At 52.9% G+C, this 70,506-nt stretch overlaps 3 protein-coding genes across 3 annotated transcripts; all 3 read left to right on the plus strand.

Annotated features, from left to right (window-relative positions):
* Positions 1–5,337: 5,337 nt before the first annotated feature.
* On the plus strand, positions 5,338–6,258 carry LOC311170396 (beta-1,3-galactosyltransferase 5-like; the record flags this gene model as incomplete). The annotated part of the gene is made up of 1 exon (XM_084232760.1): positions 5,338–6,258. One exon carries the CDS (start codon positions 5,338–5,340, stop codon positions 6,256–6,258), a length of 921 nt encoding a protein of 306 aa, XP_084088886.1.
* A 2,843-nt stretch (positions 6,259–9,101) lies between these two features.
* LOC311170397 (beta-1,3-galactosyltransferase 5-like) lies at positions 9,102–15,841 on the plus strand (the record flags this gene model as incomplete). The annotated part of the gene is made up of 3 exons (XM_084232761.1): positions 9,102–9,312; positions 9,718–9,770; positions 14,906–15,841. 3 exons carry the CDS (start codon positions 9,102–9,104, stop codon positions 15,839–15,841), a joined length of 1,200 nt encoding a protein of 399 aa, XP_084088887.1.
* A 16,124-nt stretch (positions 15,842–31,965) lies between these two features.
* IGSF5 (immunoglobulin superfamily member 5) lies at positions 31,966–50,777 on the plus strand (the record flags this gene model as incomplete). Its single annotated transcript, XM_084232762.1, has 11 exons — positions 31,966–32,029; positions 33,240–33,317; positions 36,785–37,105; positions 39,689–39,979; positions 46,387–46,527; positions 46,929–46,953; positions 47,221–47,349; positions 47,646–47,799; positions 49,045–49,336; positions 49,384–49,456; positions 50,177–50,777. 11 exons carry the CDS (start codon positions 31,966–31,968, stop codon positions 50,304–50,306), a joined length of 1,698 nt encoding a protein of 565 aa, XP_084088888.1. The 3' UTR covers positions 50,307–50,777.
* Positions 50,778–70,506: the final 19,729 nt, after the last annotated feature.

A 70,506-nucleotide genomic window follows, 5' to 3' on the forward strand; every position in this document is an offset into this window, starting at 1 on the left:
TCACCAACGTATACAGAGAACTCAAAGAAGTTAACAACAACAACAACAGAACAACAACCCATCCAAAAGTGCAGAAAGTTCTGAATAGGCACTTAGCAAATAGACACACAGTCAATTATCAGATGTTTTCACACATATGTAGAATATAAAAAAGAGAAAAAAAAAAAACCCAGGCAAAACACAGGAGAAGTAAGTCTTAGACTCCATGAAAGATACCAAGGAGGGCAGCCCCATTTTTCTACTATAATTTTAAATGACAAAATGTCCCGGTGAATGCATCACAATGAAGTTCGAAGCATCTTTGCAGGATTCCCGATTTTCAACAATAGTCCTCCAGCTCTTATTCCACAGAGAACTTCGCCTCATTATGTAAAACTAACAGCCCTCACTGTAATTCCTTCTGGCTTCATTCCAGCACTCAAAGTTGACGTCAACTTGAAACCTAAAACTAACTCTCCTACAACCTGTACAAATTCTCAGCTCTTGGCCATGTCTGCCCCATCACATGCCTCCAGCCGTTGGTCCATGTCCCAGCCACACCGAGATCAGCATCACAGCTACCAGGCTTCACGGACTAGAAAGCCAGCTTGTCCCGGGTGTCTGCGGACGGTCTTGTCCCTTCATCCTTTTGAGAGCGAGACGTGAGCCTTTGCTGTGTGCAGCCCCTGAAATTCGGGGGTTCTTTGGTTGCTCATCTAACCCTGTCCCTTTTTTCAGATCATTGACTCTATTGTTCTCCCAGCTCTGAAATGGGAGGGTTGATACTGTGCAAGACTAGGATCGCTTTGGCTTTTAAATTCACTTGCATTTTCCCAGTGGCAAAGGATACGTGCCTGAGTTCACCTGTGCTACAGGCTTCAAGCAGGAGGACAACCCTGCCACTCACTCTCGCCTCTCCAGACCTGATCCCTCTACTATTCCTTCTGGCTTTAGTGTCTGAGATCTAGATGATGTGCTACTTGTGCTCTGTCTTATTGTGACACCTCACACACTTACTGTTTTCTACGCGCCTTTACCGCAGGTGACATTTAGCCACCAGCACCATTGTCCTGTTCTCACTACAGCACATTTTGTGGTTAAATCTTATCACTGTTGCTTGTTTAAGATCATGTAAATATCACTAATGGTAGAGAAATGTGTGTTATGGTTACCTTCCCCCCCAGGAAACTTCCTACTATTCCCCCGGAGCACTCCCTGTCATTCTGTTTCTTGTATGAGCAAAGGAAGTGGTTAATTTTTCTGACGTTACTTTTGTTAGAACCTTTTCTCAGTTCTCTACCTCCAGGGCAGAAGTGGTTGGGTCCCTTCCCAGGTCTGCAGCGCACTGGGACCCGGATCAGGCTTCTCAAACAGTTTCTTCCTTCTGCGGATTTAGCCTCCTGTGTCCGCGGAGCCCTCTCTCCCGTGGTTAGCGAGGGGGAGTGTGAAAGGTAAAAGTCTTGCTTGTGCTTTGTCTTCTTTGCTTTGATAATTTGCCCTAATTTTGATGGCATGCTTGTATTGTTGACACTCTTGGTGGTTTGGTTGGAAACAGAAATAGAGGGGAAAATAGTTCCCTTCCTGGGCCACTCTGGAAAGACACCCTGGGAACTGCAGGGCTGGCCTGGCGGAGGGGCGCTGCGCTAGGGGTGCCAAGAGCATCCTGTTCACTGTGTGACCTTGTACTGGTTGATCCGTGAAGATCTTTTTTTATTTTATTTTTTCATTTTTTTTTAAAGATTTATTTTTATTTATTTATACAAGCACTGGGTACAGTCAGAAGCACGGGAGGGTGAGAGAATTCACCAGAGCCCAGAGCGGGGAGCAGAACAGGCAGAAGGACCGAAGGACACTGCTGAGGGGAGCGGTGGGCGGCAGGAGAGGTCTGCGCGCCATGGGGGACCCTCCTCCGGTGGCCGGGGAGCAGCTGGGGATCGAACCGGTGCTGCAGAGGCTGCAGGCAGCTTCGTAACCCAGTGCTCAACTGCTGCGCCACCGGGGAGGCCCATGTGAAGATCTTTTTTAGACATTGGTTTATAAAACTTAAAAAAAGATGTCAGAAACTCGGCAGACATGGAAATTTAAAGTAGCTCATGCATTTGACCAACACACCGCACAGGTGTAAACATTGAGCCCAATGGGCAATGTTCCTAGAGCAAAACAGTCATGTGGTCACGGGCTCTCTGAGAAGCTGCTGTTGTGGGAGCCCCAGGGCAAGGGCTCGGCTGCTTCATGTCATGGACGCTTGTTTTCTGGGTGCTTTTTAGAAGGTGATGAGGATTTGGAAACCTTAAGGACACAGTTTATTTAACCAAATTTTGGCATGAAAGGTCCAAGTGCCGTGGTTTGAACAGTCTTCCCGCTGACCGAGAGTCTTACTGTCCCCACTGCCATGCGGAGACCCCACCTGACGCCATTTGCACACACATGAAGTAGCAACCCCAGAGACGGCTCCATGCGGGGCAGTGCACACAGGAGGGGCTGGGTGGAGGCGTCACCGCCACACCTGCCTGACATTGGACGCCCTGGAGTGACCTGACAGCGGGAGAGACTCGTCACATGTCTGCTTTCGTGGGAGGCGTCCTGGTATCCCAGGTCTCAGCTTTGTCCTTCGGCCTGGGACACTCTCAGTGTACAGATCTGCTCTGTCAATCTGTGCTGCTTCCCGGGATTGTGAATAAGTGGCGGATGAGGACCCTCTAGTGCACACACAGACACGCGAAAATGAAAGAATGTGAACAGACAAATCTGCATGACCTGCATGCGTGACGTGGCTGGGGATGAACACGGTGGTCACCCGGGCTGTGATAGGCCAGGGCTGGGTCTGCGCTGAGATTCTGAATCACTAGGCTCTGGCCTGGGGCGGTGAGGGCTGTGCAGGTGGCTGTGCTGTGCAGGGGCCTCACTCTCTCTGCTCTGGGTCCCACGGTGCCCTGTACAGGCGGGGAGGGGTTGAGGTCTCTTTCCCCAAGGACTTAGGTCATATTTATCGGCTGGTCCTGCTGCCCCTGTAGTTTTGATTTCCACTGTAGGAATTGCTCGTGGATTGCTTGCCTGATGTGTGAGTTTGTGGTCCTGATAGGACCAGGTCATGTGGGCATGGATGGCAGCTTTTGTGCCGGTCTGGACCTATTTACAGTCAGAAAAGCCTGGGCTCTGGCTGGCCCCGGGGAGATTCCCAGGGACATGCCCCGGTCCACAGCCACGTCCTGATGGACCGGCTCTCGGGGGCCCTCTGGGGGCTGCACGGGGCCCTCAGCACCACAGAACATTCCCCTCCACCAGCTCCACTTACACCTGTCTCACCATCTCCTCCCAGTAAGTCACGTTTCCATCCCCGTGGAGATGTCATTAGACAAAGTCACCTTTTCTTAGGCTTTTTTTTCCTTGCTGAAAAATCCTACAACAGAGATAACAGGAACGTATTTAACTCGGAAACAGGAAGCTTACAGTTCTTTGCATATACCTATCAAGTGCTGAAAACTCTGCGGACGTACCATTTTAATTACACCAAAGTTGAATTAGCTTTATTTACCAAGATCATTCCAACATTCCAGCCAATGATCAGGTAGAAAAAAAATGTAAACACCCCAGGAAGACATCTTACTGGAGTGTTCATATTTCAAAATAAAAGAAATAAAATTCCTCATGGAGTGTTTATGTTTCAAAAATACATTAAGATTTATATTTTTAAGGTTGAGGATATTTAAGTTTTTTCCCTAGGAGTTTTAGTGCATTTTGGGTGCTTTTTAAGTCTAATTAAAATGTGATGGTGGCACCTGTGATTAAGGGGGTGCCCAGTGAAGAAGAATTCTCCACATACTGAGCGTGGGTCTCGTCAGGGTCAGGAATGAAGACGGGTCACTCGGGTTGCTTGTGCTCAGACATGATGAGCTCATCGTATTTGTCCATTAATTTCTTAGCAACTTCTGCCAGGGATGGACCCAGGAGGACCCTCAGTCTCCTCACGGCAGGGAATGGAGGGTGACGGCCGTGTGTGGGGGTGAGACACCCGCGGTCTGTTGCGCTGGCCCTGGTGGACTCAGGCTCCAAGGAGGTGGAGCCATCTCTGGGGGAGCCACACGGCCCTGGACAGACCTCTAGAGTCAGTGTCACGGGCGTGAGGCCTTTTCTTCATCCCTCTACCGGGCAGCCTCTCCTGGTTTGCAGGAGCTGGGGCTGCAGCTGTCCTGGGCACTTTTGCACGTTGCTAGTCACTCAAGGCCTCAAAATAAGTGGCCTGATCCCCTCAGCCACGAGGCCTCGGCCATGCTGCCCAGAGAAGGGGAGGGGTGTGGCAGCAGTGCCCGGTTGGGCTGATGTGGCACATAGGACAGAGACCCGCAGAAGCACAGGGAGGGCACAGACCAGCACCTCTGCAGGTGCCAGGTAACAATGTCATGGTGACGTGTGATGGCCGATCTGCTCAAACAACTCCCGTCCACGTCCAGTCTGACTTGTGAGCTCCTCAGTCAGTCCCCTGTCTCCCCAGGCCTCCACCCGTCCTCATCAACTTTCCACCTTGTCCCCATGCTGTCCACGAGGGCATGTGCCCTCCCGAGCCCCACAGGTCACCAGCCCTCATTTAGATCCTGACTCTCCACCACACTGAGCAGGCCCCAAGTGAGACACAGCTCCACACCTTGGGGACTGGGCCCTTATGGTTATTGATCAGGGGTGTTTTGGGGATTTACTGTCGAGAGGCGGAAACACAAACACGCTCATCTCCGCACCACGAGGAGTTCAGCCCTGCAACGTCATGACTGTCAGACCTGCAGCCTTGGCCAGAACTTATTCCTGACACTGTGTGACTCCCCCACAAGGTGTTAGAAACCTCCACAACCCAAATCTACTCTCTTGGCCTAGGCCATAGACACGAACAGTCTGAGCCTGAAGAACTCCCTGCACCTCCACTCTGCTGCTCTGCTCCTTCCTCGTATGTGTTCTCAGTGCTGCTGGGGGCGCTAATGCCAGGGCCACATGTGTCCATCATCATAGGTGGTGTCCAGAGCTGCAGCTTCCCCAGATGTACCCTCAGGGGTCAGAGAGGGCAGCCCTGGACGGACGTCCTCTCGATGGGGCAGCTGACTCCCTCTGGCCAGGTGCTGACCCTGAGAGCCTGGATGTGCCCCAGCCTGTGGCCTTGACCTTCCACTGCGGAGTGAAGACACTGGCGTCCTCTCTGCCTCTCTGTTGAACCCCAGACTCCATCCCGTGTGCTGTGAGATTGCAGGGTTTGGAGACAGCAACATGAAGCGTGTCCCCGCCCCCGTCACGCCTCCTAGGTCAAGGTTACATGCCTCCATGCCACTGAGTTATGATCATTTATTTTGTCCCTTTCAGATGGTTTCCCTGAAGATGAGATTGATGTGTGTTTACCTGGTGGTCCTGGGAGCCCTGTGCTGGTACCTTAGCACGCACCATGTGACTCCTATAGAAATAAGTCCATTTGTTTCCACTAGAGAAAACAGGAGTTTCCTGCAGCTCCCAGACATGGACTGCAAGCAGCACCCCCCCTTCCTGGTCCTGCTGGTGACGTCGTCTCCCCATCAGACGTCTGAGCGCATTGCCATCCGCAGCACCTGGGGAGGAGACAGGACAGTGGGAGGAAAATGGATAAAATCGTTCTTCCTCCTGGGAACCACGTCCAGTTGGAACGTGTCTCTGGCGGTGGCTCAGGAGAGCCAGCAGCATCGCGACATCATCCAGAAGGACTTTGTGGATGTTTATGACAATCTGACCCTGAAGACCATGATGGGAATGGAGTGGGTCCACCGCTATTGTCCTCAGGCTGCTTTCGTCATGAAAACAGACTCTGACGTGTTTATCAACGTCTACTACCTGATGGAGCTGCTTCTGCAGGAGAACCGAACTTCTGGTTTTTTCGCTGGCCTCCTTCATAGAAATGCCTCACCTGTCAGGACAAATCCCCATAAATGGTTTGTCAGCAAAGAGGAGTACCCACAGGACACGTTCCCGCCCTACTGTGACGGCACTGGCTATGTCTTCTCCAGTGACGTGGCCACTCAGGTGTATAGTGTTTCTGGCAGCGTCCCGTTCATTAAGCTGGAAGATGTCTTTGTGGGGCTCTGCCTCCAAGAGCTTAAAATCAGCCCCGAGCAACTAGACACGGAGCAGTCCTTCATCCGAGGTGGAGAGCCCTTCTCTGAGTGTCTCTACAGGAAGATTGTCTCCAGCCATGGTGTCCAGCCTCAAGACATTAGACTCTATTGGCATGGTCTAGAGAGTTCCCTGGGAGAGGAGTGTCCAGGTCAATGAGGGTTCCCAGCAGCACATCTGACACATGTCAGGCACCCAGAATGATGGTTGTTGAAAGGACACCAGTCATGATGGTGGGAGCAGGGTGATTGGGAAGAGGGTGCAGAGGAGGGTGATGTGGGGTTCCTGATCTGAGCTAGACTAGACTTTGGACTGGGTTTAAACCATGAATTATTCCCACTTAGTGCCCCATCAATAATCAGCACCATCCCCTGAGGACCTGCACTACTGCATTAGTGCTTGATTTTTCCTACAGCAACAGGCATTCATATGTCAATAATCACTGTAATTGTCAATGGACTAAACTAACCATTTAAAAGATACAGAGTGTGGTTGGACCAGGAAACAGATCCTATCTCCCATTATCTCCAGGAGGCACATCTATATTCCAAAGATCAAAGACGCGTCCAAGTAAATGGCTGAGAAATAATCCTACAAGCAAATAGATCCCAAAGGAGGCTAGGGCAGCACACAGCACAAAAAGCAGATTTCCAGTGAAAAAAGCTAACAAGGGGTAGGGAGGGGCACTATATATTAATTAAGGGAAAATTACCTTGGAAGACTTGATGCTCATCATTGTATACTCACCAGTGGAGAAGCACCAAAACACACTAGCAAGTACTATCAGCTCTGAAAACAGACATTGGAAAAAACTTGTTTGTTGGGGAGAACTTCAAGAGCTCTCTTTCTAGGACAGATCAACTAGATAGAAAACAACAGGACACAACTTTAAATAAGGAACTAGACTGTGTGGTCCTAATAGTCATTCACAGGGCACTGTCCCCAACAAATATCATTTGATATTCTCCATAATAGAAAATATACTGGGTCACAAAACAAATATCAAGAAATTCATAGCATTTAAATCATACTTAGCATCTTCCCTCACGGTAATGGCCTCAAACTCGGAACCAACAACCACAGGAAAGCAGGAAAATACTTTATGTGTGGACTGAATATCAGACAAATGAGAGCCTATTGGTTAATGAGGAAATCAAAGAAGATATAAATAATATACCTGAGGCAAATGATATGGAGGACACAGCCTCCCAGAAATCAAGTGGCTCAGCGGAATTGTGCCAAGAGGGACACGTATTGCTGTATAGGCCATCATCAGGGAAGAAGAGAGCACTCAAAAAGAACCTTGTCTTTCAGGTCATGGAATTTGATAAAAGAACAAACAAATCCAAAAACCAGCAGAAGAACAGAAATAATAAAAATCAAAGAAGAAATAAATGATATAGAAAATAAAAAGTCCAAAGATTAACGAAACCAAAGTCTTTGAAAAAAGTAAACAAAATAGAAAAATTTTCACAAGAAACAAGTACGGTTCAGCATCTGAAAATCACCAAGGTAAATCACCACAAACCCTCCTGAGGAGATGTAACCTCCAATCACGGTTGGGGTCGGGGCTGGCTGCCTTTTATTAACTTGGGGACCCTCCTCTCTACCTGTGAGAGCAAGTGGTTGTGGTGGCTCCTGGTCCAATCCTGGGGATGCAGGACACTAGTTAGAGTCTGGGGCCACCTGAAGAGGAGATAGAAACCTGGGACTGAAGATAGAAACCTGTTTGGACTGAAGAGTCCAGACAGAATGGGGGGAGGACAGGGTCAGAGCGGAGCGAGTCTGGGAGGGATGAGGTGGGGGAGAGAGGGATGGACAAACAACACTGCAACAAACAAAACCCCCTGAATAGTCAGAACAGTCTTCAGAGGAAAAAAGAAAGATGGAGTGATGATGCCTCCTACTTCAAACAATACTACAAAGCAACAGCAACCAAAACAGTATGTTATTGCAACAAAAACAGACTAACAGATAAATGGAATGGAGTTGAAGACTCAGAAATAAGTCCACACAGATATTGACAATCTTTGACAAAGAGGCCATGAGCACACATGGAGAGAGGAAAGGCCCTTCAACAAATGGAGCAGGGAACCCTGGACAGCTAGGCAAAAAGAGAAACCAGATCATTAGTTAACACCATAAACAAAATTTAATTCAAAATGGATTCAAGAGTTGGAAATAAGACCTGAGGTCATAAATTCATGGAAGAAAACATGGGGAAATATTCCTGGACGTTAATCTCAGCGAGGTAATTGGGACCTCAACTCCAGTGGCAAGTAAAACAAGAGCAAAAACAGACAAATGGGGCTGTAGCAAACTAAAAAGCTTTGTACAGCAAAGAAAGCCATCACAAAAAATAAAAAAGCAACACACAGACTTGGAAGGGATATTTGCACATCTTATATCTGATAAGGGGTTAATTTCCAAAGTAGACAGAGAACGCAAACAAGTTAACAATAGCAAAAAACAACCCATTCAAAAGTGGGCGAAAGACCTGAACAGGCACTTCTCTAAAGAAGACATGTGGTCAATTATTAGATGTTTTCATATATGTGTAGAATATAAAAAAGAGCAAAGCAAAAAAACAAAAACAAAAACAAAAACAAAAAAACCAGCCAAAAGAAAATGAAACTAAGCCTTAGACTCCATGAAGGATACCAAGGAGGTCAGCCACATTTTCTACTATAATTTTAGGTAACCAAAAAATCCCCTCTGAATGAATCTTACTGAAGTTGGAAGCATCTCTGCAGGATATGTTATTGGCAACAATAGTCCTCCAGCTCCAATTCCACAGAGAACTTTGCCTCATTAGGTAAAACTAACAGCCCTCACTGTAACTTTTCAGGCTTCATCCTGGCACTCAGTCTTGACCTCATAACTTGAAACCTAAGATTAACTCTTCTACAACCTGCAGAGATTCTCAGATCTTGGCAGCGTCTGCCCTGTCACATTTTCCCAGTGGAGGAACAATAAAACTTAATTATTTACCCAAAGCATACATGTATCTAGTGTCAAAGGCCACCCATGTTACAGGCGGAAAGCAGCAGGACAGTCCTGCCACTCACTCTCAGCTCTCCAGCAACTGCTGGGTCAATGTCCCAGCAACACCCGGATCAGCACCACAGCTGATCACGGACGAGAAAGCCAGCTTGCCCCGGGTGCCAGCGGACAGTGTCATCCACGCGCCCATCATCCCTTTGAGAGCGAGACGTGAGCCTTTGCTGTGTGCAGCCCCTGAAATTCGGGGGGTTCTTCTGTTGCTCATGTAACCTGACCCATTTCTTCAGATCGTTGACTCTAATGTTCTCCCAGCTCTGAAACCGGAGGGTTGATACTGTGCAAGACTAGGATCAATTTGACTTTCAAATTCACATGCATTTTCCCAGTGGACGAACAATAAAATTTATTTACCCAAAAGTATACATGTACCTAGTGTCAAAGGTCACTCATGCTACAGGCGGCAAGCAGCAGGACAGTCCTGTCGCTCACTCTCTGCTCTCCAGGCCTGATGCCACTCCTGTTTCCTCCGGCTTCAGTGTCTACAATCCAGATAATGTGCTTCCTGTCCTTGTGTAACTGCTGCACCTCACACGCTTCTGTTAACCTTTACCACAGGTGAGGTCTCGCTGCTGCGCTTCTACCGCTTGTCCCGTTCTAACTACAGCACGGTGTGTGGTTAAATCTTATCACCTTTGCTTATTTAAAACCATGTGAATCTCAGTAATGCTTGGAAAAGTGTGTGCAATGGTGACTTTTTCCCCTACGTCATTCCAACTACTCCACTGGAGTTAAATACCATTCTTTTAAAATTTGCTTTGACTGCATGTAGCTGACGTGCATAATCTCTTCTGTCCTCTTTGCGCTACTTGTCCAGTCTGTCTGTGTGGTCAAAGGTGGTGCTTTTACTTTCCTCATAAGGCTTTTATTGGAGCCCATCCTTCTGTAGGGTGGATGTGATTGGGTCTCTTTTGCTGCTGTAGGGCAGATGTGGTTGGGGCGAAGATCAGGCTTCTCGAACAGTTAACTTCCTTCTGTGGCTTTACGTTCCGTGTCAGGGGAGCCCTCAGGGCTCACGCCGTTATCAAGGGGGAGCATGAAAGGTAAGAGTCTTGCTCTTATGCTTATGCTTCTCTTTGCTTTGATAATCAACTTTTAATTTTGATTTTTTTTTCATATTGTTGGCACTGTTGATGGTTTGGTTGGAAACAGAAATAGAGTGGAAAGTAATTTCCTTCCCAGGCCACCTCTGGAAAGACACCCCGGAAGCTGCAGGGCTGTCCTGGTGGAGGGGCACTGGGCTAGGGGTGCAGAGAGCATCCTGTTCACTGTGTAACTTTTGTACCGCTCGAGTTTTGGAGATCTTTTTTTAGACATTGTTTGTAAAACTTTTTAAAAGGATCAGAAAACTTGGCAAGGATTTAGGTCATGTTGATAAATATGGTCCTGCTGGTCCTGCTGCCCCTGTAGTTTCGATTTCCACTGTAGGAATTGCTCGTGGATTGCTTGCCTGACGTGTGAGTTTGTGGTCCTGCTAGGACCAGGTCATGTGGGCATGGATGGCTGCTTTTGTGCCAGCCTGGACCTATTTACAGTCAGAAAAGCCTGGGCTTCTGGCTGGCCCCGGGGAGATTCCCAGGGACATGCCCCGGTCCACAGCCACGTCCTGATGGACCGGCTCTCTGGGGCCCTCTGGAGGCTGCACGGGGCCCTCAGCACCACTAAACATTCCCCTCCACCAGCTCCACTTACACCTGTCTCACCATCTCCTCACAGTAGTCACGTTTCGATCCCCATGGAGATGTCATTAGAGAAAGTCACCTTTTCTTTTTTTTATTTAAATTTTATTTTTATATTCCCCATACAATTACAACCCCCTTATTTTTACCCCAAGCCCTCCTTTCCCCGCCCCCCACCCCCCATAGAGTGTCTCTTGTTCATAGTTATTTGTTGATTTTGATATTTTCTTTCTTATAGTTATTCTTTTTCCTGGTCCCTTATTTAAGTTTTCTAGATTCCTGCTATGAGTGAGACCATCCGGTATTTTTCTTTTTCTTTCTGGCTTATTTCGCTGAGCATGATCCCTTCCAGCACCATCCATGTTGCTGCATATTGCATGAGTTTGTCTTTTTTGATGGCTGAGTAATATTCCATGGTGTATATGGACCCCATCTTCTTCATCCAGTCATGTATTTTGGGGCATTTGAGTTGTTTCCATAGCTTAGCTACTGTACATAGTGCTGCTATAAACATAGGGGTGCAGGTGCTCTTTGGAATGGATGTTTCTGTGTCCTTTGGGTAAATACCTAGGAGTGGAATTGTTGGATCCTATGGAAGCTCTATGTTTAGTAGGTCCAGAAATCTCCGCACAGCTTTCCATAGTGGTTGGACCAGTTTGCACTCCCACCAGCAGTGCAGGAGAGTTCCTTTCTCTCCACATCCTCGCCAACATTTGCTGTTGCTAGTTTTTTTAATATGTGCCATTCTCACTGGTGTAAGATGGTATCTCATGGTAGTTTTGATTTGCATTTCCCTGATTACAAGTGATGTTGAACATTTTTTCATATGCCTGTTAGCCATTTGCATTTCCTCTTTTAGCTCTTCTGCCCATTTTTGACTGGATTATTTCCTTTGTTGTTGTTGAGTCTCATCAGCTCTTTGCAGATTTTTGTGATCAATCCTTTATCATTAGTGTTGTGTGCAAAAATGTTCTCCCAGTTGGTGGGGTTTCTCTTTGTTTTTGTTATTGTCTCTTTTGCTGTGCAGAAGCTCTTTAATTTGATGTAGTCCCAGCTGTTGATCTTTGCCTTCACTATCACTGCTTTGGGTGACGTGTCTGTAAAGATGTCTTTGATGTGCAAATCCCGTAGTGTTTCGCCTATATTTCCTTCTATGTATTTTATGGTTTCAGGTCTTATGTCTTGTTCCTTAATCCATTTTGAGCTGGTTTTTGTGCATGGTGTTAGGTAGAAGTCAAGCTTCATTCTTTTGCATGTAGCGACCCACTTTTCCCAGCACCATTTATTGAACAAACTTTCTTTGCTCCAATGCATATTCTTTGCTCCTTTGTCAAAGATTAGTTGACCATAAATCTGTGGGTTTATTTCTAGATTTTCTATTCGATTCCATTGGTCTGTGTGTCTGTTCTTGTTCCAATACCATGCAGTTTTGATGATCATGGCTTTGTAGTGAAGTTTGAAGTCTGGGAGTGTGATGCCTCCATTCCCTTCTTTTTTTTTTCAGGAGAGCTTTACAGAGATAACAGGAATTTAACTCAGAATCCCAGGAAGCTTAAAGTTATTTGTATATATGTACAGGGCTGCAATCTCTGCAGACATACCTGTTTTGGTTACACAAAGTTGAATTAGCTTTATTTACCAAGGGTGATCCCAACATTCTAGGCCCAAATCAGAAACAATAAACTGGGCTTCCCCCTGGGGTGTTTACCTTTCAAAGACATGATACGCTTCGTATTTTTAAGGGTGAAGAAATGTAAGTTTTCCCTAGGAGATTTAGTGCATTTTGGGTGGTTTTTAAGTCCAATTAAAATGTGGTAGTGGCACCTGTGATTTAGGGCATGCCCAGCGAAGAAGAATTTTCCACATACTCAGCATGGATCTTGTCAGAGTCAGGAATGAAGAGGGGGTCAGTTGGGTCACTAGTGCTCAGACATGATGAACGCATCGTGTCGGCCAATCCTGTGTCGGGGGTGGGAGGCTTCCTCTCAGGTCTCCGTGGGGAGATCAGCAGTGAGGACACTGCTGGGGGAACGGGCAGGGCCAGGGCACGGCTGTCTAAGGAGGAGAGGCAGGCCTGAAGGAGTGTAGGCGCATCCAGGCGCTTTTGAGGCTTCCCTTTCCTGCCCTCTTCCCAAGAGACCTTGGATCCTGGGATCTTCTGGGCATGCAGGGCCTTGTGAGCACAGCCTCTTAATTCTGCCCTATTCAGGGGAAGGGGATGGGGTTTGGAATATAGCAGGGGGATCTGTCAGAAATATGTGGATTTTAGAGAGTCTGGGTAGTGGGTGCATTTGGAGAGTGTGGATAAGAAACAATTCAGATCCTGTTCCAAATAAATAAATGCAGAACAACTGCTCAGCTCCTTCCTGCTGCAGTATATGTGGGTTCAGGGCGAAGTCATTGAGGAGAAACAAAAGAGAAAGAATTAGATAGATAGATAGATAGATAGATAGATAGATAGATAGATAGATAGATAGATGATAAAATTAAACATGGGAATCTATGGTTTCCAGAGATTTTTTTTTATAACTTATTTTTTTAAAAAGATTTTTTATTATCTATACAAGCACTGGGGTACAGTCCAGAGGCACGGGAGGATGAGAGAATTCACCCAGCACAGAGTAGGGAGCAGAACAGGCAGCAGGACTGAAATGCACTGCTGAGGGGCGCAGCAGATGAGACAGGAGAAGTCTGCCATGCCATGTGGGTTTCTCCTTGGCCAGCTGGGAATCGAACCGGTGCTGCAGAGGCTGCAGACAGCTTCATAGCACGGCGCTCAACCCACTGTGCCACCGGGGAGGACTTGCAGGGATTTTTTTTTTTTAATTGATGAATTGAAATTATACGAGATAGAATTAAAAAGTTGTGACAAATACAAATAAGACACGGGCACCATCCAGGCTTCCCGGGAGCCCACGCAGAGATGACACATGAGCCATGACCACATGGTGAAGGTCCCACTCTAAGACCTGGCCAGGCCACTCCTTCATGCTTTGGAGCCTCCATCATATTTCATCTCACCAAGGCACACATTTCACTTCTCAAAACACACAATGCTCAACTCTTGAAAAGCCTTTCAGGAAACTTCCATGTTCCTGGCAGGTGCCAGGTAACAATGTCATGGTGACGTGTGATGGCTGATCTGCTCAAACAACTCCTGTCCACGTCCAGTCTGACTAGTGAGCTCCTCAGTCAGTCCCCTGTCTCCCCAGGCCTCCACCCATCCTCATCAACTTTCCATCTTGTCCCCACTCTATCCACGAGGGCATGTGCCCTCCCGAGCCCCACAGGTCACCAGCCCTCATTTAGATCCTGAATCTCCACCACACTGAGCAGACCCCAGGTGAGACACAGCTCCACACCTTGGGGACTGGGCCCTTATGGTTATTGACCAGGGGTGTTTTAGGGATTTACTGTCGAGAGGCGGAAACACAAACACGCTCATCTCCGCACCACGAGGAGTTCAGCCCTGCAACGTCATGACTGTCAGACCTGCGGCCTTGGCCAGAACTTATTCCTGACACTGTGTGACTCCCCCACAAGGTGTTAGAAACCTCCACAAACCCAAATCTACTCTCTTGGCCTAGGCCATAGACACGAACAGTCTGAGCCTGAAGAACTCCCTGCACCTCCACTCTGCTGCTCTGCTCCTTCCTCATGATGTGTTCTCAGTGCTGCTGGGGGCGCTAATGCCAGGGCCACACGTGTCCATCATCATAGGTGGTGTCCAGAGCTGCAGCTTCCCCAGATGTACCCTCAGGGGTCAGAGAGGGCAGCCCTGGACGGACGTCCTCTCGATGGGGCAGCTGACTCCCTCTGGCCAGGTGCTGACCCCGAGAGCCTAGATGTGCCCCAGCCTGTGGCCTTGACCTTCCACTGCGGAGTGAAGACACTGGCGTCCTCTCTGCCTCTCTGTTGAACCCCAGCCTCCATCCCGTGTGCTGTGAGATTGCAGGGTTTGGAGACAGCAGCATGAAGCATGTCCCCGCCCCTGTCATGCCTCTTAGGTCAAGGTTACATGCCCTCGTGCTGTTGAGTTCTGATCATTTTTTTTCTGCTTCTTTCAGATGGTTTACCTTTATATGAGAGTGATCTGTATTTCCCTGGTGGCCCTAGGACCCCTGATGTGGTACCTTAGTGAGGAAGATCTGGACCCTTCTGCAGTACTTCCAGAGTTTTTCAAGAGAGAAAACGGGGACTTCCTGCAGCTCCCAGACATGGACTGCAAGCAGCAGCCCCCCTTCCTGGTCCTGCTGGTGACGTCGTCGCCCCATCAGACATCTGAGCGCAGTGCCATCCGGAGCACCTGGGGAGGAGACAGGACAGTCGGAGGAAAACGAATAAAAACACTCTTCCTCCTGGGAACCACGTCCAGCAGGGACAGGTCTCTGGCGGTGGCCCGGGAGAGCCAGCAGCATCGCGACATCATCCAGAAGGACTTTGTGGACGTTTATGTGAATCTGACCCTGAAGACCATGATGGGAATGGAGTGGGTCCACCGCTATTGTCCTCAGGCTGCTTTCGTCATGAAAACAGACTCTGACGTGTTTATCAACGTCTACTACCTGACGGAGCTGCTTCTGAAGAAGAACCAGCCCTCGGGGTTTTTCACTGGCTTCCTTTATAAAAATGCCTTGCCTGTCAGGAAAAGGTCCCATAAATGGTTTGTCAGCAAATATGAATATTTGTGGGGAACGTTCCCGCCCTACTGTGACGGCAGTGGCTATGTCTTCTCCAGCGACGTGGCCAGTCTGGTGTATGAAGTTTCTGAACGTGTCCGTTATATTAAACTGGAAGATGTCTTTGTGGGGCTCTGCCTCCAAGAGCTGGGGATCAGACCTCAACGACTTCACAATGTTCAGACCATCTTTCCACAGGGCTTGCCCTTTTCCGTGTGTCGCTTCAAGAAGATTGTGGCCAGCCATCACATCAATTCTCAAGATATGAGGGTCTATTGGCACAGCCTGGAAAGTTCCCTGGGAGAGGAGTGTCCAGGTTATTGAGGGGTGTCAGCAGCACATGTGGATATAGGTCAGGATCCTGGGATGATGGTTCTTGAAAGAACTTCCTCACTGATGATGGTGGGGGAGGGGTCGGGAGCGGGTGGAGCAGGAGAGATTCCAGATCTGAACTAGACTGAGAGCTGAAGTGAAGCCAGCAATGAGTCCCACTAGTGCTCCCATCAATAATCAGCACCATCCCCTGAGGATGGACAAAACCCACTAATATGGACCATTAACCTATTACAATGGGGCCAAGAACATTCACTTGAATATGGAATATGACCATTGGAAGGTCACATGGAAAAGAAATGAAACTAGAGCACCATACACAAAAACCAATTCAAGATGGATAAAAGACTTCCATGTAAGACCTAAAACCATAAGATACATAGAAGAAAACATAGGCAAATGCTTCATGATGTAAGCTTCAGCGATGTCTTTAGGGATTAGTCTGCAACAGCAAGGAGAACAAGACAATATGAACACCTGGGACTACATCAAGCTAAAAAGCTCTCATGCACCAAAAGAAACCCTAACTACCAAGTGGGAGAATACATTCGCACACCATACATCTGACAAGGGACAGATATCGAGGCTCTACAAAGTGCTCATAAACTCATCAAAAAAGAAAATAAAGAACGCAATCAGAAAATGAGCAGAAGAGCTAAACAGGCACTTCTTCAAAGAAGCATGTATACAACAAAAAGACACACGAAAAAATGTTCATTTTTTTATCAGGGAAATTATTATCAGGGAAATTCAAGTGAGGGCCACAATAAGATACCACGTAACCCCGTGAGAATGGCCTACACCGAAGGACCAGAAACAGCAAGTGCTGCGAGGATGCGAGGAAAGGGAAGCCTCTTTCTCTGCTGGTCAGAATGTGGGCTGACCCAGCCCCTATGGAAAGCGGTGTGGGGTGTCTCAAAAGATTGGAATGGTCGCCACGTGACTTGTAATTTTCACTGCTAGGAAACCACCTGAAAACTTTAAAAAAGTACTAATTCGTAAGGAAACTCGCATTCCCATGTTCATTGCAGCACTGTTTACAGCAGCCAAGCTATGGAAACAACCGAAGTGCCTCCAAGCAGACGAGCTGATCAAGATGTGGGTGATACACGCCATAGAATACCACTCAGAAACCGAAAGGGAGAAGCTCCCGGCATTTGCGGCCACATGGTTGGAGCTGGACGTGATAAAGCTCAGTGAAGTCAGTCAGATAGCAGACAGATACCAGACGTCGCTTCTATGTGGAATATAGAGAAACCAAACTAAGGGTCAGATAAAGACAAACAACACTTGAGCACTGACTACACACCTGACGCATCTGGAGGGCCTGGGGGGAGCTCTGAGAACAAAGAGAGAAGGAAGCACAATGGACCGTGGTGGTGGGCCAGGTGATTTAGTGATGGGTGCTCTCTGGTGGTGATCCCTGGGGTGGGGGTCACCACCTATACTTTGAAAATACCAACAATAATGCAAGCCAATGTTAACTGTAAACACACAAACAAAACTCTCTTCAGTGTGCTTTTCCTTCCATGAGGATGGAAAGTAAAACCCTTTATCTTCATATTGAAGGTAGAATAAGTAAAAATGAAGCTATTGGGTTTCTCTTTCATGACTCGGTTGCTAACCCTTCCTGCCTTAAAGGCATTTTTTTTAAAGATTTATTTATTTACTTATTTATACAAGAACCAGGGTACCGGCCAGAGGCGCAGGAGGGTGAGAGGATTCACCAGAGACAGAGCAGGAGCAGAACAGGCAGACTGACTGAAACACACTGCTGAGGGGAGCAGCGGGCGAGACAGGAGAGGTCTGCCGCGCCATATGGGACCCTCACCGGCCGGCCGGAATCGAACCAGCGCTGCAGAGGCTGCGGACAGCTTCATAGCGCTGTGCTCAACCACCTGCACCACCAGGAGATGGCTTTTGCTTTCAACTGCACTGTATCATTGCAACTTCCAAAAGTGTCAGGAAAATTTCATTCAGCTATGTTTCTATTTTTTTCTCCTGTGTAGTCAGTCCTGGGTGCATCCATCCATCACTCACAGACTCCTGTCCTTGCGCCTTGTATCAAGGGGTACCTGTTGATGCAGGTGTTGTTTTAGGTCCCATAAGATACATTGTAAGCAAATAGCTCCTGCTTTTGTAGAATATAATGATTGTTCTGGCTAAGTTGAGCCTGAATTATGAAAGTGGAAATACAATTTCATCTTATTCCAGAAGAAAACAGGACTAGAAGATAATCGTTTGTGGGTTTTATAATCAGTGTAATTTGAGTCTTTTTTGTGTGTTTCAACTTTAGGGTGAGCATCCATAGAATTAATGAGTCACCCAGTCTCTCCAAAAAATATAAAGTGTGTGTGTCTATGTGTGTGTGCGTGTGTGTGTGTGCACCTGAGCATGGGTCAGGGCTGAGGATGCCCTTCAGGTCTTATGTGTCTCTTCCTGGCTCAGCAGGGCGGCCCCCGTGGTGGCTGAGATCAGGACATCAGCTCAAGCTGCAAGGAAAATTGTGTCGTGGGCCTTTGGTCTCTGCACCAGCGATGAACATACAATTTATCACCCAGCCTGGGATGGTTTGGAATGTAAAATGGGAAACTATTAATAATTTCCCAAGTGCAGCAGGCGTACAGTAAGATGGCCAAAAGCAAAAACATAGGAAGCAAGAGGTGATGACAATTTATTGAGTTTATGGTGTTCCAGTCTTTACGCTCGTTATTTCCTAAAATATGTCTGTCCACGTGGCAGAGAGCCCCATGAAGGCTCTCTGTACCTCGCTGTACTGATGAAGACATAGATCTTGCAAGATTTCCAGGGAAAATGTAGGCTATCCAGTTAATTTCACAGAACCAACAAATAATTTCTTAGTCTAATTCCCGACTACTCAGATAAGCCGTGGATACGGTCAGGAGAAGTTGTCTCACGCATCATTGGAGACACTTTTATACTAAAAAGCTCTGACACTGTCCGTGGCGGTCGGCTGAGGCGGAGGCGGGTCTGCGGCCGTGAGCTCGGGCTGGTCCGAGCCCAGCTTCCAGGTTCTCACACCCTCCTGATGAGACTTACCCTCTGGCCGTGGACGGGGTGGGGGCCGGCGGCCAGCGGCCATTTATGCCCTTGGGGATCCTCCCTCTGCCCCCAGCAGCAGGTGGTGGTGGCTCCTCGCCCATCTCCTGGGTAACACCTGGGGCCACCTGGAGGGCCCATGGAAACCTGGGAAGTGATAAGCCTAGACCCAGTGAGGGGAGGCGGGCCCTGGGCGGGGGGAGGGTGGGATGGGGTGCAGGAGAGAGGGGGGAATGGGGAGGAGGGGTGGGGGGGCAAAGAGGAGGGATGGGGAGAGGATGGGGGAGGAGAGAGCAGGAGGGGCTGTGGGGTACAGGGAGGGCTTGAAGGGGTGATGGGAGGAGAGGGCAGGGGAGGTTGCAGGGCCAGGCGGTGGCCGAGGCTGCCTGGGTAGCCCCAAGCCTATGGGAGCCCCTCGGAATCACAGCGTTCACGGCGAGGCCGGGCGCCCCAGCGGGAGAGCTACTGGTTGAGGGAGGGTGAGGGCCTCGTCTCGGCGCCTGTGCGACGGGTGTAAGAAGCGTTTGCTTCTCCACCTCGGGCTGGTTGAGACGTGGGTGAGAGACCCGCAGGAGGTTAACAACCGCAGCGTTTATCTTGATCTTGACTTTGATCTTTTCCTTCCAGACTTGTCTGGACCTTTCTGCCCCTTTTCTCTGGGTGGGGCAGGGAACTGGAACCTTCCTCCCTCTGGGGACCACCTGTTGCCCTAGGACAGGGACACCGTCTGGCTCGCCGCCTGGCCGCCCTGCTCCCCGTCCTGTGGGATCTCCTGGTGCTTCCTTCATTGAGTGGCCTGGTGGGCTGAGCCATTGGCCCTCTGGACTCTCTGGGTCTGGCCACAGGGTGTGGGGCTGCTGAAAATTCTAGCTTTGTAATCATAGGGTGGTTTCCTTGACAACTGGCTACCATCCTCAGGGGCTTTCTGAAAGTTACCTCATTAACATAGTCAGGTGTGTTTGAAATAGGCTTTTCATGAAAAACAAAAGACACCCTTGTCTCTCTTATCAGGAAATTCTATGAGTTTTAGAAGCTCCATGCAAATAATGAGCATGAGGATCAAATATGTATATTTCTTATTATACATCACAATGTCATGTATCCATCTCTGTCCACCTACCACCCACCCACCCAGCCACCCATCTACCTACCCACACCCATCGATCCACCCATCCATGCACCAACCCACCCACCTACCCATCTACCTACCCATCCACCAATCCATCCACTGACCTGTCCATCTACCAATCCATCTACCCATCCTCCTACCCACCCACCCATCCCCCTGTCACAAACATTTTTCTACTGTTATGTTCTTTTATATTAGTTATGTGCACACTCCTGGTCATTTTCTTATAGAGGGGAATTATTAAACGAAAGGACTCTCTCATTTTACATTTTCTGAATGCTACAGATGAAGGGCCAGCAGACTCCGCAGAGGGCCAGATGGCGAGCACTCTCGGCCCGGAGGCTAATGAATCTCTGTCACAGCTGCTCAGCTACGTGGTAGCAGAGAGAAAGCAGCCATGGAACCATGTCAATAAGTGAACCTGCTGTGTTCCAGCAAGACTTTATCACGAGAACAGATGACAGGTTGGACTTTGCCCTGATGAGACACTCAGGGCGGCGCTTGAGGTTAGGGGCAGGAAGGACACCTCATTACGGCTCAGAGAGAGGGCAGGAGCGCGGTGGTGACAGTGTGACAACCACTGACATGCAGAGCTGCGCAGGATGTGAGCGTGCTGTGTACCAAGCGTGTGGCTTCCTCATGCTGGCGCACGAGTGTAAGGTCAGGAAGACCACAGGGCAGGTTTTCTAGGATCCCATGCAGACCGGGTAAAGGAGGAGTCCTGGAGCCCTCAGTGGCTTTTGCAGGCTTTTATTGGGATTGACCAGGTACACAGCAGGCAGGGGTGCTGGGGGGCCGGGAGGCTGGCAGGCCTCCCAGCCCCCAGCAAGTCTTCACTCTGTCTGGGCTCTCCGGCGTTCTCTGGTAGTTCTGCTTCTCTGCTTCTGCTTCTCTCAGCTTCTCTTTCGGCTTCTGCTGGTGTCCCCGTGACGCCGCCCTTAAAAGCCCGGTCTCAGCCCAGGTGTACCCACTTACATATGCCCACACCCTGCTCCAGGTGCCGCCATCAGGCATGCATTCAGGACCGCAAGGATCCGTCATCTATCCTGATGGCGGGAGGGCAGAAAGGCCTGACATTTTTTTTTCCTTACCCTATAACGAGCCTCCCTGCCGGCTCGTGGAGGTGCCATGTGGTTTGGTCTGGACCCCGGAAAACAACAGAAATGACCTGCTACTTCAGGGGATCTGTAAGAGCCACATGATCTGTCCCCTTCCTGTTACAATTGTCATCTGGGATAAACCGAGGCAAGCAAAAGTAAGTGAGTTCATTAACAAAGAATCAGAGTGAGGGCTGGGGCCCCAGAATGCCCCCCCAGATCGCTCTGGGGAAGCCACCCCAGTTCTGAGCTTCTCAGTGAGAATTTCTAGGCAGTTGGTGAGCTTCTGGACCTCATTTTGAGAATTTTCTGCAGAGACAAGGAAAACCCGTGCAGGGGTCCTGTTGCGGTGCCCGTCTGCTGTTGTCCACGCCTCGAGGAAAGCAGAAGGTGGTGAACCTCAACCCAGAGCCCTGTCTTCTGGAGATGGCCTCTGATCAGCATCAGAAGTGGCAAGGGGAGGCTCTCTGGAGTTCCTGACTCAGATGCAGCAGTTTCCAGATGCTGCTTGTGCACACACGGCCTCTTCAGGGACCAGTGCAGCTCATCCTGACTCTTAACTCACACCCCTTCGTCGGGGCTACACAGAGTTGGGGGGCTCTTCATTATCAGGTCTGGCTAACACAATGCAGCTCCATCACCTTGAGGAAGCAAGATGAGCAGCACCTGCAGCCCAGGTAGCGTGAATGACGCGTGCGCTCGGGCTTGTGCTGAGCCACCAGGCTCTCCGTTACAGGAGAGGGCCTTCCTGTCCTGACTGGTACACCCAGCCATATCTCTTATGTAAAATAGCACCTGTGTTACCGCCTGTCTTTTGTGCTCTGCCTTACCTGTCTTCACAGCCACCCAGCATCCATTGTCCTGTTCTGGGATAATGCCTTGCACTGCGCCTGTCACCATCACAGTGCAGCGTGGTTTCTCGTCCACGTCACTGAAGACACCCCATGTAAGTGAGCATTTATTAAGCGGGGGTGTTCTTTAGTCCTCACCAAGGCTAGTAAGACTGCTACACTTCCTTTCAATGGTAGGTGAATTACTCTCATTTTACCCACCAGAAATGCATTTCTTTGCTACTTTTGTGTTTATTTGTTCTCACTGAAGGTGCCCAGAGTCCCACTGCAGACCCCATGCATAGGGTAAGGTAAAAAAGTATCAGGCTTTTCTGCCCTCCCGCCATTAGGATGGATGATGGAACCCCGAGGTCCTGAACGCATGCCTGATGGCGGGCACCTGGAGTGGGCTGTGGGCCTTCGTAAGTGGGCACACATGGGCTGAGAGATTGGCCTTATAAAAGCGGCGTCATGGCGACGCCAGCAGAACCACGAGAGCAGCAGAGAACAAGGCCACCAGGGAACGCCGGAAAGCCCAGGTAGAGTGAAGACTTGCCTGAGGTTCGGGGGACTCTCTCCGTGTGGAACGTTGAACTGTGGTTACACGCCCCACTGCTGCCCCGGGCGCGGCTGGCCCTTTACAAACACATCAGCTTTCACCAGCTCAGCCCCACGGAGAGGGGGTTTGGCAGAAGAGAAATCGAGTCTGGGAGGGGAGATGCACTGTTTGTGACTCCAGGCCTGTGTTCTTTCTAACTACCAAGGACCAAAACGTCGCCCAATACACCGTGAATTTCCCTAAGAGCACCCCGTTTCCCCCACCCCCCGAACCCTGTGTGTTAGCCGGTTGTATGTTTGGCTGCTTTGAAGATGAAAGCAACAGCAGCTTAACTGAAGCAGATTATTTTTCTCCACAAAAGACAACACGAAGGGCAGCCCTTTCCTTCAGAGCCCTGGGGGGTCAGAGTCCTTCCACCCACTCACTCTGCCACCCGTGAGTGCTGCTTGTGGGGCGCATCACCCCTCTGCTCTGCGGCCAGGAAGAGGAAGGAGAAGGTGCCGCGGCCAGGGGGGACGTGGCCCCCGGTGGCACTAGCGCGATAGGTGCCAGGCACGGCCGCCGTCCCCTGCGGGCGCCCTTGGTGCCAGGCACTGTCTCCAGTCTGGCTGGGCACAGAGAGATGAGCGCGCTGTAGCCTCGGAAGACAGAGGCGCAGAGAACACTCAGCAGCAGGTGGAACTAGCTTGTGTGGAATAGCCAGGACACCCAATCCTGGTGAGGCAGGGGGCCCCTCCTGGGTCCGGGAGACCTCACAAAATGGACAGACAGAGGAGGGGCACACGGAGGAGTGTTGAGCCCATTTACGGCGCGAGGTAGAGCTCTCCTTGGGGGCCTCGGGGTGTTATAGAGAAGCTCAAGCCACCGCCCCCGGCTTGGACTGCACAGGAAACACAGGAGAAAGTGAAGCAGAGAGCGAGGCCGGCAGGCAAGCAGAACCGCAGGCACGGGGCCCAGCAGCAGGGCCCCCGCGGGGGCCTCAGAGTTTCCAGGGTACAGAGCACAGCCGGATGGCTCAAGAGAACAGCAGCTGGTCGGCTCGCAGGCCTCGGGGCCAGGAGTAGGCATCCTCAGGGCCATGGTCCGTTAGCCTGCAAGGGGGGACCCCTCTGTCTTCTCTCAACTCCAGGCAGGCAGCGGCCCCTGGGCTCATGGCGCAGCCATGGCGACCTCTGCACCTGCCCTCCCGCACCTCCGTCCCGCCCCTCCGCCTTGTCCTCCACACCTGTCTGTGGCTGCGTCCCGGTTTCTCCTCACAAGCACACCAGTCACACTGGGCCAGGGCCCCTCCCAAAGGCCCTGCTTGGCGGCTCCCAGGACCATCCCCACATAAGGCTGCGCCCCGAAGTCCCGCAGGTGTGGGCTCCACTGGCCATTTAGGGAGTCAGCTCAGCCGGTGACGCCGGCCCGGTGGATGTTTGTATCTCGGGTCAAGGGAAATCTAACTCATCCTCCGAAGCAAGAAGGGGCCACGCTCGAGCCAACACTAACACCCAGCGAGTCCCAGGCGGCCTGGAGCCGCGCGGCGCCAATCACCAGAAAAGGCTCCCCCTCTCCCGGCCCCACCTGCGCTGTGTCAGCCACTTGACATGTGGAAAATGAGGCTCCTCTGTAAAAATAGAATAGAATCAATTAGACGAGGATGTTCTGGGGCAATTTATACTTTTCTAGGCTTTGGGATTCATTTAAAAAATATTTTGTCTTTGAAAATCTAAGTTCACTTTCAAGCCCACTTTTTAATTTTTTATTACAGCCCTTTATTCAAGCTCTCTGTGTGAGCTGTGGTTCACAGGACAGAAACTTAGTGGGGGGCTTTTGGCTTAGGGTCAAGGTACCAGCAGAAGGTCCCCAAAGTTAATGACCATTTTTGAAACCCCCTCAGCCATCAGCTTTCCTTGTCCCCTGGCAGAACCGTGTTGTCCCCCAAGGTCTCTTGTCACCTGGAGGACAGTGGACACCTGAGTCCCGGGGGTGAGGCTGAGGGGCCCTCTGCACCCCTGCCTCTGTCCCCCTCACAGCCAACACGATTGGGAGTTAAAGTGGTTTTATGACATGACCCCCAAGTTCTTCAAAATCCCTCCACCCAGGGGTCCAAGCCCCAGCAGCTCCAGTTTTGTATCCGAGTCTGTTCTGCCAGAAGAACACAGTGGCGTGGTCGCCATGGGCGAGCTCTGAATTGACCCCACCTTTGCAGCACCCCCTCCTGAGTGCGGCTGAAACCTGGCAGGAGGGGCATCATGCCTGTCGCTTGTCACTCTGCAGGCACGGGGAGGCCGTCCTGGCAGGTCCTCCCCTCCCACGAGGTTGTTAAAACAGTTTCGCTCAGCTGGCAGCACCAGGCCTGGAACCAGGAGGGTGCAAGGTGCTGAGGGGGTTGGAAGGCTGAGGGGCCACCAGCAGGACCATAGGGTCTTCAGGAGAGAGCGCAGCTCTGGCTGGCAGCCAGCAAGCAGTGGGACCCCAGCCCTACACCCCCAACTTCAGAGAGTTCCCTATACCCCTGCCCCACACAGGACGGCCTCCCCTGCTGTCCATTCCCACCATGGTGGTGCATTGGCACGGCCTATGGACCTCCATGGCCGCAAGGAGGTCCCCAGTGTCCATGGCCACCTGGGGTTCACTCTGGTGCTGCCTCGTCGCAGTATCTCTGGGGTAATTTCGCTGCCCTAAAGTCTCCCGTGCTCTGCCTGTTGGTCTCCCCACCGCGGCTGCCGCGGTCACTGATCTTCCCAGCAGGACTCCTGGGGCCTGCGCTGCCTGCTCCTGTCTAGCCGGGAGGCTGTCCTCGTCCTGAATGATGATGAAAACTGCAGGCAGCACAGGGTGCTGCCCCGCCTGCACAGTAAGTCCCGGGGTCACGAGAAAGACTCTCTCTCCTGTCAGGTGGAGGTTTGTGGTGTGCGAGGACCACGGGGCTCGGCAGCGCAGCCTTAACAGCATTCCTCTCTTTAAAGAGCAGCTTCCAGCTTTTATGTTTTCCTGGATTTTCTAATTTTTCCAGCATGAATATGTATCACTTTTGTGATAAAGAGAATATTAGAAGCTATTCATTAAAAATTCATAATGCTTATCTAGGGCCTCCCCTGGTGGCGCAGCGGTTGAGCGCTGGGTTGCAAAGCTGCCCGCAGCCTCCGCAGCGCTGGTTCGATCCCCGGCTGCTCCCCGGCCACCGGAGGAGGGTCCCACATGGCGCGCAGACCTCTCCTGCCGCCCGCTGCTCCCCTCAGCAGTGTCCTTCGGTCCTTCTGCCTGCTCTGCTCCCCGCTCTGGCTCTGGTGAATTCTCTCACCCTCCCGCGCTGCTGACTGTACCCAGTGCTTGCATAAATAAATAAATCTTTAAAAAAAATTCATAATGCTTATCTAGAGTGATGTGGACGTTACAAATGGTTTTTATTTTCTTCTTCATATTAGGCTGAGCCTAGTGGGGACCTGCTGTTTCTATAAGTGGGAAGCAGCAAAACCTGCTTTTAATATTCCCTAACTATTCTGCAGAGATCATGCCCCTTGTACACTTAAATTCTTCACAGAGCCCTGTGAAAGGATTTTTTAAACGAGATTTATTTATTTATTCATACAAGAGCTGGGGTACAGGCCAGCAATGTCGGGGGGGGGGTGGTGAGAAGATTCACCAGAGACAGAGCAGGGAACAGAACAGGCAGACTGACTGAGATACACTGCTGAGGGGAGCAGCGGGCGAGCCAGGAGAGGTCTGCCGCACCATGTGGGCCACCTCCCTGGCCAGGGATCGAACTTGTGCTGCAGTGGCTGCAGATTGCTTCATAGTGCAGTGCTTAACCCCTTGCGCCACCGGGGAGGCCCTTGTGAAAGGATTTTTTTAAAAGATAAAATATGACCTGTTTGTCTTATATATATATATTGATATTCTCATATAAATTTAAAATGAACATGTGTCTAAGATGTTAACTCGTTAAGCAATGGGGAAACCAACAAGATGTTATAGCAGATTCAATGGCAAATTCAAAGAACACACATACACACCATTGTGAATTCTGAAAAATTTATAAATAGATGCAAAATTAGTCAATCTCTGAGGAGCAAATATCAGCTGCATCTTTACCAAAGCTCATTTACATCTCTAAGTACTAGACTCAAGTATGATCATTGATTTCTTACAACTCCAGAGAAGCAGAAGATGCATCTGTAAAATGAGACTGGTTCGTGCAGGTGGGGGCCAAGAAGTCCCCTCCTCTGCCAACAGCAAGGTGGACATCCAGTTATCCAAGCCTGAAGCCCGAGAGCTGCAGAGCTGGTGGCGTACGTCCTTGTCCGAATCCCAAGTCCTGAGAACCAGGAGTCCAAGTGCAGGTGGACAGCGGCGTCCCAGCCACGGCAGCCAGGCAGAGAGAGAATCTGCCCTCGTCCACCCCTGTGCTCGGCCCCCAGGGCTGGGTGAGACCCGCCCACCTCCGGGAGGGCCATTGACTCTCCTGGTGTACTGAGCCGATTAGCCAACAATAAAACAATGAACCAGGTCAAAAAATTGAAGCACTCAGTAGACATGTCTCCAAAGAAGACATCCAGAAGGACAGGAGGCCCACGCGAAAGTGCTCACCATCCCTCATCATCAGGGAAATGCAAACCACAGGCTGAAACACAAGATGATCCAGCTCTCCTACTCCTGGGCATGTAGCTGAAGAAAGCAAGACGTGGCTATGTTCACTGCAGCACTGTTTACGATAAGCAAGGTACCGAGACAATCCAGAGGTGTGGAGACAGTGTGGTAGGAATGAATTCTAGCCTTTTCCCCAGGCAGAGGAAGAACAAGTGGTACTTCAGGAATGGTGAGGCCAGGAGAAGCTTTATGACTCATGCATGAGGTCCCAGACTGGGGAGCCCTGTAAGGTCTGAGCACCCGTTTAAAGACCAAGGGTTCCTTTTATACACAACTGTCTCCATGTCTGTTACATGGACAGCATCGTTTTTCAGCAGACACAACCATTTGCGGCAAAGTCCCCAGACAAGGGGGCAAAGCAAGGGGAGGAAGATGCAGGCATTCGGGGATGGCCTTGGAGAGGGAGACCAGCTGGTTGGCTGCCCAACCTTGCAGATGAGAGTGCTGAGGGCCCGGCCATGAATCTCGAGAGGGAAGGAGCTGTAAGTCAGCAAACTTGTTGATGACGCCTGCATTGGAGTGTTCATTGCACCTGGGCTGGAAGTGCTGCTGGAATCTTTTTTATAGTCATTTGGTCAATAATACATTTTCTCATCAGGAGGACTGGTATGTGCACATGATGGAATACTACTCAGCAATAAAAAAGACAAACTGTCGCTTTGCCATTTGTGACAACTGGAGGGCATGATGTTAAGTGAAATTAGTCAGAAGGAGAAAGACAAACACCAGATGGTTTCACTCCCGTGTGGAATGCGGAGAAGCAAAGCAAAGGAACAGATGAAACTAAATCAGAACAAACCCTTGGAGTCTGACTGTAGAACTGAGGCCACAGAGAGGGAGGGTGAAGGGGGGAGCAAAGGGGCGAGGGGCCCGTGGGCTGGGGTGGGGGTGGCTGGGTGGGGGGGTGTGGTGACACACACCTGAAGAGACGGGACCCTGCACCTCCGAATCACACACGTGTTGTAAACCAGCATCACCTCAATGAAAATATTACTAGTAAAATAGGTGACACCTTCAGGAGGTGCTCCTCAGACAGACTCAGAAATAAGGCTTTTTAAAAAAAAAAATTTAATTTTATATATTTTTTACATCAGTCTTCATTTTTATACAATACAGGCTTTATCATCTCAGGCATAGTCCCCCTGAAATTCCCACCACCGAGTCACCCGCGCACCGTCACCACCGTCCCGTGTGCTCTTCCCGCGCCTGCTTTGATACAACGCCCTCCGCTCCCCCCCACCTGCAGAATGTCTCTGGTTTACAGTTGCTTGTGGATTTTGATGTTTACTTTATTATAATTACTTTTTCCCCCCGATCCCTTACTTAGATCCCCTACATTCCTCCTATAAGAGAAACCATCCGGTATTTTTCTTTTTCTTTCCGACTTACCAGAAATAATGTTTGATCAGCTCTTGGGACGTCTGTGTCCGGTCCTGTGGACACGCACATGTAGCCGTCACGAGGAATTTCCAGGGCATAAACACAGCTCGGCCTTACTAAGTCACATAACCCCAGACTCTTCTTTGTCTATTTCAAAGTTTTTCCTGCGCTCCCTGACATCCCTTTTTATGTCTGTAGATAAAAACCAGGCTCTGGACTGTGCTTGGTCTGGACCCTGCCTCCCCTTTAGGCTCATCCAAGATCCCCTGTTACTTCCCACCTCTGCATTCAGCTCCCACGAGACTCTTTGAACTCCCTCAGGTGTACCAGGCCCCTGGCACCCGAGATGCTCAGGGGCTCACTAGCCGCAGTTGTTTCCTCTGCCCAGGAGGTGCCCCTGCACCCCACCTCCCACCCAACTCACCCACTCCCCATCTGAGCTCAAACCCAGTTTCTTCAGGGACTTCCCCCATCCCTTAATCAAAGCTGCCTGCAGAACTTCTCCACAATTGGAATTAGAGTGTGACGATGTTTGATGTAAATTTAAACTCTGTGATTTTAAAATAGCCTGGTCTAAAAATATTAATAAAATCTCTTTAAGTTTAAATTTTGAAATAATGCAAACCTCCCAGGTTCAAAAAACATCCCACACAATGTCAGAGCTGCATTTCCGATGACTTTTGTGTGGTTTTCCCATCTTGTCCCAGGGCTGGCCCCTGGGTAACTGGTCCCCAGATTTGGGGTTGGGCGGGTGCCCTCTGGGGGCGGGGGTGGGGGGCTTGGTTATTATTGACCATGCAGTGTCATCAAGGCACCGCCAGGGGTCAGACTGCCCATCCCAAAGGAGGCCGCTTCGGCAGGAGGGTTATTTAAGCTGAAAATAATGGAGAACAAGACACCAGACAGAGCCCGTGCTCCCCTATTTTGTTCCAGGAGAGAGCATATTTTGGGGGGCATATTCTGATCCCCTTCAACTGGAAGGCACAGCCTTTCCCCCTCTGTATTCGCCTCCGGGTGTTCCTCTGAATCTATGACCCACACCTTCTGTTGCTGCCTATCAGGTGCACATGCCCTGGACTTGAGGCCCCGGCAAGATTCAAATGCAGTAGGGGGCAGTGGAGGCCTGTCCCTATGGGACGCGCCTGTGAGGCGGACAGTTAACATGGTCCTGCTTTCAGGAGATGGTCTTTTTCGGAAATGGCTGGTGCACCTATGTCTCTTCCAAGGAGCTGCCGGTGGGGAGCAGAACCCCCAGAAGACAACCCAGAGATGACTCAGTTCTGGGCAAACACTCCACAGCAACTGGTGCCACCCCACCTTTGGGTGGCCACATTCCAGGGCCTGCACCCTTAGGCCTGTTTTTCTTTTTCACAAAAGAACCTGTTCTCGGATGTGGCCGTGCCTGGCTGGGCGAGGAACCGGCTTCCCCGGTCTGGGGCTGGGGCCGTGCCGGCGGCGGGGAGCAAGGTCGGCCAGGGCATCCAGGCAGGAAGGGCTGTAGCTTCGGGCTGGTGGAGGAGACGGGCCGCTGCGCGGGCTGAGGACAGCCGGGCCGGGGAGGCAGCCTGGCACCCAGCCCCAGCGGGACTGGCTAACGATTAACAGGGACTGTGCAGCTCCGGGCACATGGGCCCGTGACGGCGGGGCCACCTCTGTTTGCAGCCTGGCCGTGACGCCACAGAGCCATTTCGTGAGGAACTTCCTGTTAACGTGAGGCTGGTTTTGGTTTCTTTGGTGGCCGGAGAGCAGCTGATTCCGCTTGGGTGGAGCGAGGATAGAGGCCAAGAAGCCCTCAGGCAATGGGGAGCCTTTGCTGAAGCCCTGAGGAGCAGACTGACCGGCCAGGTAAGACTCTCCGGGGTGTGGCCTGTCCTACTTTCTTGGGGGTTTCTCCACTGTGTCGGGCTCTCAGGAGAGACCTCTCAGAAGGCAGTTAGCAGGCCGCTGGGGAAAGTGCTGGGCCTCACACACAGGCTCTTTGTTTCCCGACTTCCACAAAGTTAAAAATTAAAAGAGCAGGCTGGTCGCAGAGCACAGGAATGCGGGGTGGTTTCTCCCCAAGTGGGCCTCCCCTTCACAGTGATGGGGTGTCAGGACGCCGTGGAAGCTGAGGCTCGGCCGGAACTGGAGGGGAAGGTCCGAAGGCCGGGCATCGCCCAGCTTCACGCCCATCTTCAGGCAGACTTTGAAAGGCTGTTTGTCGCTGCTGCCGACAGGAAGGCCTCCAGGGTTGCTCAGCGTACAGAGGTGTAGCCCAACTTGCTCTGGCGGGAAGTATTGGGGTGGGATATTGGGGTGCGCTGAGCTGCCTTCTCACTCCTGTCCATGTTTGCAAGAGCTGGGTTTGCTGTGGCACAGGGGATGCCTGGGTCGGGCCTTCTGCTCAGTCATCTCCGTGCAGGCACCTTGGGGTGTCAGGGTATCAGGCTCTTCCCAAGAACCTGAAATAGGGGTTTGTGAGTGGGGTAATTCAGTGAGGTGTGTTCCTCCTGAGAAGGTCAGCTTGGGGGGTGCAGGCAGACATCTGTGTTTGCCCTGCTGGGGCTTCAGCAATCCAGGGGGTTCTGTCCTGTCTGTTTAAATATATCTAAGATTACACAGCGGAAGATGTTGCGATGGTGACTTTGCAGCTTTTCAACCCAAAGTGGGTCATTTGAGTCTTAGATATGAATGAGACCTTTGACCTCAGGGACCTGTCAGTCTAGCCCCTGGGGGTCGGACCCTGAAATAGCAGTAGAGGCGGCTCAGTCAGGAAATCAGCTCCAGGGCAGCACTTCCCGTGTCTGAGGTCACTTACCACCGGTCGCTACTCGGCCCACCCAGGCGTGCTGCCCAGAGAGGGAGGCAGACCCTCACCCGGGGCAGGGGCAGCGGCCGCTCGGAGCGCTTGATGAGTAAGCTGGGCCTCGTCCGCAGCGGACTCAGTGAGGTTATCAGCAACGGGGTGGGGTTCCTCGGGGGCCCTGAGCTTGGCTGCCGTGTCAGTCACCTGGGTCCATGCTTCGAGCTTCTGGTAAAGCGTGTAGCCTCGGATGACCCGGGCTTGTCCTGCGCTGTCAGCTCGGGTCTGCCTGGAGGTGACGGTGGAGCTGTCAGCTGGTCCCGGCCGACCGTGGAATCCTGAGAACTAGTCAAGGCTTATGGGGTGCTTCAGCCCTGGGGGCCTTGGCTGGGCCTCGGGAGGCTGTGACTTCAGGCCGGTGCGTGCAGCTGCGGGATCCGAGGGGCGTGTTTCGGGCATCGTGGGGTCTGCGTTAGGTTTCTCCGCGGGGCGCGTTTCCACAATGGGTGGTGCCTTGGCAGACACTTTGGCTTCATGTTGGACCACCTGTTGGGGAGTTCAGCCGGGAAACAAAGAGGTGGGAACCCCACATTCCTTCCTGCCGGCTGTGAATGCCAGTGACCCTCAACGTAAGGTGGACGCCATGGCCTGTGCTCCTGGGGGTCCCTCACCTGTTGGCTTATTCAGCAACTTGAACGCGGTGCTCCGTGGGCTGGGCTTCGTGTCTGCTTTAGTTCTGTGTCTCCGCTCATGGGTCTGCCCCTGCAGGGAGGTCCCCCTGTCTTTGGGACAGGGGACTGGTCAGTGTCCACATGGCGTCCTGCTGGCACGTGGTGCCCCAAGTTTTGGAGGAATAGGGTGGATTCCCCCAGCGGGCCATGGGAACGTGTGGCTGTCAGAGTGCCGTGTGGGTGTGAAAATGGCCAGCCGTGGTGCCCTGCACATCGGTGGTGGACGGCCTGTTTGAAAAGAAGAGCCCCTTTTCGTGCCCAGTCATGGCATGTTTGGGGGTGACTGCAACCTCCAGGGATGGGAAGTGCTAGAGACCACCTTGGAGGGGCCTGTCCTGGAGAGGAAGGTGAGGATGAGCAGAAAGAACATGAGCAAGGGCATTACCAAGGAGCAGCGGGGTTGGAAGGAGGGGCCGGGAGCTGTACACAACAGAGCCCCCTGTGACCCCAGGGGCAGGGAGGCCTCACTCCGTTTGCCCGGGCCTCCCTGCCTCTGACCCCCCACTCTGCCCCAGCTCCAGAGCCCTCTCTGCAGCTCCTCAAACATGCCAGGCCTGGTCCTACCCCAGGGCCTTTGCACCTGCTGTTCCTGCTTAGTAAGCTCTCCTGAAGTCTCCTGTGACTGTGCTTCACCTTCTCAGGGTGCCTCTGTCCTCCCCATTGAAGTGCTGACTGGCACCCCTGTGCACAAGCCCCTCACAAGGCTCCTCCCTGTTCTGTTTCTCTCTAGACCTCTCGCCTCCTCCTAATAGACCTCGTGCCTGTTTCCTCATTTTGTTGCCTGTTTTCCCTTTAAAATATAAGTTGGTTGTGGGCAGCATCTTCCCCTCGATGACTAGAGCCACGTGGAAGCGAAGAGGGGTCAGCCCACAGGCCTGTGGCAGCCTGGTGTGGTCTGGTGTGGTCTGCTGTGGCCTGGCGCACCACGTGCTCCCCACCTTCTGCAGAGGCGGAGGGCGAAAGCCTCGACACCGTGATCCCTGCAGGAGCGGGCACCAGCAATGGGCCACAATGACAGTTCGGATTTGTGGCTCACCCAGAGTTTCTGATTCTGCAGGTCTGGGACGGGCACAAGATGTCACTTCTCTGGCGAGTCCCGTGGGCTGGTGCTGCCAACAGTGCCCTCAGTGGACATGGGCGCTGGCCGGAGCTGCTCCTGATGGACTTGCCCCCCCATGTCTTCCAGGTCAGGAAGGACATGAGCAGATGGAGGGCCGCCGGACTGGCATCTGGGCAGCGCTGGCCGTCCTGCTGGGGCTGGCAGGTAGGGATGGCTGATGGCCGTGGGGTGTGGGCGGGAGGGGGCCCAGAGGGGCTGCCACAAACTCCTTCCTTGGTCACTTCCCACTCAGCCCCCTTGCCACGTGACTTTCTCTGTGGGTGCCATTTTCTGCTGTGGTGACTCAATTTCAAATGTGGGGTGTCCTAAATGCATTAGCTTCCGAGTCCTTTGCACTGGGGTTTGTCCCCGGTGCCTTCCCGCAGCCACTGCTCTGGGTGACACGTCCTGCCCCAGCCTGTTTTTCCTTCTCCGCGTCTCTCTGGCCTGCAGGGAAGACCCGCTGGGCGTCACCTCCCTGCCAAACCTCCCTGACTTGGCGGCTTTTGGGGGTGCCCACCCCAATTCCCACTCAATGTCAGAGTGAGGGGCCACTGCTTATCTGGGAGCCATCCCGGGTGGGAGATGGGGCAGCGTCTCGCCATTAGACTGCGGGGCAGGGGCCGTGCACAGATGGACCTCAAAGCCCGGATGGTGCCGGCACAGGGCTTCCCGACTTTTGGCGGGTCGTGTCGCGCCAGGTTGCTGGTCTCATTCTCCCCAGCACATTTCAAGCTCCTCGCGGTCACCCCCTCATTTCCCACCTGGGTGCTGCTGGGCTCCGCAGCCATGCACAGGACGCCCTGCAGAGGCGCAGGCCTTGTCCCGCTGCCCCAGTCACCCCTTGTTCTGACTTGAATCTCACCACTCGTGTTTGTTCTGTGCTTTGTATGCATATCAACTCCCAGGCGACTAGATGCTTAAAAAGTAATTCTGCAATAGCCTGGGGAAATCCAATACAACAAAAATAAAACAGAATCGGTGGCACCGGGCTGGAGGCACCCCAGGAAGGACGCGCCCCAGGAAGGACGGCGTGTGGGTGCTCCTGGGCTCTGGCACCGGCTGGTGCTGGGGTGTCTGGGCCGCTGCATAGCGAGGGAGGGAGCTCTGCCCTGGCCCCCGCCAGCCTGGCTTAGCACAAGTGGAGTGGCCCAGACGCCCCATTTCAGGGCTTTAGAGGGGACGGATGAACTCAGGGATGAACTCATGGTCTTTCTGAGACACTTCCTGAAGTGCTGATTTAAGGCAAGGATGGCTTCGGGGGAGACCTGAGGATGGCTAATGAGGGGGGAGGGGAGAGCCTTGTGGGCAGATTCTAGAACGCTCTCCCCAGGACAGGGGGTCCACTGGAAAAAAGCCGAGCCCCAGAACCTTCATCTTAGAAAGTCCCAGGGTAGAGACACCTGGGTTTGGGGACTTGGCTTTGCACAGAGAAGGGAGCTCCGGGGCACCCAGGGGCTCCCGGCAGCCCCTCCCGCAGTGTTCCGCCAGAAGGCAGCATCCATCGGTGAGGACCCGTTTCCCTGCAGTGACGAGCAACACCAGGCGCAGCCCCTGCATGCAGAGCTTGGCCCCTCAGGGGAGATGGGCATTCACTGTCAGCCAAGGCCGTCACAACTGCACCGACTAGGAAGCCTGTTGTAGCATAATTTGCTCTAAGTGGGGTGGCCTGGGCAGGAGCCGAGGAGCGCACGGGACTGGCAGGCTGGTCGCTGCCGGCGCACAGGCCCGGGGTGGGGCGGAGAGAGCGGGTGCTCTGTCGGTGGGCGAGGCCCGCAGCAGCGTGCAGAGTGGGGGACTAAGTGAAGCTGGGGGGATGTTCGTGTGAGATAGAGGCGGGTCTCCAGCGGGGATAACGCTCAGGATTCTCTGGTCTTCATCCTGAACTGGAAACATTTTGCACGTCTGGGGTGCGGGGGAAGGAGGCAGGGCCGGGGCTCCCGACCACGCAGGTGTGCTGGTGGCCGCGTGGAAAACAGGCTCAGGGCCCTGGTGCCCCGGTGGTGGCGCTGGCACTTCCCGCTGTCCCCAAGACTAGCCAGGCAGCTCAGACGGGCCTGGGGACCCCCATCCTTCGCCTCAACCCAGATGAGTCTCGCTTCACCTTCTCCTCGGAGCACTTCTCTTGCCCGCCAGCTGCTTTAGTTCTCTTTCTGTCTTTCCATTTCTACTCGTTTCCAGTGCCAGGTAAGAGGTGAGAGAAGGCGGGGCCTACAGGGGCAGTGAGGATGCCAGAAAAGAGGGGAGTGGGCAGCGGAGGGGTCCCCGCCCCCACGCCGTGGGCGCAAGCAGCTGCCCTTCTGGGGAGCCGGTGCAGGAGAATGGTCTTCATACTCAGGGTCAGTGTAGGAGGCCTGGGGGCTTCGGGGGGCAGGGCAGCTGGCAACAGTGCCCCAGCAATGTCAGGCTGGCAGGCGCCAGGCAGAGGAGGCAGAGGCCAGGCTGGGGCTGCGGAAGGGAGGCTTTTGGGTGCTGCTGGAGGAGGCGGGGGTGTGGGCAGGGTGTGTGAGGAGAACCTTGCAGCAGGTAAACTCCGGGCTGGACCTGGTGTTGGGGGACGGGGCTGGTGGCCGAGGGTGGTGCTGGGAGAGGCCCTAGGTCGTTCCCGCTCTGCTCCTCATTTGCCTCTGCTGAGAGAGGACAGAGGGGAAAGGGTGTTGTGCTCTGTGCACGGGCCTCGTTACAGTTTCTCCTGCTTGTTCCGTGTCGGGCAGGTGGCACCCCTGGCTGATAAGATGCAGGTGAGAGAGGAAGGAGACGCCAGGGCCTCATGGGGCCAGAAATTCAGCTTCTGACTCAGAGGCAGGGCTGCGGGGAGTGACCCGTGGCGCCAGCGTGCTTCACGGGTAACAAGGTCAGGGGCATTTTGGTGCCCAGGATTTGGGACTTTCCATCCGGTCCCTCCTGCCTCCCCTTCTCCTTCCAGCTGCCCGGCAAGGCCTGCAGCCTGCAGGGTTCTTGGTGACTCCGCAGCCCACGGGGCATGTGGGGGCCGACTGAGCACACAGCGTCCTGCGGGGAAGCAGGCTGCCTGGCATGGCGCTTGCAGGCCCCTGGTGGCAGAGGGGTCCGCTTATTCTGTGCCATTCCCTCCCCCTGAGCTCCCTGCAAAGCCGGCCCGGGTCCCACCCTCCTTGTGTGCTCCCGCCAGCCCCCTGGCCTTGTCCAAGAGCCCTCGCCCCAGCATCGGGGTGGGGAAGAGCGTTGTCATAGTGGGGAGATGACCACACGGCGGTCTGTGTCCCGGGGTGCAGAATTGGCTGCTTCTTCCTCTTGCCCTTCTTCCCAAGACGCAGTTCAGGGCTGGTGGGCAGAGCCGAGCGGCCGCAGCTTCTCTGGCATCTCTGGGAATCCCTTGTGACTTCCCTTCTCAGGCTTTTTCCTTAAAAAAAAAAAAAAAAAAAACCCAAAACACCAACAAACGCAGAACAATGAGATCCTCTGTCTCTCTCATGCTCAGAGGCAACCGAGGAGTCGTGGCCACGTTCACCCAGACTCGGAACGAGGCTTGCTCACTTCTGACCTCTACCGAGCCCTCGCCGGCCCCCGGGGTGACAGCTGCCAGCACAGATGGGCCTCACTGTGCGCCCCGGGACAGTCACTCACCGCCTCGGGGGCTGGTTGTCTTCCAGCTTGCGGATCCAGCTACCAGATCGTCGAAGGCCCCCGGAACGCCACGGTGCTGGCGGGCTCGCAGGCCCGCTTCAACTGCACCGTGTCGCAGGGCTGGAAGCTCATCATGTGGGCTCTGAACGGGGTGGTGGTCCTGAGCGTCACGCCCTCGGGGCCCATCAACACCAGCGAACGCTTCACCTCCGCCAGCTACGACGAGGTGGGCGGCAACTTCATCTCCGAGATGCTCATCCACGACGTGCAGCTCAGCGACACGGGGCACATTAGGTGCAGCCTCCAGAGCAGCGACCGGGTTGGGGACGCCTTCCTGTCCGTCCAAGGTGAGAGTGCCCGGGACTGCAGGGGACATTTGGGGCCGCTGGGTTAAGTGTCGGGGACGGAAGGGACGTCTGGTGCCACACTGGGCTGCACCCTCAGGTGGCGTTATGCTTAGAATTCCTCTGAAAGGACTAAGGTTTCTTTTTAAAATTTATTTCTCCCCTCCCCTCCCTCCCTTCTCTCCCTCTTTGTTTTCCTTTTTCTCTTATTAAGAGACTCTTATTAAGACTCTTGAAGACAGTTTTAATCACTTTCCCACCTGGACTATTTCATAACCAAAACCTTTTCTGGAAACGTATCCTGGGATTCCTCTGGGTCAGTTTCACAGCAGTTCACAGTTCTTGCTGTTTCTCCAGGGTCTCATGTTCTTCTCTACTTCTGTGCCATCCTTCATGAGCAACGTTGACTCACACTTTCACGTTTTCCTCTTTCCCAATGAATTCCCCAATCTGGTACCCTGCCCTGGCCCCAGCGGTCTTCATACACGAAGGTGTGTGTGCCCTAAACACATGAAGTCTTCTAGAGAAAAGAGACGAGCAAACAAAATTTTTAATAATGGGTAATCACATTTTTTCATTTTAAAGGTAATTTTGAGGGGCGCAAGAGGTCATGCCACAGAGTTAGAAAAAAAGGATGTTTTTTAGGACGTTGTTAGCAAAGTCAAATAATTTTGCATTCCCTAAAACTGTGATGCTATATTATTTGCAGGTACATTGAGCTAGTAGGGCTCCTGATTCCTACTGCCACGTTTCTTACATGGCCACCCTCTGGCTTTCTGGTTTTTCCTTCTGTCTATTCACTTGCTCTTCTTGGAGAAAGTCCTGAAGAATTTGATCTATATTTATGTTACTATCAAATCAAATTTGATAACATTTGATGGAGACACGTCTACCCATTTCTATTTGCAGTTATAAAGAATTTGTCTAACTTGTCTTTATTTTTGTGTGTCTTTCACTCTGCATGGCTTAATTATTTTCCCCTTTTCATTGTGTCTGTATCGCATGATGGATGCTAACTAAGCCTAGCGTGCTCATCAGTTGACAGTGTATATAAAGGAAGTCGTCTCCTGCATGCCTTAAACTTACACAGTGACATGTCAATTGCAAAACAAATTCCAAAAGCAGCAACGTGCCAGGTAGAGCAGTGAATTCTAATCTAACAGAGAGTGAAAGCTCCTTTATACCGTTTTAGACTCCACAGTGCAACTAAATTTAATATTGTATTAAAGACTATCCATGATTATCAGAACACAGGGCTCCTCAATATTCCAACTATATCTCTGTGAAATTAAATTCTCTTTATTGGCTTTGAACAAAGTAATACATTGCAACAGATTGAATATAGAAGCAGATATGAGAATCCACCAGACATTCTGAAGATTTGCATGAATATAAAACAGTCTTCTTACTGATTTATTTTGATTTAAAGTATTTTTTTCATAAAAAGATGTTAATCTATATTAACAAGTCTGGGGCTATTATTGCTACTTTAAAATAAATATCAGAAAATAAATACATATTTCATTTGAATTTCAAATAGTAAATCGATAGCTATAACCCACAGAAATGAAAGATCATTGGGTCCTCGATGACGTTTTTGACTGTACAATGTTTGAACGCCACCGTTCTGGTCAAAACATCTCCGTCAAGAGGGAAAAGACAGAACCTGAATATTTCAGAGACCTGCCCAAGGGGAGAGAAATATTTATGAAAAAGCCGGAAGTGAGATCAGATTTATTGATTCTTAGTCCAGTGTTCTTTCCATTATATTACTTAGCGGGGAACTTTGGGGTAATTTAATTTGAATATATATTAGATTATCTGACTATCTATCTATCTAGGTCTATTGCATCAAGGCTGTGTCTTTCCCGGGGCCAAGTCTCAGGTTATTTTAGTGATATTAACACACTCAAATATATTTCCAACTGGGATTTTTACAGTATAAACTCTGGCATCTACACATGGGTCCTTAGTAAAAACTTGAACCTATCTAGGTAATATTATCAGATATATGATTTAGGTTAGTTATTTCTATTATTAGAATTCATTTTGCTGTAGCTTGTAACTAGAAAAATATTTTAAGACAATGTCATGGAAAATTATTAGGAAATGTGTGGCTCCAATGATAAATACAGTGAACCTGACCAATCAAAGTTCTGGAGAGACTTGCTTCCCACGAGGCTCTGAGAGCTGTTCTTACAATGAAATAAATGAAAGGATTATTTCCCTTTTTTCTTTGGCTCCTGGGAACTCAAGACAATTTTGCAATTCCACTTCCATCATCATGGAAGTACAACTTCTGTGACACCGTCTTTCTCATGTCATCCACATCCTCTTGGATCCTGATGTTTATATTCATTTTCTCTGGAATTAGTGTTTTTTGAGGGAGCAAATTCATCTTCTTTATAAGCCTGGCAGGTATAAACAGAGACAGATGTAACTTACATCTGTTTCTGATAAAGACACAGCCAATTTGGGTTTGGGAAGATCAGGTCTCCTGAAAAGTGAATTCAAGGAAAAGTTAAACAAAACCTGGAAATACAAGGCACGGTCATTCCCACAAATCATTTCTCTTTTCTTCTCCAGTCATGGGGAGCCTGCACATTCCCAACGACAGTCCTGTAGTCAAGGATGAACCTTGTAATGTGACCTGTCGTGCCTCAGGCTGGATCCCCCTCCCAGACATTTCCTGGGAGATTGGGGTTCCTGCGAGCAACGTGAGCTATTTTTCCATCCCGGACCCTGATGACCTTCAAAGCACAGTGAGTGTCCTGATGCTCACGCCCCAGGGCGATGGCATGTTGACCTGTGTGGCTCACTTGAAGGAGCTGCCCGCCCACAAGGCTGTCACTGTCAATCTGACCGTGGTTCCACCGGGTAAGCGAGCACTTTTGCTTTATGTAAATGATTGTTTCATGCTTTTATTTTATGTGTCTTGCTGCTTAATCCACAATGCCCACAAAAATCATAGGGGCACCATGATTTTCAAGCGAGCACTTTTGCTTTATGTAAATGATTGTTTCATGCTTTTATTTTATGTGTCTTGCTGCTTAATCCACAATGCCCACAAAAATCATAGGGGCACCATGATTTCAAGGAAGGGTGGTGATGGAGACAAGCTACCTGCAGTGTCAGCTTCATAGTCTGCAGTTTTGACTTGCCTTTAAAATTCCATCTTCAAGTGTTTCTCTGTTCTCTACTCATGGATGAATCTTGACAATTATTACCAATCAATTATTATCAAGTTCAAGGACAAATACTTGGATTCGACGTTTTCTTCCAACTTGACTGAGTTGCAGCTGGAGATCACCCCCTGGGCCAGTATGGAGTATGGAGAAGCTCTCCATACTAGGGGCTTCGGTTTGGAGCCTCCTTCTGAGGAGGGTTCTCTCTTAGGGCCTCTTAGATGGCTCCAATCTTAGTGGAGTTAGGATGTTTCACAGTGTACCCAGCAAATCTACAGGTATTTGTAAACACCAAGTCCATGTAATTTTTCATGATTAAATGACCCAACTTTAAAGTTTAAGTTCCAGAAACCCTACAGCAGGTTCCCCACAGGAGCCCACGGGGGCACACAGAGCTTGGATGGGCTGAATCACCTGAGCCAATGAGGAGATGTGGGGATGGGGGCTCAGTTTACAAAAGGAAGTGGGGGTGATAGAAACGTGCTGCAATTGGGTCTAGGTCCTAATGAATGGGGCAGCAGAGCCTGGGGGCTTGGTCCAAAGCTTTTCCCACCATGAAAACATATTTACTGAAGGCCTTCCACAGTGCAGAGCAAAGCTCCAGCAAAGCAAGCTAATGATGGCGATGATGCTGGTAATAAAGTAGGACTCCAGAGTACTCGCAAAGACATGGTTTGAAACTTCTCAAATATTAACCAGAATACCGTGCGCCACAGCCCTATGTGTGGAAGCCGAAGTTGTGTCCGTGGTCGGGTGCAGGACAGGGGCACTGTGTGGTTTGGAATTTGATGTCTGTGGAGCTAGCAAACGGTGGGAGGTGGCCCCAGCATCTTTAAACTTGTGTCCTTTAATCACGAAAAAATCATGTGGACTTGGTGCTTACAAATACCTGTAGATTTGCTGGGTAAACTGGGAAACATCTTAATGTTTGACCCGGAATCTGCTCATGGGTCAAGCGTTCCTCCACTGTGTGATGGCCCCGGACGGTGGAGGAGTGTCTTGAATCGGCAACGCCAAATTCCACACAGAGGGGGCTTCAGCAATGGGAGTTTATTCTCTCATGGTTCTCGAGGCTGGAGATGTGAGATCAAGGTGGGGGCTGAGTCGATCCCTTCTGAGCAGGTGAGGGGGAATCTGTGCTTGCTCTCTAGCTTCTGGTGGTGTGGCGGCCATCTTTGGTTTTCTGGCTCAGATGCTTCACCTGGTGTCTGTCCTCACCCTCACGTGGCACACTCCTGGGTGCGTGGCTATGTCCAAGTTCTTCTTATGAGGACACCAGTTATTGGATTAGGGGCCTGTCCATTCAATGTGGCCACATCTTAACTAAATTGCATCTACAATACTCTATTTCCATCTACAAGACCATCTACAATACTCTATTTCCATCTACAAGACTCTCTTTCCAAAGAAGGTCCATTCTGAGGAGTAGGAGTTAGAGCTCCAACAAGAACTTGGGGTCCTGTTAGGACCTGTTCGGCACCTAACCGGTGTCTCCCCAAGATGTTCCAGACTCACTTGGCACATCCCTGATGCAGCCAGGAATCAGTCACTTCCCGCCCAGCTTGCTCTTACACTATTTAAATATGATAAAGCCTGGTGTAAGCTTTGGAAGGGAGATTAAAAAAAATCTCATTAGCACCAAACGGAATGAAATGGACTTTTTAAACCACACTTTTTAACAAGGTAGCAGAGCAACTGAGAGCCCTGGGCTGATGATCAGCGCCCCAGCAGAATGAGTGTTAGAGAGCACTTGCTTGCAGAGCTTCCCTTTGTAGAGGAAAGGCCAGGGGTACTTAATTCCCCGCTCAGGTCTAGTTGAGCTGAGTGCGCCTTAGATGAGGACCAGTGAAGTGAGAGGCAGGGGGGTGGTGCTGGGGTCCCAGCCTCACGGGGAGGCGGGCAGGAGGGGCCTGGAGTGGCCTTCAGTGAGTCTGTATCGGACTCATTTGGAAAAGGGTAATTTGCTTCTAAATTATTCATCAAGATCCAGAGCAGCTGGTGGCTGGCTGCCTGGTGTGTGTTTTATGCAAGTTTTAGTGGATGACAACCTCATTACCGAAGCCTCGCCTGACCAGGCTCCAGGGAGCTGGGCATGGCTTTTAAAAAAGGGTTCATGCTAATGGCTTTTAAAATCACCGGCCTTCTCTATCCCAGAGGAAACAGACAGCACGCACGCAGACACACAGGGAGCCATGTTTTTATGACACCTTGTAGGATACAGTGATTTCTGGTTAAATCTCAGTTTTGTGAGAAGTGGCAGTTGCAAGGGCAGCCCGGTGTGAGGAAGTAGTTCTGGGCAAGTTACTTAACCCTCTGTGCCTCAGTTGTCTCATCTGTAACAGTGCCAGCTTCTTAGGGTTGGTGCTGGGTGGGCAGTAGCGTGCAGGACAGTCCTGGCTGGGGAGCCCTGGGCAGGCCAGTGAGCGGGTCATCACTTGCTTCCTGGGTCCAGACATCTGCGGTGCCCCCTCCAGGCAGCACCAGGCAGGCTTTGCATGCAGTGGGGGCACCGTTTTGTCTCAATCCACTTGGTTTTGAGAGATTCTATGTGCTCTTTTAAAACCCTGAGCATTCCTTTGAGATGGTCTGGGAAATACGACTTTGCTTGTCTCCACAGATGGGGGACGGGTAGTCTGGAAGCTGAGGTTGAGGGCGCCTGTGAATGCAGACTGAGCTGTAGGGTGCAGGCTGTAGGGTGAGGGAGCACAGGAGGGGGAGGGTGGTGCTGGACTTGGAGAAGGGCTTCCTGAGTCTCAGAGGTGGGCTCCGCGGGTAGAGTTTACTCAGCACCAACCACCGTGAATCACTTCCCCACAACCTCACTGCGGCACACCCAGGGCTCAGCGTCCGCCCTAGACTCCCAGCTCCCTTCAAGCCCAGGCAGGATCAGCCCCAGAAAGAGCACCCCGACCTGGAGACAGGCTGGCCAAGTGCAAAGACCCAAGTCGGTGACCCATCCAGCCGGCCAGTCTCTGTCCGGGTGGCTTATCTGACAGGATGTGGAGACGCAGACCTAAGATTCTGAGATTTCTGTCCATTGTTTTGATTTTTGATTCATCCACATACAATTCCAATTTATTTCTCTTTCCATTCATGGCAAGTCTATACATTGAAAATACTAATTTCACAGTAAACAAAAATATCCACAGCAGCTTTGCATGCACAGGGGTGTATCAGCAATGGACGACGAAGCAAATCTTGTTAAAACACAAAGGGGCCTCCCAGGGAGCTCTGGGACCAGCCCGCCCCCTCACAGTGCGGACAACATGCTTGTTTTGGGCTCCGGGGAGTCATGGGGCAGCAGCTGGGGTCTCTCTTACGTGGGCAGCTCCCCGGAAGACCTGGCCCCATGGAGCGTGGTCACAGCCAGTGGGGATTAAAGAAGGATCCACGTGGTTTCCCGACACCGTTGATTCTGGATGAGAGTTTGGGGCTTTTGGGGAGCGCAGGCATCGGTTTGCTGAACGTGTGGCTGAATGAAGGGACTAGAGAGTGGGGAGACCCCGGTGTTGCCTGTTCCTGAGTCCGTTGTCAGGCGCAGCAAGAGCCCCTTCTTTCCTTAAACAGGCCCTCCCTGGAGCTGGCGGCCGGCTCTGTGCTCGGCCAGAGGAGAGGCCACTGCAGCTGGGCCTGACAGGGCTCTCTCGAGCAAGGGACAGAGCGGCCCCCAGGAGAGCTGGAGTGAATCAACATGGACGTTGGTTTTTCCCAGTGGGAACGTTGAGCCTGTCTCTTCGATCTTGAGCCAGACCTGAGTGTTTAAGGGCCCCCGCCCCCACCCCCGCCCCCAGGCTCTCTTCTTAGAAAAGCTTCCAATTCTTGCAAACTTCAATTTGTCAAAAGTTCATCAGACTGAACTGAGCTTGACCCTTACAACCTCAGACATGGCGCTCGCTCTGCCTTAGCGTGTTCTCAGAACGTTCACAGGTATCTCCCGCGTGTCCATCGGTCTGGTGGGGCAAGAACTGGTGCTGATGGGTGAGCCAGAGGCCAAAGGGAGCAGTCAGTGCAGCCAGGGGAGTTCGCTGGCTCTAGTCAGTCACATGAGCCCGCCCAAGGCTCCTTGTCCGTCCTGAAGCCTCCCCAGTGGTTTGAGTTTTAATTCCAGCTTGTGACTGTGGTAAATGCAGCGCTGGCTTCAGAATTTTCTTGACACCCGTGAGAGGGAGAGTGCGGAGCACCCTGGAATGTGGAGATTGCTCCTGTGGTGTGTACCTTTTCGGCTGCACATCAGAGATTTCCAAGGGCGAGGTTCACTAACCACCAGCCTGGAATCCCCTGGTGCCATTCCAGACCCCCGAGGTGGGCCCTGAATCTGTGCGTGCAGCCAGCATTCCCGGGGCGTGGGATCTGCTCTCTGGAGTCAGGGGGCAGGCCCTATCGTGCTGGGTGTTAAGGGATTGACTGTTTTAAACTCTCATTCTTGGGCTGGGGAGGGGCCGTAGGGGAAGGCTGTCAACCTGTCCCCTCCCTGTTCCACCTTCTCTGGGGAACTCATTTCTTACCTCTGGCAGTTCCAGCACATCTCAGGAAAGTGGTGGGTGGTGTGGAGAGAACATTAAGAAGGTACTTTTCACTTTCCTACAATTCTGCATTTCGTGTCTGGGCACCAAGACATGGGAGAAGAGGTAGCCCCAGGCCTGGCTCAGCAGCCGACTGCCGGGTGTGTGGCTTTCTCTTCTCCATGTAGAGTCGGAAGGGAACCCGGTTTCTTAATCTGTCCATGTATCCATCCATCTATCCATCCTCACACCCATGCCCCATCCATGTCTCTGTCTGTCGGTCCATCCATCCATCCATCCATCCACCCACCCAGCCATCCAAGGTGAGCAGTGTGTGTCTGGTGCTGGGGGTATAAGAACTCATTCTGTGCATTGAACTTGCACACAGGAACAGCAAACTGTGATTTCAAGGTCACTTTCAAGGTCACCACTAAGTAAGGTCATGCGAGAATTGTTTTTTAACTGTAACTTCTGGTTCCAAAGTGCTGGAAGGCCTTGGAGTTAAAAGCAAACCCTATCATTTTCATAGGAAGTCTGTTGTTTTGGTGTTTTCTAAAGCCTGGCCTCTAATAGAACAGCAGCATTTATGCCGCGACACTGGCCAAGAACGCAGGGTTGAGTGGCAGCCTTTACTGAATAGCTGTTCACATTCAAACAGATGAACTTGAATGTCTGTGGTTTGACTTCGCTGGTGCCCAGCAGGGGGACGTGAGAGGTAGGAGGGGGTTCTCTTTAGAATGTCCTCATAAGGCATTGGCTGAGTGGCGTCCTCCGAAGGACGCTCCTCACGAAGGCAACATCCTACATCTGTGCACACTGAGCTCTTGAAACACAGCCAGTGCGACGGAGGCGCCCAGTACTTAATTGTATATAATTTTAATTAATTTAAATGTGGCTTTAGATAAGCACATGAAGCTGGCCATGGGCATTCTGGCTGAGATGTGGCTGTCAAGCCTCAAAGGCTTTTTCCTCTCTCGTCCCGCCTCTCCTTCCTTTCCTGCTCACCAGGTCCTCCTCTCTCCCAATGCCAGGGCTCCTGGATCAGACAGACAATAGGGCAGAGTGGGGTGGGGGGAAGGTGGCCCCAAAGAGCCATAGAAAAATCAACCAGTGGAATGGAAATGACTCTTGTGGGAGGGGTGAGTGGGAGTGACTTGTTGTAAATTCTGGGAGTTTCCTCAGTTTGTCTGGATGTCCTTCTGACTCTGGACTCTCCTGGGTGGGGAAGTGGGAGCGAGACCTAGTTTCATTCTTCCAGCCTGTGCAGGCATAACTGCTCGCCAAGAGTTTCCTGACTAAGTAAGGGATGCGGGAGCCTGGCCATCACTTCCGTGACCTCGGAGAGTTGTCACAGCCCTGTCTTATCTGCCTCCTGGAATGTCAGAGGTCGTAATCAGGGAACCTTGGACTGTATCATGAAGGAGGCATTTATTGGCAGCAATAAGGGTTGTCATAGAACATTCTAGATGGACTGCATATTGAACTGTGGTGGAGGGAACTTGGCTCTGACATCTCCAAGGCCCATAGATTCTTGGCAGGTGGAGAATCAGCGGTCGGTGCGGGCAGCGCTGACAGTCTTCCCGTCTTTCATGTACAGGCAGCATCCAGAGGCAGGGGGCCTCGCTGCCCACCTGGGCCATCATCCTGCTAGCTGTGTCCTTGTCGTTGCTTCTGATTCTGCTAATTGTTCTGATTATCGTATTCTGCTGCTGCCGTGGCTCCAGGAAAGGAAAAAAAGGTAATTTTGGTTCGTGGAGGCTGGTTCATGTTTTTGAACTCTGTAAAAGCAATCGAGGTTCTTCAACTCTTGCAAAAGGTGCATGTGCTTTCAGCGACATTGAAAGGAAATGCATTTAATTCCCTGCCTGTTAAAGATATGGTAATGGTAATACCATAGTGTTTGGTCTGTTTAAATTATGATAACAGCAGCTACTACCTCTTGGGATGTTGAATGACTAAATGAGGTAACACCCTGCAGGCTGGCACAGACCACGTTGAGTGCCGAGAGTGAATGAACTACAAGGTCACAGATACTCGGTGGTGTGGGTGTTAAAATCAGGGAGTCTATAAAAATCGGTGAGATTTTATTTTCAGAATTATCATCCTGCTTTTGCTAATGTGATTGTTCTTCTTTTTCAGAATCGAACTATGACAGTGAAATAAGGTAGGCCTGAAAGCCCATCAGTTTTCTGAATACAAAATCAAACAACAGCAACGAGACACACCCACGCGCACACCCATATTCACACCCACACACGCCCACTTACACGCACACCCCCATTCGCACACGCCCCACACTCACATACACCCCCACAGCTCACACCCCCACCCACGCCCACCCCAGGCACGCCCACCCCCTCACCACCCCTCACCACCCCCCACCCCCCTTCACCCCCCCCTCACCCCCCCTCACCCCCCCTCACCACCCCAGGCCCGCGGCCCGCTGGGGTCGGCCCACCTGGGGGAACCCCTGGGGGCTGAGTCTGGAGGTCCTGCCGGCGGCTGCCGTGCGCAGCCCCTTCCGCCAGGGGGCGCTGCCCGACCGCGTCCGTCCTCGGGGGTGGGGGGGCACCTGCTGGGCGAAGAGGGGGCCCGGGCGCTGGACTCGGGGCGTCGGGGGGGGGGCTCACGACGGGCACCTGCGGGAGGCGGCTGGGTCCCTGCCGGGGCCGCCAGTCGCCGCGGGCACTTTCCAGGGGACCTGGCAAGGCCTCGAAACCCCAGGCCGCCCCCAGGGCGCCCCCAGGCCACCCCCCAGACTGCCCCCCAGGCTGCCCCCCAGGCTGTTCCCCACGTCGCCCCCCAGGCCGCCCCCCAAGGCTGTTCCCCACACCGCCCCCCAGGCCGCCCCCCTAGGCCGCCCCCCCAGGCTGCCCCCCAGGCCGCCCCCAGGCCCCCTGAGCCCCCCGGGCGGGGGTCTGCCTTGGCGCCGGGGCGCAGCGCGGGGGCCCTGCGGGGCCGGCGGGGGCGGCTCTGGCAGAAGCGCCTCCAGTTCCCCGTCCTGGTCCGGGTGAGGCGCCCTTGAGACCCGCGGGCCACTCGCCCCGCAGGGGGCCTCCGCGGGCACGGGGTCGGGGTCGGGGTGGGGGGGGTGGAGGGGGCCCGAGGGGGGTGGGGGGGCGCGAACACGCGGGGCCCGGGCGGGGCGGGCCTTCCCCGGGCGCGCCGGACCTGGCCCCGCGCGGCTCCCTGACCCCTGGGCCCCGGCGGCCGAGCCCGGGGCGCCCGGGGCGCGCCCGGAGGGGTGAGGGGTCCCCGAAGACGAGCTCAGGCTGCGCGCGGAGCCAGAGCCGGAGGGGGCGCGCAGAGGGGGCTCCCGCGGGGAGGGCCGGGCAGGGGGGCCCTCAGGGAGCTGGGCCGGGCCGGGCCGGCCGCGGGGTTTCTGGGCGCGCGGCTGGGGCGCGGCCCTGAGGTGCTCTCGGTGCCGATCCGAGTCCGTCCTCCTGCGGTCCAGGTTCCCGCGTTTCCTCCCCGGTGGCTCCCGGCCCGGCCTGTCCGCCCGCCGAGGCCCAGCGCCACGAGCCCGCGGCCGCCCCGGACCTCGGCGTCCCGCGGGGCTGCTCTGCCTGCTGGGGGGTCGCTGCTTAGTTCTCCTGTGGTTCCTGCGCGTTGGGGCGAGGAGACGGAGCAAGGAGGGGTTCAGGGGCCGCGCGGTCTCCCCCGTGCAGACAGCGGGCAGCTCGGGTTGGGAACCGGGTCGCCGGGCTGCACCCTGCGCGCAGCCCCTCTGCCGGGAGGAGACGCAGGGGGGGTCCCGCCGGCCCGCTGTCCCCCTGCGCCCCTCCCGCCGTGTCATGCCGCCCCCGGCTCCTGGGAGGCGTCTGCAGTGAAAGAATCTTTTGCTGTAAAACCAGGGCAGAAGGAATGGCGTGGAAATCACCATCACCCTGTCGCCAGGGCCACTGCTGTTGTCAAGGGTGTGCCCACCACACGCTTGTGTGTTCACACAGACACGCGCACACACAGAACAGACGTGCCACAACTCGCTTTCTCACTTGGCACCGTTCTGGAAACTATTTCTGTTAACAAATACTTGCCTCCCCCATTTTTGTTTTATTTGCTGGATAAATTGTCTTATTGAAGTATAAATACAGCCAAGGGCGGGCGAGTGGCTCCATGAACTGCCACACACCAGTGTGCCTGGGCCTCGCAGAACCAGCGCCCCAGCACCCCCAAAGCTTGCAGGCCCCATCAGTTGCCCAGCCTGCCGCAAAGGCCCCATCTTCCAACATCTGCCCTCACGCTCCGGGGTTAGGTGGATGTGAACTCCGTGTCCATCATCATCCTGTGCACTCTCCTGGGGCTTCTCCGGCCTCCCTCTGGGGCTGCAGATGCAGGTGTCTGTGATCTGGTCCTTCTGTGCTCTGGGCCTGAGTGCACCCCCTTTCCACCTCACTTTTGGCGTTCGGGGAGTTTTCAGGGCGGGGTGGCTGTGGCTGTCACGCACGTGCGTCCTGACGAGCACTTCGAGGCAGCTGCGCGGGCATGCTTCCCCGCCTCACTCCTGGTGGGTGTGCAGCTGCTGTCCAGGGAGGGCCGCAGGGCAGGTCTGTGCCCAGCCTTAGACCCCACGGCCGCCCAGACTTCCACACAGGCCTGCAGTTCACACCCCAGCAGCGGCATGCGGGCTCTCCCGGCCTGCTGTTCTCCGGCGGCGCGGGCTCCGGGTGAGAGACCATCACCGCGTGGTTCACGCTTCCTGTGGCTGGGCACGGGGCGGGGGGGGGGTGTGTGTGTGTGTGTGTGCAATTTTGGCCATTGTCGTCAGTGATTAGTGAACAAACGTTCTTTCCAGTAAATCTTTGCACCAGTCTTTGGTTATTTCCCTATAGAAATGCTTAGGAGTGAAGCAGGAATGTATCGAGATCTTCGGCTAGCCATTGCCAGACTCTTCCCCTGGAAGCGGCAACGAATTTTGCGTTGTTTCAGAGGTTGGCATCTTTTTTGAATCAAGTGCTTGAGTGTAAATATTTTTGGCTCCATGAGCCACACGCTCATCTCAGTGACTCAGTGCAGCCGTTGTGACTTGCCCGCCGCCGTCTGTGAGGGGAGCAGCCAGGTGGACCTGCGTTCCGATTAAACTGTGTTTGTAAGAGCAGGTGGTGGGTCCGAACGGCCGGCAGGCACCGTCTGTGAACCCCACTTTATTTGGTGGGTGCTTCCTGAGGATTGACTTCTGATGGGGAGATCACACACCCGCCGTGTGAGGCTGCAGGTCTGCCCATCAGGGAGTGGGCGAGCCCTGGGCCGTCTGCAGGGCTGGGGGACAGGGTCCCCCCACCTCGCCACTCCCCAGCCGGCAGCCTCCCTGGGCCTCCTGGAGAGTGCGGCTGTAGGATGTTCCACTGTCCATTAACATTTGGCTGTTGACAATGGTCTCCTTCTAGGAAATCTGCAAACCCGAAGACGAGCGAGACCTCTGAGACGAAGTCAAAGGACGGAAATGAAAACTATGGCTACCAGGCAGAGGAGCTGAGGCCCACAAGTGAGTGGACAGGCGGGCACAGGGCGGCGTGAGGACAGATGACCCAACCAAGGGCGGGAGGCTTTGTTTGCATGCTTTTCACAAGAGGGAGAGATTGTGGACTAGAAATATAGGAGTAGATTAACAGTGAGCATCTGCCAATTTGCCTCCAGTTTAGAGTCCAGTGAGGTGACCGTTGAGGAGTCTTAAAAATAATTTTCATGTTTCAAGCTTACCGATTTTTTTATTTTTTATTTTTCATGCTTTCTTTAAAGGTTTTTCACCCATGGAGGGCAGCTTCCTTACCTCAATTAAAACAGAAACTCAGGAAGGCAGGAAGGAATCTTTTCCTCTCTCTCCACATTGCAGGGTGCTGAGAACCCAATGTTGCAAGCCTTGTAGTGCCTAAATGTTCCCCCTTTAGTGATGCACTCACCCCTGGGCATCTCTGAAGGCCGCCTCCCGTCTCCAGTGACTAATGAGCAGAGGGGCAGAATTTGAATCTGGTTCCTCCATGGTAGGAGAAGGTAGATGAGAAGGAAAGGTGCACAGATGGCTTCTTAGCAGTCAGAGATGGGGACTGGTCCTGACCAGTTACCCGGCCACAAAAATTCCATGCAAGGATTTTTAGTTAATTGATTCTTGTTGAGAGGTCTGAAAACCATTTTATTTCCACTTTAATTGGGCTGCTACTCTCAGTAGCTCTGTTTTTTCCATTCTGTGCTGGCATCTACTGGCATCCCAAGTCGTATGCTTCAGGTATAAAAATATCCTCCAGAGCATCGACTATGACCTTTGATAATCTGACCACAGGTTCTGGCAAAAGTTGCCCTTAGTGAATATTTACTCATTATTAATTCCTTAGCGTTTTGAGCAATTATCAACATCTTGCCCCAGACCCTTGCCTTGTATATATTATTCTTGGCCAGCCATGAAAGCTAGGGGTTCATCTTGTCTCTGGATGAGACTAACATGTCAAGAAAGGAATTGAATCTGTGTTAGTTTGCTGTGTTTTTATTTCATTAGAAAAATAAAGTCTATAACCTCAAGGGAACTTTAAAAAGTCCCTTTGTGGTGAAGGATTATTCAGCTGCAGAGAAGCTACATAAAAGAAAGCAAAGCCTTATAAATCAGATTGTTGAATGTTTGCTTGGATTTGGCCACTTTTCTGAAATTGTTCTTTGTTGCAGCCATCACTTACCTCCCTTCGAAGTCCCCTGCATCTGGTGCTCCAGAACAACGCGACAGCAGACAGCCTCGCCAGGTGACTAGCTTTCTCCCCCCCTTTTGTGGACCATTTAAAAGCTCTTGCTTCTTAATAGCTGACTATTAGCTGGTGCGTGTTGCTTGGTCCTGATGGAGTAGTGCTGCTTTGGCTCAGCTCTGTCAGCTGGAGCGATGGGGCCCGGCCCCCAGTGTCTCATGCCCTGGTTAGTGGCGGCTCTAAGGCCAAGGCTGGGTCCCCATCCCTGCCTTGTGCACTTGTCTGGGAGGGTGGCTTAATTTGGGACACATGTGGCCGGAGGCAGTGTGGTGGTGAGCTGCAGGTCTAATTTTCTATATATTCCCATGGGCCTAGGTCCCAGTGTTAGGGGGAAAAGGATGTCCCAAAGCAAATTCCATATAGGCTTTGTGGACTCCACCCCCACCCCAGGTCAAAGCCAAAGACACTGGGAACTCCAAATCCCATCACCACCAAAGGGAAGGTGGCTGGGACCTGAGGGTGGGGTTAAGCAGCCAGGTGGATACAAAAGGCAGACACGTGGGCTTTGGGGGGCTCTCTCTCCATTTTGGGCTCTCGGCCAGCTTGCAGCGTCCGGTCAGCTCTGAGAGTGACTTTGGGTTTCCAGGTCGTCGGATCGGGTAGGACGCATTAAAGACTTTATTTCCCTATTTTCTCCCTGAGTTGTACCTTTTCCTTATTTTCTTTTTCTCTTGTAAATAAACCTTTTATTAACCCTTTTGTGTGTGTCTGTAGTAGAGTATTCATAAGTCCCTTTAAAGCGCGCGGGTGAGGACCCACAGCCAGGAACCCGTTTAATATCGGGGCTGCTCTATAACAGCTTGGCGCCCAACGTGATTTGCAATTTCACCCGTGGTTGACCAGCCCAAAGTAATTTTTCTTGCGTTGGTCACCATAAAAGCGCATTAGGTCTGCAGGACTCGCAGTGAAACTCTTTGTTTCACGTCTTGAAAAGTTTTTTTTTTTCCCCCCGCGCATACGGCCGTTGTGGGTGTGGTTTTGACCCAAACGCGGCCTCAACCATGAACTTCAGCAGTTTAATCCCTAACTTGAGTTCTTTCAGTTTTTTTCCGGCCTTGAATTTAAGTAGCCTTTTTCCATTAAATATTACCACCAGTTTGATAAGTGTAAATAATTGGATTAGACCTAGCTTATGGCACGTGATTTTAAGCTGTTATAGAGCAGCCCCGATATTAAACGGGTTCCTGGCTGTGGGTCCTCACCCGCGCGCTTTAAAGAGACTTATGAATACTCTACTACAGACACACACAAAAGGGTTAATAAAAGGTTTATTTACAAGAGAAAAAGAAAATAAGGAAAAGGTACAACTCAGGGAGAAAATAGGGAAATAAAGTCTTTAATGCGTCCTACCCGATCCGACGACCTGGAAACCCAAAGTCACTCTCAGAGCTGACCGGACGCTGCAAGCTGGCCGAGAGCCCAAAATGGAGAGAGAGCCCCCCAAAGCCCACGTGTCTGCCTTTTGTATCCACCTGGCTGCTGAACCCCACCCTCAGGTCCCAGCCACCTTCCCTTTGGTGGTGATGGGATTTGGAGTTCCCAGTGTCTTTGGCTTTGACCTGGGGTGGGGGTGGAGTCCACAAAGCCTATATGGAATTTGCTTTGGGACATCCTTTTCCCCCTAACACCAGGACTTCCTTTCAGCTCTGCTCCCCTGGCGCCCAGCACCCATGTGATATTCTTGGTGACCTGTACCTGCTATGCTTGTGGGGAGGGCGTGGGTGGTACCTGTATCTGCCCCCTGCAGGCAGAAGACGTGACCCAGGTCACATCCGGTCACTCTCGTCCTTGCCTTCAGCACCACCTGGGTTCTGCACATCAGCGCCCAGTCTCTGAGCCGTGGAGAGTCTCTCCACACCCCATCTTCCTCCTGCATCTCCAAGCATGATTTGAATGACACCCCCCACTCGACGGTTACTAAAACAGAAAACTGGAATTTTAACATTTTTTAAATGAGTGAGATGTACATTTCAGTTATGTACTTAAATCTAACTGTAATCAGGTTTGGAGGAAATTTAATTTTTACAAAGTTGTATCATTCTCTGAAGGTCATACTGGCTGTCAGCTCTGCCTGTGCCTTAGGGCGCAGGTTCACACCACTCTGAATGCATGTCATCACACACACACACGCACCCAAAGTTCCAGTAATCTTGCTCCACAATCCATTGCTCCCCTCTTAGCCCCTCTGCTCCCCCGGGAGCCTCCACCTGGGGGAGCCTCAGCTCTGCAGTCAGGTTTCAAGGCTTTGGCTCTGTCTGGATCCATCTGGGGACACTGGAATTGCAATACTGTAAGAAGGGCTTGGGAACCCCATTCCTGCTGCACCAGCCTACAAACACTTTTTCTCCTTTGATGTTTTGTTTGGGCCCAGAGGGCTGGAGCCCGCACTGCCACAGGCGAGTTTTCCTGTGCTGTGGGGGCCGCTGAAGGGGCACCAGGAGCCTGCGGAGTCTGTTCTGAGGGTTCCAACATCCCATTGTGTGTAAATCATTCATGGCCCCCAGCTACATTATTTAGATGTGAAATGCAGCCACAGGCCGTGGGAGCCCGGCTGGCGCTCTTGCACAGCAGGAAGGCCGGCCCCGTGTATCCCAGCAGGACACTCCCGCGCAGGCACTGGCCGGCCCGTGTGGACTCGGTTTGCCCTTCTCCGCTCGAAGGAATGTGTTGTTTAAAGAAGGTTAGAGACCTTTTATATATTTCAGGTGAAATCTAGCATTTCCGTGAGAGAATGGAAAACAAGGACACGCAGCAGCCCGTGGCCTCTGTGCCAGCCTGACTTAGGCCCTGGGGCTGGGTCGCTCTGTGGGCCCTGATGTGGGCATCTACAGTGCAGAGTGCTGGATAATGAGACACAGAGGGCACCTGTTGGCACTCCTCCTTCTTCCCTCTGCCCTCCCTCGAGCTTCCCTGATGAGTGGAGCTTCCTTCGAATCTGCTCACAGGCCCTTCTCCCCTGGTTCAACCACCCTTTTCCCTTTGTCGGCAGGGACCAGATGATCACCAGCCACCAGCACATCGGCCACATGTGACCTTTTTTATGGCCAGTCCTAGGAGGGTCAGGAATGTGACGTTAGTGTAGTGAAGACGTCCCTCGGGTCCCTTCCCTGGCTGATGACCCGCATCTCCAGGATGTCATCACTTCCTGCTACCTGAGGCCCGGCCTGGCCGCGTTCCTGGAGGAGGTGGTGCCGGAATCATCTGGACAGATATTTCATAGCAGAGAAGAAGTCCGTTTTCCCAGCTTCCCAAGTAGGATTTGATTTTTAAAACATCTCAGGATTTCCATGAATTCTACAACATTACTGAGTAAAAGCTGGGAGCTCCTATGTGGGGTTTCTCACCCCCACACTCTTGCTGCTGATCCCATCAGCGGTATCTCAGTCCATCTCCTACCCCACGCTGAAATGCTCTTATTATTTTCCATCACGTGAAGATGGTATTTATGGATGTTGACCATGTGGGACATGATTGCACATGATCAGCAAAAAAAAAGAACACCAATTAGGATCAACTGGAAATCTAAAATTGTCTGGAAAAGCAGAACTCATAGATTAAATGAAATTAAACTATTTAAAAGTTAAAATAAATTCTAAAGCTGATGTGCATGTTGCACATCATTGGACATTTACATGAAGACATTCATTTTTACATGCCCCCTTCGGGCCTCAGATGCGCTAGGTGAGGGTTATGGTTTGTGGGGCACAGACCTCACGAACCTCAGATGCTGTGAAAAAACAGGAAATGGATAATATTTTTTTTTTAATAAATAAGAGAGAAAACCCCAAAGAACTTGTAGTGCTTTCTTTACTCTTGACTATTCAGGTGGCGGTTTGAAGACTCTCGCCCCACTACGAGTTCACATGAATGTGCTTATTAACTGAAATTGCTGCCTTTTCCACATTTTTTTTTGTTTGTTTTTCATCTACACAATCTCAGTGCCTTTCACTGCCCACCACATCTCTTCATCTAACAGGAGGCAAGATCGTTACTTGACCGAGCTCTTGCATTGTTTGGTAGATTTCTACAATGGTAGAAACCATGCCCAACTGTGCCTTTGCCAGAATTTGACTTAAAATGGTTAAGATTTTAGTGAATTCCTCACAGTCACCAATGGTAGAAACCATGCCCAACTGTGCCTTTGCCAGAATTTGACTTAAAATGGTTAAGATTTTAGTGAATTCCTCACAGTCACCAAGTGGTAGACTCAAATTCATCATTATGTTTTCATCACTTAAAACTCCTGCTTGCTGATCTAATAATGCAGCAATTTATAAAATATTTGTATGATCTTAAACCACCTTCAGCTTCTACCCTGAATCCACATGCTATGACTCAGCTAACATGAGGGGAATTTGTGGGGATAATCTGAGACTGTGGTATCCATTCTGATTGGTTGGTATCAACACCCTATCTGTTCTGATTGGTTGGTGATTATACAATATCCATTCTGATTGGTCGGGGCCCATCAATGTCTGTTTTGTGCATGCTGTTCATAACTTACTGATAATCAATATACTCATTATCACCACTGCTTGGAGGTTCCTGAAAAACAACAAAAAAGCATCTCTTCTAGGACTGTGTTCCTAAAGTGAAGCTGTCTATTTTCTTTGGAGTAGAGCTAAAATTTAAAAAATCTACGAATATTGCTATCACTTTCCTTTTTTTTTTTTAAGATTTATTTATTCATCCATTAAAGAGCTGGGGTGCAGGCCAGAGGTGCAGGGGCAAAGGAATTCAGAGATAGAGTAGGGAGCAGAATAGGCAGGTCTACTGAGGGGGTGTAGAGGTAAGCTGGCCACAGCTCAGCCTGGAGGCTGAAGGGGTTGATCTGAGGGCCGGATGCAGCTCAGGGTGGAGACTGATGAGGGAACACCAGCAGAGCAGCCTGAGCTCTACATGGAGGCTGAGGGGGTCGAGTGGGAGGCCAGTCCTAGCTCAGCCTGGAGCTGAGAGGGTTGAGTGGCAGGCCAGCTCCAGCTTAGTATGGAGGCTGAGGGGTCCGAGCGGAAGGCCTGCCCCAGATCAGCCTGGAGGGTAGGGAGTTGAATGGCAGGCTGGCCGCAGCTCAGCCTGCAGGTAGAGGGGTTGAGCGACAGGTTGGCCCCAGCTCAACCAGAGACTGAAGGGGTTGAGGGGTAGGCAGTCCACACCTTGGCCTGGAGACTGAGGATGTTGAGAGGAGGGCCGGAGAAGCTCAGGGTGGAGGCTGAGGGGGTCAAGCGGCAGGCCAGCCCCAGCTTAGCCTGGAGGCTGAGGGGTCAACCAGCAGTCTGGCCCCAGACAGCATAGAGGTTTAGGTGTTGACCAGAAAGCAAGGCCCTTCTAAGCCTGGAGGCAGAGGGGGTCAAGTGGCAGGCCGGTCCTAACTGGCTTGGAATCTGAGGGCTGGACCAACAGGCTGTGCACAGGTAGGAATGGAGGTTAACCAGTGGACCAGCAGGCCGCCCCAAGCTGAACCTTGAGGATGAGGGGTCAACCAGCCAGCCTGCCCCAACACAGTATAGAGGCTTAGGGATCAACCATAAATCAAGGCCCTTCTCAGCCTGGAGTGTGTGTGGGGATCGAAGCAGGCCAGCCGTACCTCAGCCTGGAGGCTGAAGGGGTCGATACAGACCGGCCCCAGCCCTCCCTGGAGCCTGAGGGGGTTGACCTGCAGGCCCACCCGAACCCAGCCTGGAGGCTGAGGGGGTCAACTTGTAGGCCTACCAAGCCTGGCCTGGTGGCTGAGGGGTTCGACCTGTAGTCCGGCCCCAGCCCGGCCTGAGAGCTGAGGGGGTTGACCTGTAGTTCAGCCTGGCCTGGACTACAGGCTGAAGGGGTCCACCTACTGGCCAGCCCCAGCACACCCTGGAGATTGAGCAGTTTAACCTGCAGGCCGGCTCAGCCTGGCCTGGAGGCTGAGGGAGTCAACCTGTAGTCCGACACCAGCCCAGCCTGGAGGCTCAGGGGGTCAACATGCAGGCCGGCCCCAACCCGGAGAGGGCTCAGGGGTTCAACCTGCAGGCTGACTCAGCCCAGCCTGGAGGCTGAGGAGGTCGAACTGTAGTCCGACCCCAGCCTGGCCTGGCGGCTGAGGGAGTTGACCTGCAGGCTGGCCTGCCCCAGCCTTGAGGCTGAGGGGGTCGACCTGCTGGTCGGCCCCAGCCCTGCCTGGAGGATGAGGGGTCCACCGGCAGGCTGGCCCCAGCCCCACATGGCAACTGAGGGGATTGACCTGAAGGGGGTCGACCTACTGGCCAGCCCCTGGAGGCTGAGGGGGTTGACCTGCAGGCCAACTCAGCCAGGCCTGGAGGCTGAGGGGGTCGGCCTGCAGGATGGCCCCAGGCCCATCTGGAGGCTGAAGGGTTTGACCAGCAGGCTGGGCCCAGCCCCGCCTGGAGATTGAGGATGGCCCAAGCACAACCTGGAGGCTGAAGGGGTTGACCTGTAGTTCGATCCCAACCTGGCCTGGAGGCTGATGAGGTTGACATGCAGGCCGACCCTGCAAGGCCTTTAGCTTCGGGGGTTGACCTGTAGTCTGGCCCTAGACCGGCCTGAAGGCTTTGGGGGTCAACCTGGAGGCTGGGCCCAGCCCACCATGGATGATGATGGGGTCGACCTGCAGGCCGACACTGCCCAGCATGTCAACCCCTCAGCCTCAAGGCCGGGCTGGGGCCTGCTTTCAGATCAACCCCCTCAGCCTCCAGGCTGAGCTCGGGTTGGACTACAGGTTGACCACCTTAGCCTCCAGGCTGGGCTGAGGCCGGACTGGAGGTCGACACCCTCAGCCTCTAGGTGGCCCTGGGGCCGGCATGCATGTCGACCACCTCAGCCTCCAGGCTGGCCCCAGTCCTGCCTAGAGGCTGATGGGGTCGACCTGAAGGCCGGCCCCTAACCTGGTTTGGAGGCTGAGGAGGTCAACCTGAGGGCCGGTCCAGCCTGTCCTGGATACTGAGGGGGTTGACCAACAGGACGGCCCCTGCCTGGCCTGGATGCTGAGGTGGTCGACCTGTAGGATGCCCCTGCCCGGCCTGGATGCTGAGGGGGTTGACCTGCATGCCGGTCCCAGCCCGGCCTGGAGGCTGTGGGGGCCGACCTGTCTTCCGACCCCAGCCTACCTGGATGCTGAGGGGGTTGACCTGCGGGCCAGTCTAGCCCATCCTGGATGCTGATGGGATCGACCAGCAGGATGGGCCCTGCCTGGCCTGGATGCTGAGGTGGCTGACCTGTAGGATGCCCCTGCCCGGCCTGGATGCTGAGGGGGTTGACCTACATGCTGGTCCCAGCCCGGCCTGGAGGCTGTGGGGGCCGACCTGTCTTCCGACCCCAGCCTACCTGGACGCTGAGGGGGTCAACCTGTTGGCCCACCCCAGCCAGGCCTATAGGCAGAGGGGGTTGACCTGCAGGCCAGCCTCACCCTGTCCTGTAGGCTGAGGAGGTTGAGCGGCAGGCTGTCCCCAGCTCAGCCTGGAGGCTGTGGTGATATAGCACCATGCAGGCCCCATCTCTTTGGGAGGCTGAGGGGTCAAACTGCAACCTGCCACACCTCAGCCTTGAGTAAGAAGGGGCCTAGTGGCAGGCCAGACCCAGCTCAGGCTGGAGACTGAGGGGTTCATGTAGCAGGGTGGTCCCATCTCAGCCTGCAGGCTGAGGTGGTTGAGTGGCCTATCCGCCCCAACTAAGTCTGGAATCTGAGGTTTTACCAGCATGTCGGCCACAGGACCAGCAGGCTGAGGGGTCAACCAACAGGCCGGCCCCAAATAACCCAGAGCCTGAGTGGTTCGGGTGGCTGGCCATCCCCACCTCAGCCTGCATGTTGAGGGGGTCGAGCAGTTGGCTGGCCACAGCTGAGCCTGGAGCCTGAGTGTGGTGAGTGGCAGGCCGGCTCTAGCTCAGCCTGGAGGTTGAAGGGGTTGAGCTGTGGGATGCCCCAAGCTTAGCCTTGAGGCTGAGGGTGTCGAGCGTTGGGCTGGCCCTTTCTCATCCTGGAGGCTGAGGGCTTCGAGCTGCCGGCTGGCCCCAGCTCTGCCTAGAGGCTGAGGGATAGATCAGAAGGACCTGTCCTTCTAAGCCTGTGGGGTGAAGGGGTTGAGTGTCAGGCCAGCCCCAGCTCGCCTCGGGGTGGACCAGCAGTCTGGCGCTAACTCAGCCTGGAGGTTCAGGGTGTGGAGCTGCAGGCCGGCCCCAGCCCCACCTGGAGGCTGAGGGGGTTTAGAGCCAAGTGAGCCCCAGCTCAGCCTGGAGGCTGAAGTGGTCAAGCAGGCATGTTCCAGCTCAGCCTCATTTAAAGGGCTCTGAAGAAAGTGATAACAGGCCCCCGCTCCACTGGAGGTTTAGCGTGTGGATCAGAGGGCTGGAACCAGCTCAGGATGGAGGCTGAGGGTGTGGACTAGCAGGTCGGTCCAAGCTCAGTCTGGAGGTCTACTGAAATACACTGCAGAGCGGAGCAGCGGTGAGACAGAGAGTTCTGTTGCACCATATGTGGGTCATATCCCTGGCTGGGGAACGAACTTGCATTGCAGTGGCTGTGGATAGCTTCATTTTGCTGAGATTTAACCCTTTGCGTCACCCGGGAGGCCCTGTTATCACTTTCTTCAGAGCCCTTTAAATGAAAAAAGTTGCCAACTTAACTGATTTAAAACGAAGCTCTTGCATATCATCATGACTTTGTTACCCCCTGCCTGTGTGATCCTGTCTTACCAGGATCCTTGAGTGGGTGGTACAAGACATGAGAGGGCATGGAGCTTCCGGTACCCTTAGGTACATCTGCTCGGGCCAAACGCCACTTTCTTCCCGTAATAGTTTATTCTCTCTAAGTCACCACAGAGCCCAGATCCTGAGACCAGGCAAGTGCCCTGTCATTTATTCCATTTGTAACCTTTGCAGAACCTAGCATGTTTAATAAATATTGATACGAAGCAGACTAATAATGGAGAAAGACAGTATGTTGGAGTGCAGTGAATATTTTGCCATGGCTGCTGTTAGAGGCATGTTTCTGTAGAGACTAGGACTTGTGGGGGGTGGGGGTTGCTGCATGTGGAATCTAATTGACCTTTAAGTCTCGAACTCTGGGGAACAATGCCAAATGATCTTCATGGAAATTTCTCCAACGTTGTATTTGCTGGCTGACTCACTTTTTCATTTACCAGACTGTGGGAAGTTTGGTTATGCCACGAAATTTGGTTTATTGCGGAAGAAACATTTCCCCAAGGGATCACCAGCCAGTTTTTAATCTCATTAAGAAGTAGATGAGGAATTTGAAGAGAACTAGCTAGAACAGTGCTGTCTTAATACCACGGTCACAGGTGGCTCTGTACATTTAAATGATTTGAAATGAAATGAAATATAAGATGCATTTCTCTGTTGCATTAGGTACAGATCAATGCTCAAAAGCCAGATGTGGCCAGTAGCTACTGTGTTAGGTGCAGCAGATGAGATGACAGGTTTCATTGTAGAAAGTTGTACCCACAGTGCTGACCAGAACTAGCTACTTGGAAATGACCTTGATGGGTCAAGGATGACTCTCTTACACAAGCATGCAATCCGTGTTTTTTCTCAGTGTTATGTCTGCTCTCAACAATTTCGATTTAGGAATCCTGCAAACCCCAAGGCATCTCTCAACTGAAAATGGTGTTTCATGGATGTGGGAAATCCATCTCTCACTCTGCAATGCTGAGAACTGCAGGAGGTGCTGGGCTGGGTGTGGGGAGAGGCGTCCATCACAGCAAAGCATTATGGCCAACGGAGCTTCCAGAAAGAGCTACGGTTCTCTGCTAATAGTGCTGATGACGTTGCACCTGTCCCCCAAGCCTCAAGTCAAGAAATCCTGGCTAGGGAAGACACCCCTCTCCATCAAATGCCCCAGGGGCCTTTGACCGTGGCCACTCTCAGATTCCGGGCCTGCCCCAGGAAGTCCAGGACAGGACTTCCTTAGCACAGGACTTCAGGGGTCAGTCAACACGTGGAAGGTCACTGGGGAGCTCGGAAAGGGGCACTCACTGTACCCGGAGGGGCCCTGACCTGGGAACGCTGTGAGCAGCATTAAGCTGAGTTGCTGCTTCCTAGGAGTTTCATGCCTCAAAGCCTGCAGGAGGTGCCGCAACGTCACAGGAGAGATGCTCGCCACCTCCAGTCTCCCCTTCTTGCGTCCCTGTACAGGATGGTGGATGAGCCCCGGGGGGGGGGGCAGTGACCTGACTGAGTTGACCTTGAATAGGTTTTTGTTTTGTTTATTTGTTTATTTATAAAAATAAATTTTATTTTTATATTCCCCATACAATTGCAACCCCCTTATTTTGACCCCAATCCCTCCCCTCCCTGCCCCCCACCCCCATAGAGTGTCTCTGGTTCATAGTTGTTTGTTGATTTTGATTTTCACTTTCTTATAGTTATTGAATAGGTTTTTGAATAGGTCACATGTTTGGTGCCATGTCCCAGGGATTGGGGTTGGCTCCTGAAGTCCCTGTTGCTTCCCTTTGGGGAAAAGCCCATTTGCACCTGAACATACACACGTACACCCACCCCTGCCTCACCCGCACCCCATGGGACCTATCTGGACGGCTGCTTCTGCTGGAGTGCCAGTCGGACCCCTCAGCCCTGCAGCCTGGGAGGGAGCCATGTCCTCCCACAGATGGTAAGTATTTAGCTCTCACCTAGTGCAGCCTGCAGACCACGCCTGGGGGCAGGCAGGCTCCCATGTTTCTGAAGCAGATACTGTGGCCTGGACCTGGACACTCAGGGCCGGGGCGGCAGGTGTGCCCCAGGGCTCACCCACGTGTCTCCTTCTGTTGATGAGCCTTATTATTTCTGAAAACTCAGTGAGATTCTGAGCCAAGTTGGGTGGATGATTTGTGAGCCTCTGGCCCAGACACTGGCTTCAGGCAGATTCCTGACCCTCCTGGGTGGACCAAGCAGGAAATTGATGAGGCCAGTGAAGTCTGTGGGGAAGGTGGCAAGAAAGACTTGATTCTATTTCTCTTCAAAACCTTAAGCATGTTTGCTGTTTCCTAAGGTGACTTAATTTTGGAACAATTGGTAACAATATAACTTCAATTGCATGGCTAATGAAGTCTGAGGTGGTCAAATAACAGCAACCCATAGCCTAAATCAAAAACTAATTTTAAAAATTACGCTCGATTTAGTTCTTTCTCCTCTAAGTGCAAACTGGACAGGAAACAGTGGAACGTGCTTGGTCTGAAGTCAGATCAGGGTGGAAGCAGGTGACGGGAGAAGGTGTCGTTCTGCTTCCTCACAGCTGTGTGTGTGTGCATGTGTGTGCGTGTGTGGGGTGGTGTGTGCATATGTGTGGCACACGAGTTTGCACATGTGCTCGTGCATATGCGTGCACACATTTGCACACATGTGAGGTATGTACATGCAGGTGCATGTGTGTGGTTGTGTCTGATGTTTGTGTGCTTGCATATGTGTGCATAGTGTGTATGTGTGTATTCTATTTTGTAATTGTGCTCCTGTGTGTTGTATATGTGTGTCTGTGCACATGTGCTATGTATGTGTATTTGTGCTTATGCATCCTTGTATTCTGTTTGTGTGTCTGCATGTACATGGATGGTGAGTGTGCACATGTGTCCATGTGCATGTAAACAGCAGCGGGGAGGGGCAGACCTTTGTCTTGTGTCCACCAAAGGGCTCAGCAAATGTCCAGGAGCCAAATCCAGCCAGTTGTTTATTTTCATGGGAAACACAAACTGAGAACGGTTTTTATACTTTTAAGTGGTTAAAAAAAATCAAAAGAATAATATTGCATGATGTGGAAATGACATGAATTTCAAGTTTCAGGGCCGTGAGTTACATGTTGCTGGAACCCTGCCAACGCTAACATTTCGTCCAGGCTAACTTCACACCACGCGGCGGTGATGGTCCACGTGGCCCACAGAGCCACGACTATTTACCGTTTGGCCCTTCACAGGAAAATCTGTGGCTCCAGTTCAGCTCACCAGGACCCCTTCACCACATGTGTCATCAACCTCCATCCTTACTCCTGTGCTGTGAGCAGTGAGCAAAAAAATGTGAGGTCTGGACTCTACAGAGCGACACAGGGCAGGTGTTCCAGTCCCGGCCTTCCCGACCACCCCTTGTTGGCTCTTCTCCCCCACTCAGAATAAACTCTAGGATCCTCTCATGGCCTACCAGGCCCAGCAGGGTCTACCTCCAGCCCCCCTGGCCTGGTACTGTTCTCCACAAATCCCACCCTTGGCTGCTGCAGGGCCGAAGGTTCCACTGGGTCCATGGTCCTGCCACCTCAGAACCTTTGCACATGTGGGTTTTTCTGCTCAGAACGTCCACCTCCTCCCTCTTGACTCTGCTTGACTCCAGCTGACCCTTCAGAGTCTGCTCGGTGAAACCATTTGGATGGTTTTGTCCATATCAGTGGACTCCACTTCCCTCCATGGTGCTGGGTAGGAGCTGACCCCAGGGAAATAGGCCCAAGATCAATGGGCAGATGTGAAGGCTCAGTGAATTCACGCTCAGAGGGGGAGTCTGGTGCACTGGATGCCCTGACACCTGCAGGCTGGAGGCTGACCCGTGGCCGCCTGGCAGCGGGAATGCACAGCTCCAGCTCACCCAGATCTTGGCTTGTGTGTCTCTGCCCGGAAGAGCAGCAGCCACGCTCAGTTCTCCTGGGTTGTCGTGGGGGTGAGGTAGCTGGGAGAAGGGCAGGCTCCAGTCACTCTTCCCAGGTCCCAGTCTGAGTCCCTCCCCCTTCATGTGCAACTGTCCCTTCTGACACAGGGTGTGGAGCAGCACTTGGTGCTGGACTGGTCAGCAGCTCCCTCTCCACCTCCCCATTCAAAATGGCAGGAATAGGATTGGGGAAGGTGGGGAGGCAATAGGTGGGTGAAGATTTGCCCAGATCACACCCAGACCCAGGAGGGCTCAGCCGTACCATGAGCACTGAAACCTGGGGAGCTCCATGATAAGCTGGGGCTGGCCTGCAGGTGAACCTCCTCAGCCTCCAGGCTGGGTTGGGGCCAGCCTGCAGGTTGACCTCCTCAAAATGCAGTCTGCCTGGGGCCGGGATGCAGGTCGACCTCCTCAGCCTCCCGACTGGGCTGGGGCCGGCCTGCATGTGCAAGTCCTTCAGCCTCCAGGTTGGGCTGGGGCCGGCCGGCAATTCGACCTCATCAGGCTCCAGAGTGGGCTGAGGCCGGCCAGCAGGTTGACCTCCTCAGCCTCCAGGCTCAGCTCGGGCTGGCCTGCAGCTGAACCTCTTCAGCATCCAGGCTTCGTTGGGGCTGAACTGCAAATTTTTGACCCCTCATCCTCCAATGTGCCTGGGCCTGGCCTGCAGGTTGACCTCCTCAACCTCCAGTCTGCCTGGTGTGGGCCTACAGGTCAACCTCCTCAACCTGCAGTCTGGGCTGGTGCCAGACTGCTGGTCGACCTCCTCAGCGTCCAGTCTGGGCTGGGGCCGGCCTGCAGGTCGACCTCCTCAGCCTCCATCTATGTGGTGCCAGACTACATGTCGACCTCCTCAGCCTCCAGGCTCAGCTGGGGCCGGCTTTCAGGTCGACCTCCTCATCCTCCAGTCTGGCTGTGACTGGCCTGCAGGTCGACCTCCTCAGTCTCCAAGCTGCCTGGGACCAGTCTGCAGGTCAACATCCTCAATCTCCAGGCTGGGCTGGGGCCGGCCTGCACATTGACCTCCTGAGCCTTTAAGCTCAGCTGGGGTCGGCCTGCAGGTGGAAGTCCTCAGCCTCCAGGCTCAGCTGTGGCCGGCCTGCAGCTGAACCTCCTAAGCCTCCAGGATGGTTTGGGGCCGAACTGCAGGTCGACCCCTCAGCCTCCAATATGCCTAGGCCAGCCTGCAGGTCGACCTCCATATACTCCTGGCTGATCTGGTGCCGGGCTGCAGGTCGACCTCCTCAGCCTCCAGGCTGCCTGCTGCCGGCCTGGGGGTCGACCTCCTTAGTCTCCACGTTGCCTGGGGCTGGCCTGCAGTCCACCTCTTCAGCCTCCAGGCTGGGCTGTTGCCTGACTGCAGGTTGACCTTGTCAGCCTCTAGGCTGGGCTGGGTCTGATCTGCAGGTAGATCTCCTCAGACTCCAGGCTGGGCTGGGGCCAGCCTGCAGGTCGATCTCCTCATCCTCCAGGCTGGGCTGGGGCTGGCCTGCAGGTTGACCTCCTAAGCCTCCATGCTGCCTGGGTCTGGCCTGCAGGTCGACCTCCTCAGCTTCAGGCTGGGCTGGGGCCGGATTGCAGGTCGACCTTCTCAACCTCATGACTCAGCTGGGGCCGGCCTGCAGGTCGACCTCCTCAGCCTCCAGAGGTCCTTTGCTTCCCCTTTCGTGCACACATTGGCACTGTGTTGGAGTTTTTTGGTCCTTGAATCTCGGTTTATGGGTCAGTTATGTTTTCTACAAGTGTAATTCAGAATATTAAAATGGATAGTGAAATGGCTGCCTTCAACATGGCCTTGCATTTGAAGGGGTCAGCCTTCAGAGGACCTGAAATTAATGTCCCATGAGTTTAAACTACCCCGGAAACCACTCTGCTCCCCGCCCCCAGTGTCCCATGTCACTTCTAAAGGAGGCCGGGCAAGGGGAGCGAGAGGAGCCCTTGCTCGCGTGCTGAGGTCTTCACGTCTTCTCTTTCCAGCTCGTTTCTCTTATCTGGATATTGACTTATTTTTTGACAATCTCTGAGCTTGGAGAGCTGGCAGCGATGTCAGAGCTTCGAGGTGATTACAAGGCTGTCCTTGACATTGTCTTCCTTGCAAAATACATTTTTGCTAGTGCTGAACTCAGCATGTGCATGTGGCCAGCTTGCCACTACCGACTGGACGCGGGCTGCACTTCTACCCAGGATGGCGGATGCTGGAAGGAAAGTCACTCAGTCCTAAGGAGAAGAAGCTAGTGCAGCTAGGAGACCACAGCTTTACCCAAGCTCTCAAGACTCGAGGAGCTGAGATGCTGAGGCTGTTGCGTATCTGCAATCTGCGGGGCACCCTCCCCCCAAAAGGTGGGCTGTGAACAGAACATAGGGGAAGTTTTTTCTGCCCCAAAAGTGTCTAGACTCACCAGCCAACACTTGGTGGCTGTCACCAGCACGATCTAATGATGGTGTCACTAGCATGGCAGAAGAGCCCCTGGAGCGCTGGCTGCCAGGACTGTCCACACTCATGATCTATGTCATGAAGTCCACAGAGACCCCCAACAGACAGGGTGGGCTGGAGAGAGTCTCCTTGTTAGTTCAGGGCTCTCAGGCAATATTAGGGGGCAGCGCAGGAGCCCCCTCCTTAATGCCTGATCCTCACCCAGAGCACAGCTCTTGGCTGCTGGGAGGAGGCAGTGAGATGTGCAGCCTGGGCACAGGCAGATACCCGGCGAGCGGTGGAGGAAGTCAGGGGTCTCCTGACTCTGGGAGAGGGTGGGAAAGGCTCCCTGCAAGATTCGTACAGATATGCAGATACATAGCAGCTTGGCCTTGCTGGGGCGGTGGCTCAAGGACACCCCGAGCTGCAGCCTCAAGTCCCAAGCACAGAGGCCCATCTGAGACAGGCACCTGCTACTCCCTGCACCAGCCGTGGGCCCAGGAGCATGCAGGGGTCCTGCAGGGGATGGAGGGGAGAGCTGGGGATCCCTGGGGAGCTCAGACAGGCAGCCCGAAGGGTGAGAATGCACGTGGAGAGAAGCCTTTCCTGCCTCCAGCCCCTGTGGAGCAGCCGCATCCTCAGACACGGCCTGTGCAGGGACAGTAAAGGGAGCAGGAGGGAAGGCGAGGGGGCAGAACCTGGACTGGCGCAGATGCTAACGGAAAGACCCCCAGGTGTCAGTGAAGCATCACTAGGGTTAAGGACCATGACAAGAATTGGGGAGTTGGGGAAGATGATGATCCCACCCCTTGTGCTTGTGCAGAGCAGCCCGCTGTGCTCCTGCCGGGGCTCCCCTAGGAAGCTAGTGCGCTTACCCCGGGGAGGCTGTGGGCCCAGCCAAGGTGTTGGTAGGTCCTCTTTCCCTCTTCTCTCCCTCCTCCCTCCCTCCCCAGGATGCAAAGACCTGGTGAGGACGCAGAGGCAGCATCTGCAAGTCAGGAAGACACTCACCAGGGCCCTGACTGCAGGCACCTTGATCTTGGACTTGCAGCCTCTGGGACTAAGAGAATAAACCGTAGTTGAAGCCTCTTGGTCAGTGCAATTTTTTTGGCCCCCTGAGCTGACTAACGTGCTTACGTGAGTTTTGGGGCGCCTGCCCCTCGGTGGCCATGGCCATTTCTGGCGTCTTAATTGCGCGGTCCCTTTAAATTCATCTACACGCTACTGCACACTGATGCCACATGGTTCAAAATCAAGGACTCGGTGTCTTTATGCTTATCAATAACAAAGCAGTCTCCTGATTCTGCCCTCCATCCCTTTGGCACTCCAGGAAACCCTCATATGGTTAAAAAACCAAAACCAAAAATAAAAACCAAAAACCCAAACCCGTAAAACCAAAAAAAAAGACCCTATAAATATTTTAACATAGATGTTTTTTCAAAGTCTATTTTTATGCATCTTACTACACAGAGTGTTATTGAAATACTGTTGCCTTGACATGATTTGTGTGAGTTTAAAAAATAGAGCGGAAACTTCAACAGCTACTTTTTTGTCGGATGAGTCAGCACCTAAGGTGAGTGGAGGCACATGGAGGTCAAGGCCAGAGGCCAGCCTGACCGTGGGGGTGTCCTGGGGGGTCACCCGGATGAGCCGGGGCCACGCGGGGGCCGATCCTGGAAGGGGCTCCTCAGGGAGGGCCGGATTCCCTCAAGACTTGTCGTTCTCTCTCCGACAGAAGAGCTGATGTTCCTGCCTGCGACGCTGGCCCTGTGGCCTCAGCTCTGGTCCTCACACGAGCTACTATCGTGGGAAGGAGAGAAGCTGCTTCTTCGTTTCGTGGGTCTGTCCACGTGTGTTTCCTTGCGGTCTCGGCTGTCCTGCCACAGGCAAGGTCAGGGCTTCCTGGGTCTTAGGGACACTTTCAGATGATGCAGAATTGTCCCGTGGCTTTGCAATCGGCTTCCAGGCCCTCGCTCCTCTCCCTGCGCCTGGCCACACAGGCAGCGGGGGGCGGAGGAAGGGCTGACCTTGGAGCCTCTGTGTGAGCCTCGGTCCCCCTCCCTCACCACCTCCCCATTCAAAATGGCAGGAATAGGATTGGGGAAGGCGGGGAGCCATAGGTGGGAGAGGATTTGCCCAGATCACACCCAGACCCAGGAGGGCTCAGCCGTCGCCGTGAGCACTGAAACCTGGGGAGCTCCATGAGGCAGATGGGGTACCCCAGAGAGGACCCTGGCTGGAAGGCTGCAGTCATTTGCCTGCCCTCATTGCCACGGATTGACGAGCCCAGCCTTCCCCGCCCCACAGCTGAGAAGACCAGGAGCACAAAGGGGGAGACTCTAGGGGGCTGCCTGGGTGGGGTGCTGCAAAGTAGGGGAGACTCAGTGCACCTCAAAGCTTCACCAGATCTGCACAGTGGGTCAAAGAGAAGGACTGGGGGTCCTGGGGGTGTGGCCTGGGAAAGGGTGTCTCTTTTCCTCTTGCTATCTGATGCCGCGGAAGCGCAGAGCTTTAGGGCAGAAGGCAGGCTTGGAGGAACCGCCCGGCGCCACGCTGGGCACTTCGCTCTTTGGTTGGATAATTATCTGGAAGAACGTTCATGAGGAAGCCGGCCCAGGGCTTCCTTCTGATGTGGTTTTGGAGTCAGTGGGCTTGAGAGCGGGGTCCTTGGGCTCCCCCTGGGAAGGTGTCCCCAGAGCTCCCCTCTCAGGGGCGCCAGCGAGTTTCCTGGCAAGTTTCTCCAGAGACAGAGACGTGGTTATGTGCACAGGGCAGGTTTATTTGGGAAGGGACGGAAGAGCAAAGGGCACTTGCACAGCCACAACGGGCAGGAAGGGCTGCCCCAGAGGGACAGGTTTGCTGAGAGAGGCTGTGTGCTCACAGGCGGGCGGCCTTGAGGGGAGCGGCCTCCGCTGAGGGGGGTCCGTGAGGAGGAGCCCAGCCTGGCCACAGGGCACGGGCGGGCAGGAGGCCGCTGCCCGGTGGAGGGAGAGAGGGGGTGACAGGAAGCATCTGCTCAGTCCCAGGTGGGCAGAGGGACGGGTGCCCCGAGCCAGGGCAGAGGCTGCAGGGACATAGTCCTCTCTTTGGGAGAGGCCACTCCTTTGTGCAGTGGCCTGTTTGCCGCTGACTTTGGACAACTCTGCAGAATCCAAAAGGGACCGGAGATTCCACAACGGGCCCGATCTCTGCATCTTTACCCGCAGGTCTGTGCTCCGGACACTCCCTATAGCCTCTGATATTCTGCTTGGGCCTTACACCTTGTGGTAAGACACTGGCGCCTAAAGGTCTTGGTTTCTACAGCAGGGTCACGTGACTCCCTCCCCCCACCCCCCTCGCCCCCGCCTGTGTGAGTCAGGTTTTAGTCTCGTGATTCCTCCTTTAGGTCTTCTATTCTTTCCTTCATCCCCTCCAAGGCCGCTGACATGCCAGGGTCTCTTCTGTGCACCCTGGAGCTGCAGCTTGACTTAGCTGTGGATGCGCCTGGCATGGTTCTGCTCACTGAGCCACCCAGGCCCACGCGGGCAGAAACAACGGCAACTTGCAAAAATGAGAAACTTAGACCTGCTCTCTGGACAGGGCCCGACCCGCAGCCCTTGGCGGCCTTGGGGCTGCGGTCAGTCCGGCTGCAGCTGGCGTGTTTCAGAATTGCACCCACGCACGCTTGGCTTTGCTTTATCAAGGTGACAAAAATAACACGTCTGAATGTGATACCACGTGGCAGAAAGCTGCAGATGATGTCTCCTTAAAAGCTTAAATATAGAACAGGCAACTGCTGAGAGACCCAGCAAGGCGGCGTCCACCGTGTAAACATTTAAGTGGCCGTCTGAGAAGCCAGTGGTCAGCTCACCGCCAGGACAGGGGAGCGAGCCGGTCCCGAGGTTTCTTGGTTACCTGCGGGAGGGGGATTGTGAGATCGCACTGGTTTTTGCGATTCCCATGCAGCGGTAAGTTC

Source organism: Talpa europaea (assembly GCF_964194135.1).
Source record: "Talpa europaea genome assembly, chromosome: 4".
Lineage (NCBI taxonomy): Eukaryota > Metazoa > Chordata > Mammalia > Eulipotyphla > Talpidae > Talpa > Talpa europaea.